The 72,089-nt window shown below is 37.1% G+C and overlaps 1 protein-coding gene and 1 long non-coding RNA gene across 2 annotated transcripts in view; one reads left to right on the forward strand and one right to left on the reverse strand.

Moving 5' to 3' along the window:
- Positions 1 to 23,185: 23,185 nt before the first annotated feature.
- LOC119778024 lies at positions 23,186 to 51,833 on the reverse strand. The gene is made up of 3 exons (XR_005280039.1): positions 51,727 to 51,833; positions 47,734 to 47,910; positions 23,186 to 23,289 (listed from the first exon to the last, which is right to left on the reverse strand). It is a non-coding gene; the product is annotated as an uncharacterized LOC119778024 (long non-coding RNA).
- Positions 51,834 to 59,955: 8,122 nt separating this feature from the next.
- The window catches only part of slitrk6 (SLIT and NTRK-like family, member 6), a 17,988-nt gene continuing 5,854 nt past the window's right edge, over positions 59,956 to 72,089 (forward strand). Inside the window, exon 1 of the mRNA XM_038286966.1 lies at positions 59,956 to 60,429. Coding sequence (XP_038142894.1) covers positions 60,343 to 60,429 — 87 coding nt within the window. The 5' untranslated portion in view covers positions 59,956 to 60,342. The remainder of the gene's footprint in view (positions 60,430 to 72,089) is intronic.

Raw genomic sequence — 72,089 nt, forward strand, 5'->3', positions numbered from 1 at the left:
CACATTGACACACACATTGACTTTTTTTTCTAGCCTGTACATTTGCATGAATACATGCTGAGGGGAATGATGGCAGACTAAGACAGTTCATGGACACGACAGGAGTCACAGAAGTTGCATGCCAAGTCCTTGCCTCACTCCGTTTCACCTCAGGAATCTGCCTCAAGAGGACTCCGGTGACACACTTACAATAGATAATATATGAGCAGCTATGTAGTAACGGTAATGAGTACATTAAGTTTCTGTCAGCACATCAAGCAAAGCCTTCAATAACAAAAAATTGAATAAAAATATTTCAAAATATACTTATAGCATACTCAGTAGAGTTTAGCCATCTCTAGCCAATAATATCCATGGTGTATCCCCTTTCTTCATATTTTCTAAGAAAATAATTTCAGTTTTTTTGCAACTTGGATATTGTGATGTTTAGTAGTTTTACTTTTCAGATAACATCAAGCCTGGCAAATGCAAATCATATGAATTCAACAACTGCTTGAATTTATTTTACTGCAATTACTACAGCACATTAAAATCAGCATAGTAAAACCATTCCATTTTAATTATGGTTTAAAGTTGTCTGTTAAGGTACCTCTATCGCAGTCATTTAAAAAATCTTATGAATTCTGAATTTACAAGTCAGGTTCCTCCACCCTATTTAGTTATGCACTTGCACTGTTTACGTTAAGAAAACTTTACATAGTGACTTTTTTGTTTTACAAAAAGAATAAGAAATGTACAACCATCCCCCTTTTGCTTAATAAGTAGTTAATGTTGTTACAACATTGGTTAAATTACATTGTGATACTTTTGTTAAGCTTTTCTAAGCTTTGTTTTCAAGGAGACTATTCATTCTCCGAAAATGTAGTACTGCCTTGGATTCTGTGAATAGCAATCAAGCTAATATTTTACGGTAAGTAAATTTACCTGACATGCAATTGTTTGAGCTGGAAATTGGAACTGAAGGGGTTGAAGAAAATGATCCTTTGTAATTTGTATCACATATATGGGTTAGAACATTGGATAAGAACTAGTTATTTTATAGTTGTTTGTAAATAAACAAAAACAAACAAACAAACAGTGCAGTAGTTCTAGAATAGATCTTGATAATATAATGATAATCGTAAAATAAATTGTATTTTAAGGAACACTTCTTAGTTTCTTTTTAAAAAGGCTGGAGAGAACTATTTCTCAAGTGAATTTTAATAAAAATATGACAGTAATTTAAAATATTTTCCGTATACCCATCATTTTGTTCTTTGAAACCTATCCCTTTCAACAAAGGTATTTTTGAGAAGAAAAGTGCTAAAAGTTTATCTTTATGATCTGCAAACCTGCAAATCTTGCCACAAACATGATAAACAGTAGATGTTTTTATCATGTTTTAATACAAGAATAAACTTACCAGAGGCTGATGAGATTACGGATACTTGCAGGAATTTCCGAAAAGAGAGATTTGTGTTCTGGACATAACACTTTCCCGTGTTCTTAGTCACATGCATTCATACATATTTTCTTTCAAGGAAAAAAACTTAAAGGTCACAGCTACAACTTTTCTCATCAAAACCAAACATGATAAAAAAAAAATGCATTCGCAGAAAACAGTTGTTTCAATAAAAAAATTGTACTGTTAAAAGAAAGTTGTCCTATAAATTTTGACTTTTCCCAAATGTATGAATATTTACTGTACCTCTGAATACAATGCAGACACGACATGTCAAGGGTGAAAAAGGTTTTATAATGTCTCCATAGGGGTCTGGGGAATGCTCTCCTATAAAAGTTTGTATCATTTAATTTAAAAGTGACAATCTAATTTACTCTGCTAGCAAAACCAAGCAAAGAAGTATTACTGTATAGTGAAGTATCGCTACATTATAAGGGATAAACGTTTTAAATTCTTGCCAGTTCTATCAAAAAACTAACATATTATTTTCTCACTCACCACTAATTCAAAGCCTTTACAGTAGTACATCAGAAATACTGTATTGGCATTATGGTAATAAAACTTGCCAAGGATAGTAGGATTCTGTTACTTTGGCCCGTACTTACAACACCTTTAGATCTCTTGTAAAAGACCGAAATATTAAAAAAAAATTAGCAGATGAATGAAAACCAAGGGCGTAGGTTTGATTTGAACTTTGGTAGGGACACTATTGGTCTGGTCTCATTGGTGCTATGCAATATGCATGCCCTTTTTTATGCTCGATGTGAGCATCCGTACTGATAAGAGGAATTCATTGTTAAAAGAGAAAAGCAACATTTTGCTCCAATAATAAAAATGTTATAAGCTCTACACTCATTAGATGCTGTTTATCAATGTTTGAAGTATCACCGGCTCTGATGAATGTGGAATTAGGACTGTTTTCCACTTTGAAAACGGTTTGATTTGAACGACTAAGAGAGAAGGTAAATACAGTATTTTCTTCTGAAGATATAGAATTGTGCAGAGTTAAACCCCACTGTTATATTTGTACCTACTATTCTCTCTCTGTATCAAGCAAAATAATACAATCATTAAAATATTAACTTCACTATAAAAGTTTAACATCTGGGCTGTAGTTACTCTGTGTCGCCCATTTCATGTATTTCATCTGGGGCTGAAAAAAATTAATCATATTAATTGATTATTTCAATAATCGTCAACTAATTTAGTGAGTGATTCATCATTAACTGGAGAATAGAGACTCTAAAACATACAGTAATATAAATTTAAAATGTGCCTTTCCCCACAGAGCAACCCACTTAGATCAGTTATTATATCAAAATTGTAAAAATAAAAACAAAAAAATGAAAACCGTAATATCAACTAAATATCGGTAAAAAGGAAACCCTCACATTTTCTGTTTTAGGTGGCTGTGGCTAAGAATCAGAAATGTTGATGGCTTACAGCCTTTATTTGCCCATTTTTCCAGCAGTATTCAGAACTCCTGGCTGACTCAGAATATTTCGTTTTATAAAAGAAAAAAAAAAGGTTTTTGTTCTTTAGTGAACATGATATTATTTATTTTTTTTATCGGGACTAGTTTTGTAGCCTAATATTAATTGTAGCAACCGCTGCATTCTAGTGTGAATACATTTTCAATGTTGTGCTCCAAGCACACGCGGACTAGAAAACAGCCAATCAGAGAGAGAGAAGGCGGAACTTAAGGCAGAACAACCAATGAGAGTGGAGTTAAACAGCGCAGCACAGTTCCATGCGCTGCTACATGAAAGGGACAGGAGAGACCAGGCAGAGGAGCTGCGAGAGGAAAAGAAGCCACTGCTGCAACAACTACTGCTGGAAATTATAAACATGTTGCTCACATCCAATTATTGGTCGGGACAATTAGGTCGGTTCAAAATTTTGGTAGGGACATGTCCCTATGGTCCCTATGCAAACCTACGCCCATGATGAAAACTAAACTTTGATGGCTATACCACTTTTTCTCTTGTGACATTCCATGTAAGTTTTGCACCACCTCATGTGGATTTATAAAACAAATTACACAGTTTCCCCAAGAGTGCCTAATACCATAAGACACAGAGCTTCATTAAAAAATGTAAAGTTTAATTTGAAATCTAAAAACGATATTTGGAAAACATTTTTCTTCATCAAATTACAACAGAACATTGACTGAACTTGAGAAATAGAGAGAACACGTCAAGCAAGATCAATGTGTCTTTTCATCTGGGTCTATATCCAAAAGTAACAGAAAATTCTGAAATATTATTCTGAATATAAGATATGCATCCCAACGTCAAAGAAAATTTTTCATCAGGCTATTCCTTGGGAGCTGTAAGAAAATCTGACAATTAGACAAAAGCATCTTTCATAGCTGAGTTGTGGCGCAGTTAGTTAAATTACAGTTTATGAAGGCGAGCATGAAGCTGTGCTATTAAACTGGCTCTTCTCAATGGCTTGCACAATGCAACGGCAGTTAAGTCCAGCAAAAGTATACCAGGCAGAATAGTTTGTTAGAATTTAGTGTGTAACAGACACCTATTGAGTGAGCATGTGAGAGATTGGAGAGGACACTAGTCTCCCTAAGTACTCAGAAAGACACAACTGTGTCCTGAAATTGGTGGCATAAAAAATGCAACATATTACAGCTGGCAGCATCTGTCCTTTCTTCCCAGTAATTGCATACCTAGGGGTGTGCAGGACCTGATCGTATTGGCTTACTTTCGGCCCAAAATGTAGCTAACTAATGTCATCACCAAAAGTCAATCTTAGCTCATGTAAGTAAATGTTACCTTAACGCTTCTCAAGCCCTTACCTTCAACATCCGCCTATGTCTATGCATGCACACATCGGGTCAGCTTGCAACTCCCCCTTTGGTTAGCAAAATCCAATCTGTTGCCAGTATTCAAATTTATATCCCAATGCTATACAGTGGCTCTAGTAGGGAAATGCCTTATTGAAATCAAGACTCCCTTCATGAGCGCACAGATAGCCTTAGCTCACTATCATGGCAACACCTCTCCCTGCACACATATCAGTATGTATTTAAATTATTTTTTAATCATTCCTTGATTCACATATCCGATTAGTTTGGAATTCAAAACGATGAATATCGGGAAGGGATTTTATGTTGGAAATGCCAATATTGACAATAAGTTCTGCACCAAAAAGAACAGTAGGCTGAAGTTGTGAGATAGAGCTCAGACATTGCCAGACTGCACTAACTCTATCATACTAACAAGAAATGGCTTATTCATGGTTTTATTGGTGAGGTCATGATCTGGTAAACAACAAGGTCAACTAAAGCTAATGCTACCCTCTCGGAATGATGGACCTGCCAACCAGCTAACAATGAACTGAAAGTTGGAACACAAGCACGTGAGCATGTCATGAAGCAGTGTTTGTATGTAGGACCCAAACGCAGAGACCAGTAGGCAGAGGCGAATTAAAGTCTGTTTATTTTGGTTCACAGGTCCAGAAGCAGGAATCAGAGTCCAACTGAAAATTAATAACGTACCAGAACCAAGGAGACATCAGGGATTAACCAAAACCAGAAGCCATTGAGAGACGAGACAAGGCAGGCAGATGATAGATGGGAAGTAAGACGAGGATCCAGCAAACAGGAACTGAAGAGGGAGGGCTTTTAAAGGGGACAGAGACAAAGAGAGAGCTGAAGTGGAAATTGACAACAGGTGCAGGCAGTACAGAGAAACAGAGCAAGGGAGGACACAAGAGGGCAGCAGAGGACAACAAATGGACAATTAAGAAAAGCAGGAACAAACAGACCAAGACTCTGACAGAGCATGCCAATTACTAGCTTGGAGAAGCAACTTTTAGTTCTCTCCTTGAAGTCTTGTGAGAACTATCCAAACTACGTGGGTGAATCTGACTACACCAAATTTTCTGATCCCAATGTATGGCAATAAAGCTCTAGCATTAGCTATTTCAATCATATTAAATTTGCCCTTTTAAGATATAGTTTTTACTTGGATTGCACAAGACACATATCACATGTGTTTCAAGGTTTTTAGATATATCTTGTGTTTTAAATTCCTATTACACTAATTTGTTATTTTGACAGAAGTGTGAAGAACTTCAGAGTCTATGACAAATTATACCTATGAATAGGTATAGTGATTTAACCACTCAATAAAAGAAAAATTCAAACAAGGTATACAAATATTAATTTTCCAGCAAAAACATTTTTATAAAGGCTGAAATTATATTTACAAAAGCTTTTATCTGTCTGGATGTTTTATTTTATCCAATACTCCTGCTGTTTTAGTCAATAGTTCTCGCTTTTATCTCCCTTATGTATTTTAGTCTGTTTAGTTGGGCTGATGATATACTCAGCCTGTAATCATCAGCAGTGTCCACAAATTAAATTATGTCAGATCGTAAGAGGCAAAAAAGTCACCAGTGGAAGACTCATGTGTTACTGAATCAATATTGTTGTCTGCAAAACACTCACCTTCTGCAAGAAGCCCCAATGGAATATTTCTCTGTCTTATTTTCAAGGTTATCTTTGCTGTTTTTTTAGCCCCATCATTGATCACTGACCTGATTCATTTTGGTTTTCTCCGGGCAAAACAGCCTAATTCTCCTCAATCCTATATCTGACACATCAAGGTTTTGGAGTGGTGAAGCAATTTTATTTCATGTCAATTTTGCTTATCATTTTCTAATCTTGGCCAATCAAACTACTGGTACAATCCAAATATTAGAATACTGTGAACAAGTTCAATATATTTTGTCCCTCTTTTAAAAAATAAAACCAATACATTTTGTATAGCTAGAATATTTAACCCTTCTTGTCATTTCTACATAATGACACAGATTAGGAAATGTAAAACTTAGTGTTTTAGAAAAAAGTAATAATGCTTAACACCAATATAAAATGAAATGTTTTAATGCAATGGAAGGATTGTTATGCCATAAGCCATGCTATTAATTCAGACATTGAGGACCAATGTCCAAAATGATTTTCTTGGAACTTCGATGGAGGAAAATGCAGTTTTACTCTACTGTACTCTTCTCTCCAAGGGCTGCAAACCCACCTCTAACATGACATTCCCACAGGGCACATGTCCATGCCCCACACTGCACCAGGGGACTAAAGAACCACCTCAAAGACTCTCACATCCTTTTGTCCAAACTCTCTTTCCCAGGAGAGTCTGTTGGCGAGATATCTTGCATTGAAGGCTAACAATCTTAATTGTCTTTGCCAGGGAGAAGAAAGAAAACATGGCTAAACAGATTTCAGTCCTCAAAACCCTGCTTAAGTTAAGCAGTCTTGAAACCACAGCCATGACAAGAGACTGCTGACCATTCATAGGCTAAGTGGAACTCTCAGAACTGATTCCTGCAGAAACACTTTCTGCACAGTGTCTTCAATTTTATAGGAAACTTCAACATGTGAGAGACTGGAGGCTTTCATCTGAGTGGAAAGTCAGGTGCAGGCCTGACATGCTAAGCATTTCAGTTTTTTGGAGATACCTCACCTTTCCAGAAAAAGAGGTCTGGCAAAATTAGGTAAATGTAAAGGTAAAAGTTAGTATATATGTTTATCATTAATTTATCACTTCATGTGTTTACTGTTGTGTAAAGCAACCTAACAAAAAGCCAATGGAGACTGTATGGTACCTCATTCTGATTTCTCTTGAGCTCTTGTTTATAATAGTATAACAAACTTTATTTCGTAAGGGTTTAAACACTACAGTATTAACATGTGGGAATAATATATGTACCGGTATTTTCAGAAAGGTTTAAGCTTAGATTACCTGAATTAGCTTTATCAAACCAATAGATTATGACATGGTAATTAGATGTCAGATTACAATGAATTATTGTATTGTGCATTGGAGAACCAGAGGCAAAACATATCTATATATAATTTAAGACTTCAAATGAATGAGAAAATGTTTAGAAAGTAAGACCAAATTAGAAAACAGTCATTCAACTCCAAACAAGGATTTTTTAACCATCAACACATACTGCAATGCAGAACAGCCACACTGTTATGTCAGATTGTGGACCAGTTATATAAGGAAGAAAAATCAGCATGAGCGCAAATAAAAAATAAATTAACCTAGTATTTTTTAAAATATTTATTTAACTTGATCATTTTGTCTGCTAAAACAAGTTATATAAAATAATTCACAAACTGATTCAAATAAATGGTTATGGCAACAAATGCGGACATATGACTTAGTGGTCACATTCAGCACAAACGTAAACTCTGACTGTATACTGACCACACACTACACGCCTGCCCTTAATTTATACCTTTATGGTTTTATTGTTTGCACAGCTATGTTTGATCCCACAGTTTGCCCTTTTCCCGTAGCTAACTGGCATGTTGAGCCCGAAATGGATCTTAGATTTGCTCACTTCTCAGCGGGTAGCAGAGAATCACTACCCGGTCCGTACCGGTAATGGGATCCTACGCTACTTCCAGGAGCTAACTTTTTCGGCTTTAAAATTAAACATGAATCAAGCTTTTTTGAGTTTTATTTTTTCCTTTCATGTTATTGTTATGGAATATTGTCTGTAATCTAAAGAAAGAAACAACTAAACTGCAGATTAACATGGTTTAATTATATTTTTCCAGACTACCCTGAGCATGTCCAATGATGACATCAGATAACCATTTTAATGGAAAAATGTAAAAAAAAAAAAAAAAGTGTTTATCCAGGTTTTTCCTAGTTTCCTAGTTTTTTCTAGCTTTATTGGTGTGTCTGGATTCATTTAAGTTTATTAGGTTTTTCTTTGTCTGTCCTCTGTTGCCCCCTTGTGTTTTCTTTTCCCTTGGCTTCCTCATTAGCTCCAGTCATACCTGCTCCTTATCAGCTCATTAGTACTGCCTTTGTTCAGTCAGCCATAAATACACTCCCTCTGCAGTCCCTCTTTGCTGGTTCCTCGTCTCACTTCATCCTACCCTGGCTCCTCATGATTGTTTTCCCCTGATGTCTCCATGGTTCTGCTTCTGTGTTTGGGTCCTCCTAAAAACCTCCAAACAAACGTGATACCCGGGCTTAGTTTCTTCCCTACAGTAGTAGCCATTCAATATTTCCCCATTTTCCTTGATGGGCCCTTGGCTTGTCCCACTTCAATTCCTTTTCAAACATTAATATTTGTACTAAAATATTGTTTCTGTCATGATTTGTGGACATTAATATCTCTAGAGAAGCGTCATCTCCTGGTCAGACCCTGTAATTCAGTGAAAGAGTGGAGTCAGAGTAAAAAAAAAAAATACGCAAGATGCGGTAAATCCAGTGGCTGGAAGTTGGAGGGGATTTCCCTGGGAGTTGAGGGAAGTGGGCTGCCATTCGGCTGGCGCTTGACCGGGAATGGCCATTTTGAATGGCTGCTACTGTAGCCCGGTCCACAGTGCAAAACCATACTCTTAAAGAACCAGCATGTTGAAAACGTATAAAATTTGCTGCAAAATAATTTGACAAGCCATTGATGTTGGAGAATTAAGTCTATTAAGATGTTACCAAAATGTATGTCTTAGAAATTCATTACACACAACATGTTTGGAGGGGAAATGGCACTGAAAAACATCCCTAAAAGATAGCAAGCAGGGAATTTAGAGGGTAGAAACATTGTGGGTTGAGCATACTGACAAATTCATGTAGCTGAAATCAAAAATTAATAGAGAAATTTACAAAGACATTGTTGAGAAATTATGAGCACAACAAGAGTAGATTTTTCACCAAGACTGTTCGCTTCTGAGTACGAAAATTAATCAGCTCAGTCATGCTATTTAAATCAAACTGAAATTATAAAAAATACAGCATGTCAAATACACTGCTCAATTTAAAGGGACCACCTATAACTGACAGACTTATGTGTTGACATCATGATATATTTCATTTAAATTGTTGCCATATGGCTGTATTTACATAAAAATGCATTATTTATGCAATACAAAGTTTTAAAAAACATCAGGTTCCAAGCCTCACATTTGTAAACAATGTTAGCTTAAGTTAAATAAAACAAGATGACTGAAATTTGATGGGTGTTAAAACATAGTCTCATTTGCAGTGTACATCTAATTTAATAGATTCTAATAATAACATAATATATATTAGGGTATTAATAAATGCGGCTGGAATTATTTAACCTTTACACTATATGATTTTCTCATCTATTGGACCAAATATTTGCATTCTCAGGAAGAATTGATGTATTTCTTAAGTCAACTTTTGATTCAGACATGCAGGGAATTGGATTCAGTATTGTCCCAGTAGCTGTGTGACAACAATGCGCATTTATGAATTTTAGGTTGTTAAACTGCTTTTTAACATAACACAAGTAAATTACAAAAACTGTTAGCACTTTTCAGTCCAATTATTAGTAGTCCTTAATCCATTTTTCTTTTATTCACCAGTTAACAATTATCAGTTATTCACCTGAGGAACATTTACTCTTAAGTTATCAGATGTAGAAAATCAGCATTCAAAAATATACTGATCCAAGCTATGAAGCGTCTTGACAATCCACTGACTGATACTACCCTCGCAAAAATGGTCAAGTTTTTGAATGTCCAGTCGATCTGACAGAAATGTTCAGTCCATGAAGAAATCATTATATCAATAAATTCCCACTGAGTACCACATAACTAAATGCCTTGTTTTGCCATTGATTTAAAATGCACTGGCAGCCTAACAATTATGGTGCTCAGTCCAAACAGGAATATAAAACACAAGCCCTTTTATAATGTAATAGACAGAAGGTAAGAGACACCCATCATAGGAATGATTGTGTCAATTTCAGACTTTCAAATATGTATTGAACCATTCTTTCATCAAGGTGGGATGGCTTAGCCTGACGTAGTTCGACTCAATTCTAGTCAGAATATGAGTCTGATACTGCTCCATAGAGCTGTGATTATGGGGCGTGTTTTGAACGAACCAGGAAAAAAAAATGCCTCTGCACTCAATTGGATAGACCTACAACCAATAAGAGCAACGGAGTGCTTGACGTATGTTAAACGAGGCATAGTGGTTGTCCACAAAAATCAAAGCGTGCAGTTGCACGCCTAGAATAAGAAGATGAGCCTTGATCGCGTTTCTCTGTTCCTCTTTTAAAATTAATTTGCTGTCAATATCTTCTAGAACAGACCTAATAGCAGAATCTACTCACCCAAACTCTCCAGCGGCAGCCATTATTGTTGTCACCCAAGCGCGCTTTGGTCACGTGGTTGATAACGTTACTCTTGATCATCTGTCCATCATCGTATAAAGCCCGCCCTGACAATTTGATTGGATCGCCTGACAGTGGGCTTTAATACTCGCGCTACTATGGAGCAGAGCCAGACCGAACTTCCCCGAACTCAAACCTTGTGGGCGGGACTAAGTTCGGACTGGCACCCAGGCTAGGGATGGCTATACAACAAATACAGTAAATTTTTTATATTTACTCTGTGCAAGTTTTATTTTTGGTAGATTTTCCATAACCTACATCTAAAATTTATATCTAAGCTCAAACATAATTCCCGACCAATGTTAACATAGGATGATGTACTGCAAGTATGTGTAAGTTGCCTCTAAAGTAAAATGACTGCTGACTTCAGAGATGTCCAAAAGGCAGCAACTGACACTTTCAACAAGTTAAGTAAGTCACAAAAGATCATGGCTAAAAGTGGTAACACAAAGAATATTCATAGAAAATTGAGTGGAGAAAAATGGATTTATGTCATTCTGTTTTCTTGGTCATTGGTTTCCTTTCTATTTTGTTTTATATTTAAGTAGTGTTATATTTTTTGAGTTAGCCTCTGTACCCCCCTTGTCCCAGTCTCTTTTCCCCTTGCTCCCTCTTGTTACCTCTATCCACACCTGCTCCTGATCAGCTGATTTGCCCATTCTTTGTTTCTGTCTCCCATACATACAGCTGCTGTGCAGTCCCTGATTGCTGGATTCTCTTCTTTACTTCACTCCTCATGTGTGTTCCTCCGTGGTGTCTCCTAGTTTTGGGTTAGCTTTTTATTATCCCTAGATTTGTGCTTCTGTTACCACATACATCAAAACCAAATCTGCAAGAAATCATCTCTGCCTACTCATCTCTGCAAAACTGACACCATGCTCCTTAAAGCCATTGTTTTTTTTTTACCACATTCAGTTATGATGGGAGGTGCCGTGTCATCTGCTGGCACTGCTTAAAAATAATTAAAATAACTGATACTTCATTCTGTTGATAAGCTTTATAGTGATGCCAAATCCCCTCGGCAGAACAAACCTTATGTTCAATTACTATGGTTTTACTCTGATTGATAGCAAACCTGTTTGACCTGAACACCATAGAGAATCAATAGAAGTTAAAGGAAAGATTAAAGACACTAGAAACATTGATGTAGATGACCTGAAGGCCGTGATTAAAACGACCTGAGCTTCCATTACACGCCAGCAGTGCCACAAGCTTATCGCCATCATGCCAAGCCACATAAAGCCTAGCTTCTCCAGCCAGTCTGACTTAGGCTTTATAAATTATCTATCACTATGGAAAGGAGTGTGTAAAGCCACATTTCCAAGGCTTTACACAGGTGGAACCTAGAGCGTTAGCGAAAACAGACATGAACCAATTGGATAATAGTGGATGTTAGCCAAAAATCCAGAAAAGCTCTTACAGCAGGCAGTTAAAATTCTAAACATATATCAAGCTTATTTGGTATATGATCAATGGCATTATTGAAATATTGCTATGTTTCTGCCAGACGCTTGATTGACATGTTTACAGAACACTTCTGTTATTTCCCATTATGGATAATTCTGGTTTGAGCATGAATCGCCACCTCCTGGGTTGTAATTGGTGCAGTCAGTTTTAGAGTGGCTTGTCTAAGCCTTCCTAGACTGACAAGCTGTGTATTGAATACACATGGCATAATACCAGGACTGGATAAATTAATAATTTCTTCTGAAAGAACTCCCTTTTCTGTTTAAAATGTCTTTTTATTATTAATATATTTAATATCCTGATTTTATGAGACACTGAATTGTAAAACCTTGTACACCATCAAAAAAGGCTTGAAATTTTTTACTATGTGTAATTAATCTAGAGCATGGCATTTCAGTTTTCTGAAATGACTGTCAAAAAGTACTAAACTATAATTATTATATTAATTTTTTTTTTAGCCTTATAAATTCTAAGTGAATCTACACATCATTATGTGTTGATGCAACATTTTCCTGATTAGTTTTTTACCACACAACCTGCTAAACTGGCCCCACATAGCTCATGAAGGAAGGATGCCCAATAAAGCACAGCTTGGCCCCAGCAGCTGGTCTTATATATTCTTTGGAATATTGGAGTACCAGAGAGGAGCCCAGCAGGTACATGGCCTAAGCACCCACATAAACAAAACAAAAAAATACCCAAATATTGTTATGGTTCTTATTTGTTGTGACTCTGAGTTTTCAGTTTTCTGTTATCAGTTGTTTTGTTTTTATTTTCCATGATCTTCAAGCATTCTTAAGTTACTCTCTGTTGCCCCCTTGTGATTGTTTTCTTTTCCCTTGGATTCCCTCTTGCCAGTTCCACCCACACCTGCTCCCCATTCAGCTCGTTAGTCCATCCTTTTGTTTGGTTGTCCTTAAATACTCCACCTCTGCAGTCTCTCAGTGCTGGTTCCTTCTTGTTGCTGTATAGTCTACTCTGCTCGTCTCTCCCCGGCTCCTCAGACTCGTCTTTCCCCTGATGTCTCCATGATTTTGGTTTGTTTTATATTTTAAGTTGGATTTCTGGATTTCTGCCTCTGCTGCTTTTTGGTCTACAATTAAACCTCTCAGAACTCATCCCTGCTTCACTTGTCTCTGCATCTGGGTCCTCAAACAACCTCACCACCCATTGTTGACAAATATAAGGTGGTGTGAGAGGTCCCCCTCCATTCTAAACCTCTTCATTCCTTAAACATTTAATTTTGATCACATAGTCATTTTTAACCAGTATGAAAATAAATCCAATCTAAGTCTTACGATTTTTTTTGTTTTTTTTTTGTCGAAGGTTAACACTTTCACATTAAGCTTTTGAAATGAAAACGGCATTAAAACACATTTATATTTATACAGTTTATATCCTCAACGTCATTCAATGCACATCATTCTCACTTAACTAGATGTGGAAGTAGTGAGATGTTTTACTTTTATAGACTGAGGAACGATCAGCCATATTTTTTTCTGATTATCAATACAAGTTCCCAATTTTTTTCTGAGTTAAACTGTATTGGCTTTTCTAGACAATGGCATAGTGATGCCATTTCCGGCAATGTGTACTTAACCCCTTATTGGACTTCTAGGAGTTACTGTATGTCTCTGTGTTGTTTATTTTCTCTCGTTTTATGCACTCTTCCCTGTCTCTGTTTCTTTCTCTCTCCCCGTATTTCTTTTCCCGTCTTTCTTTTGCATTCCTTCTCTCTGTCCGTTGTATAAGATTTTACTCCCAAATAAATTTTCAATAAAGTTTATTATACCAGTACCAAGCGGTACTTCATGGCAACAGTCATAATGGTCTGCGTGTGAAAGTTGGTCTACCTGTTGGGCTATTATCTAGCTCTGTGACATCTATTCCCAGAGCTATATTGGCAAAATGGAACACACACACAAAAGAGAGAGAGAGATTGATATCAATATAGAGGTGTGTGTTCTTGTATTTGACACATTTTCGGAGCCACATTTTTCTGGAAAGATAATGAGTGGGGACTGACCGCTCCTTGTGGGGCTCTTAGCAGAGACCCCATGAAGGGAATTGCTGTTTCAAGGTCAGGGGTGACGTTTTGGATTAAGGTGTAAATTGAGTTTAGGTTGGGGTTAGGTATGATCCCTGTAATAGTTAGTAGGTGTAGGGTAAGGGTCACAGGGTTTAGAAATGAATTGAAATCAATACAAATGCCCTGCAAAGATGGAGGAAGCAGTTTGTGTATATAATATTCAAACAGAGTCCTGTTATCACATAGAACATCATAATCAAGTGGCTGGAATAGTGTAAAGGAACATCTGTAAAGGGTCAAAATGGGAAACACCTCCAAAGATGGTAGCGAATGACCGAGCCATGATCCTGTGGGACTTCCAGATAAAGACGGACCTAATGCTAATGGCAAACCAATCGGACATTGTGGTGGTGAACAAAAAGGAGAGGAAAGCCATTGTGGTTGACATAGCAATGCCAAATGACTGCAACATCAGTAAAAATGACCATAAGAAACTACAGAAATACCAGGGGCTCAGAAAAGAGCTGGAGAAAACCTAGAAGGTCAAGACATCAGTGGTGCCTGTCAAACTGTCACAATAAAAAAATACTCTTTATAAAGACTTAGAAAAGCGTTGCTAAAAATCTATTGATATATACTGGAAATACAGTTTTTAAGAAACTTGAGAAAACTGAAACGCTCCGCAGATGTCCTTGGACCATCCTTACACAATATCTAGCAACAGTCTAAAGTTAAAATGTGCCAATATTCTATGTATGTGCTTCATTATGTTTAGTCTTGCGTCTTCGTTCTAGGTCATTATCTAGGGCATGTTTTCCTCTTTATTTAAACATCTATCAAAGACCTTTGATGCTGTTTTAGATGCTTTGTTCAGTCCATTTGGGCAGCCCTTTTGTCACAAATTGTATTCAATTTCATCAGCCTTACAGCACATATTCCTATGACAAAACCCACTAATGGCGTCTGATTGTTCTTCAAAGGCAGCGGGACTTAACTAAAGCCAAAACAATCTTTTTTTTTTTATTATTATGCCTATCTAATCTGAAAACTAGAAATTGCACTATTATCAGATTTTCATAATATGTGCAATTCTTTATTTTGTAATTTTGTTCATATTTCTCCCCATTTTTTCTCTAAAAATGTGTATTTTCATAGTGTAGCTACTGACTTGTATTTAAATGCTGCTATTTTTTGGTCCCTTTTTTTTGGGTGCCCTCCAGCCCAGGATACGTCTGGAGATTACATGATGTAATATCGCTTTATGACTGTTCTATCGCTTGTGGGTGCTTGGCTGAGGTTACTTCACGGATCAAGATGGCGAGCTTGTGTTAAGGCATTACTGGATATAGAGCTGATACTCCCTATATGATTAGAGTTAGAATAGGGTTGCTAAAAAAAATTTTAAACCACATTTGAAATACAGTTTATAAGAAACTTGGTTGGGTTGAAGCTCAGGGTAAGTAAGCAGTTGTTTCAATGTAATACAGATTTTATTTATACTGAAGGAGATCAAAAGAAAAGAAGAACTCGAGTTACAGTATCAGCGAGTCCTTTTCTTCAAAAAATGGTTTAAACACTAATAGCCCATTAAAATTAGTTATTTTGTTTTATCTACATTTTCCCTTTATCTCATTATACTTACCTGCATGAAATATGTTCATATAGCCCCCAAAAAACATCCTAATTGCATTTCTGTTAATGCAAAATTCTACACAGCTGAGTTTGTTCACAGAGGGAATCATCGTTTCACACCACATGCAATGCAATGTCCATGGTTGTTAAAGGTAGATTTTGACTTAAATGAGTTGCAAACAGGGTTTTAACAATCTAATTTATTGCGATTCAGTGAATAATGAAATATTTGTCAAATAATTATCAATTGGAGTATACAGACATGAAAATATTCAATTTTCTGAAGGAAAAATCCATCCAGAGCAATAATTTAGTCATAATTATACAAAAAATAAAAAATAAATAAACATACCGGTATGTATATCACACCAAAAAAAAAGCACTTTGTGTGAAAATTTGCTCTTTACAGATCTGTTTGGCATTTCGGCGTGTTTTACTTAGCATATTTTTGAAATAGTGCGCAACATACATATGGATTCATTATTATTACTAAAATAATGGATATCTGCAGCCCATCAAAGGATAAAAGCTAAATAAGCGTCCCTAATTTAGCAATTAATCTTTGGCATTACATCATCTAGTGACTCCAAAATACTATAGCTGCAATCTTCGAAGTGTTAACTTCTTTAAATAATAATTCACTAAGTGCTAATCAACACCACATTAAGAATTTATTTTTTAAAGAGTTGTGATTTATAATTCAGCAAATTAGTCTAAAAGTAGGAATTCAGGACCAAATTGAATCTATTGTTTCTTAACATAACTAAATACAATGCTCAAGGCAGAACAACAGAAGTTTATCTGTTGCCCACAATCAAAGAATGTTTTTTTGTTCATGGTGTCAAAGCATTTGTTGAAGTATGCAGAAGTGTTAAAACCATAATAGAGATACATATAGATAGAATATGATTACAGTTTCACTCCTAAACCTTCCCCTGTGGTGGTCTTAATCAAGAAGAAGTGAAAAGCACCGGGCCTTTAATGATGTATGACAACATCCATTGCAATCAATACATCGAGATTCTACAGTTTTGTCCTAGATTCAAACAATAGCAACGATAAAATGTCTGTCTTGATCTGACCCATTCAAATCAATATTGCATCCCTTCCCCCTGATCTTGCTGCTCCAATTTCTCCTTTTGAGAGAAATTGGAGTTTTTTTAGAAAACAAAATGGATCACTCCCCAAAGCTCTTTTCATTTTTTGTTGTAACACTCTTTGCTCCTTTATACGGTATGCTGCCCGCCTCATTAAAATTAAATGTTGTGTTTCTCCATGTTTCCCCTCAAGTCACATTTACTGTTGGTTTGAACTGTAAACTAGAAATGTGGCTTTTTTCTGTCTGATTTCATTCAGTTCACATTTCTAAAATAACTTGAAAATAAACAGATTCTATGTAAAGCAAATGAAACACAGGAGTATTCAGCTCAATAAATGAAAACTCAAACTAAATCTAAACACCTGAATGCAGGGAACTAACTCCCCAAAATCTTCAATACCGACTTAAAGACATGGTTGCAGCAGCATTATGCTGTGGTTGCTTTTCTTCAGGGTGATTAGGATGATGGATTGAGGTGTATACATTGAAATTCTGGAGGACAAAAATAGATTACCCAAAAAGGAGCTTTTTTCACTCTGAGAGGTGGGAGGGTCGACATTACTAATCACATTGCCAAAGCTGTAACACAATGGTTTAGTTCATTGGTTAGGTATTCTAACCCCAGATTCTATGAGTATAGACACTGCCCTATAAGCATATCGCTAGTGAGTTTTATCCCTTCGCGAAAACACATTTGAAAACACTGAAAACTTCAATCCACACCCACCTGCTGGTAGGCCCAAACCCTGGCCTATAAGGGTTGCCCCTAGACCGGGTAATCAGCTCCCTTTTTTTCCTCAGCACCAGAGACTTCTGAATTTAATCCTAAGAATGACCATGGCTATCAACAGCAGCAGCACCATCCGTCTCTGGTCATCGGTTTGCCCGATGTGTCACACCGTCTAAATCATGGGGTATGAACTGCATGCAACCTGCAAGGGGTGCCTCAACGCAATTATGCTGGTCTAGCCTTGTCTACGCAGTCCTCCTCCCCTTCTTGCAATTGTCTCCCCCTGGAAGAAAAGCAGACTTTTGGCTATCCATCTTTTCTCCACTAGAATTCCCAATGGCGCATACTTACCCACTAGACGAGGCATTGGACAGCTTCGACGCTGGGCGTGAATCGGACGATTCCGCCCCGATTGCTCCCATGTTTCCTTCCTCCTGTCAAAGGATGATATCGCACATGCAGGCCTCATAGCTATGGTAGCTAGCGCTAAGGTCATCCCTCTTCTGATGCTGCTCTGATTGCCTCCAACAGATGACCTGGCAGGTGAAATCGCCTCTTTTTTTTTTTTTTTTTTTTTACCTTTTTCGTCACATTCTGACCTATACTTTTGATTTGTTTTTCTGCCTGTTATTATTTGTTTTGGTATTTACTATACTGTGACCTGCACATGTCTAGTTTCTAAAGTAAAAATTAGAAGAAAATATATTAACGTATATATGTGTTCTGTATTTTGTCCTATACATTTTTGCTTCAAACCTAAAAATAGATATTCAATGTTTAAGGCATATTCTAAACATATGATTCAACTCCTAATTAATTTTAGTTTGATGTTTTAAGTCAACAAAAACTTCCGAAATGACAGAGTGATTAAAAAATGTTTACCAACCACTGTAAAAATCTCATTAAAAACATTTGACATTTTATAAAACAAATTTATGGGTATCTGTTGAAGCTTGAGCTATTTTGCAAAATTACCGAACATTCCTGTGCCTGAACATATCCTCAAAGGCTTCACCTGTAGCTTTAACAAAAGGTGGCCTTAAAGTCATTTTTTTTAAAAAGAAAAGCATTGTCTTTAATTTCCCAATTGTGTTATACTGTATTGATTGAATAAATAATGTAGTTTTTTTATTGTAACATGAGAAAATTTGAGAGTATTTATTGTACATGAATATTTTTGCAAGGCCCCAATTTCAAAGAAAGGTGCTTCAAGCTTTTCTTGCGTAAGTGCAAAGATCCATCACATCCTCCTCATTATAATCTAACACCAATCCTTAGTCACTGTTCAGTTCAAGCTGACTGTTGACTGGGAACATGAACAATTCAAAGATCATTTCAGAACTGTCAATGGCTCACTGCAAGTTTTTCAATCACCCCTGAATCCAACATTTTGCACACTCATTCTTGGAATCATATGTTGCCAAGTTAATATTTATATCCAGTGTTTACTGTAACAGAGGCTTTTTATACAAAGACTACAATGAAAATGGCACAAGTGATGTGGCACAGTGTGTGGGAGGACTGCTGGAGTGGCTGGAAAATGGGACACCGGCATAAGCACCAGAGACATCGGGCTTTTGTTTTTGCCTCTAAATATATTAAATTCAGCTTCCTGTGGCTGTTCAGACACTATGAGGGTGAGAGAGGGAGATGACATAATCAGTCCTTGGAGAGGCATATTTCCTTTTGTTGGTGTCTTAAGCTTTTTATGCCCTCTTGCTGACACTTTATAAACTGCAATTTAAAATGGAGGTTCCTTGCTATGCAGATAAGCAAAATTAGGGTTTCTGCTTATCAGTTCCTCATTGGAGTAGTTACAGTACCTGTATTTTTTTTAAGCATAACAGTTAATTTGTTGTACTTTGTTTGGGAAATGTGTCTTTTTTATAGCAGCGAGAAGGGGAAATAGCATTCATAATAGAATAATTTAATGAAAATCAGAAAATGACTTTAAGGCGAAAATACATAAATGAATAAATAATTAAGGGAAAGGAAAAGACCTGCTAAAGACATTTTAGATGCAAACCCTAAATACTGTGTAGCATTTTATCATGTCTTTTTTTCTGTTGATATTCCAGATACAGGCCCATTTGAGATACATCAACATGTGATCACATATTAGTCTCAGCACCCCACATTCCAATCATGACAGCAGTAAATCATAACTTTCTTGCCATAGAAAACCTGTGCATATTCAAATGTTAAGTGAAAGTAATTCGAAGACTTTTACATTTATATGTCTAGTCGATTTATATTTTGGTTGGTGTATGTTACCTTCAAAAGATGTTATCCTGGTGTGAACGATGGCTTAATGGAATTGCTTAATTTTTTTATGATGCAATGCTTTGACATTTTTAAGGTAATGGATAGTGTTACAATGACTGCATTGCTCAAGTTCATTTTAGGCAATACTTCAAAGAGGTTGCCACATCATCAGGTGTGGAACAAATTAAATGTGGGAAGTTTTGATAAAAATTCCCTTGTGCAATCTCGATATGATATAGAATTAGTTTAACAATACTGATGGCATTAAGCCCGAAGCATTGAATGCAAAAGAGTTTAGATTAGAGCCATTTAGTCTTATTGTTGTTACTCCCCACAATACAGTATTTGTGGGTTTCCATCCTTCCAGGAAAATAACTATGGTCAGGGCATTAAAATGACTCAGATCCACGTGTAAATATTTTATCCTTAAAGTCTGTGTTGAAAGGAGGGATCTTTATGGTTTGGCCCCACTACACTGATTCTCTCAGATTCCATCAGATTATTATCTGGGTTGTTTTAGACTGGGTCAAATCCTCACTCATCTTTTGATGTGCTGTATAGTACTTGTTTTCTTTTTTTAAAGACTTGCTGATATCCTGCTCTTTGGCAGCTCTGATATTTTGAGAATATAACAGTTCTTTAGAAATGTTTGAATGTATGGCAAATATCAGTGTTCCTTACAATTAGATTTAGTGTATCATACAAAGATCAGTATATTAAATAAGTGCATTTGTAGAAAAAGAAAATTAAAAGACAAATGCTTAGAAAACTGCTAAATGTTTGCATTTTAACCAGGGTTGTGTTTGTTATCGCTGTTGCACATTACTATTGTTTATTTTACCAATGAAGTCATCTGGGCATATTGTTTGTTGTAGTTATTGTAATTTCTGTTTAATAGTACTAAATAAATAAAGACAAGAGTAATTGATTGAAAGATAAACTTTTTCAATCCTTTGTCTACTTCAGCAGTGTTGCCATGGATGGCTGTCTTGTCTACAGCCAGTTATTCTGGGAAATAACTGCCTGTGGGCTTTAACTGTGTGGCTGCCAGGTAGCGAATCTTGCCTTTGAGACCTTTGGACTCAGCACTCTCATTACTGTCATTTTTGCAGCAGCTGTTTTCAAGCAAAGAAGACTTATTTCAGCTCAAGAATCAACCTCCATCTGGTAAAACTAAGTGTAAAGAGTTGCAATTAAGTAGATAAAACACAGATTATAAAGGGCAGAGATCATAAATTGCCTTTGGCAACGGTGGGAAAAATATGGAGCTTCAGGAAATAAGAAGACACTCTTCAGATTACCACAACAATCACTGAAATTATTTAAAAGAAACACATTACAGCCATGTGCATTGCCAAAGTATGTAGCTGTAACACACTATTAGACATCTAAATACTTATTAAAAGGTTGCTGTAAAATAAATATTCTGACGAGTCACTTTGTAGCAGCCGTTAAAATCTTTAAAAGTTTTTTTTTTCCCTCTTGGTTGATCAGGCTCTTAGCTTACAGCAGTATTAAAGTATTCATTTCCATGTCTGAAATAAAAAAAAAGTGCAAAGAAGTTTGAAAGGAAGAAAGAGGCACAAAATCTGAAAAAAAGGAATATGGAAATATTAAATTCTAAAACAGGGAACCCTCTGTTTTCCCTTTTGGCAATCTCCCTTCCCCTAGCTCTCTTCTCCTGTCCACACCTGCTCCCAATCGGTTTAGTACACCAGTCTTTGTTTTGTTTGGAATTTATACCCCACCTCTTCTGTTAGTGATTGCTGGTTTCTCATTATTTCTTTGGTCCTTGTGTGTGTTTTCCCTGACATCTCTCATTTTTTTCGTTTTCTCTATTTGCTTTTGGACTTCGCTTCTGATACGTTTGGAACTGCATTAAACCAGCAAAGACTTATCTCTGCCTTGTTCTGTCTCTGCATTTGGGTCCTCCAAAACCTCTACACAACCTGACACAAAGGCTATCCAGAAAAAACATTTTCACTTCATAAGAATTCATGAGGTGAAGATTTATATTGAGAATAATCCTGCAAAAAAAGGATAACTAAAAAAGAAAAAAAAGAAAAAATTCAAGTGCACACTGAAGTGGGGTGCACCACGCTTAACAAAATTGTCCAAGGTAAAAAAATAATCTGTGGGCTTTAGCAGGCACCTGCACCAGCAGAGAACACAATCCTACATACTTTCACACAAAATCATTTAAAATGGCTGCTTTTCCATTTAACATCTTCCCATTAGAATATTCTCATGATTTTCGTTGCTGTCCATTTTCTGTTTGCAAAAATGAGAAATGATCTATGTCTCCTGACAACATATCTTCAACCTGCCTGTATTATCTGTTTTAGAGGGTGTTGTTTTAGGTTTTTTTTCTCATTCTCAGGATGGCATTCTATGATTATATTTGCACTTTGGAAAACAAACAGTAATATATTTCTTTAATTATTTAGTGAATTTTAAATAATAAAAGATATTCTAACTCTAAAATGTGAGGATTTCTTTTCAGCAGAAGAAAGTGTAAACTGTTTATTCAAGATTTCAATATCTTGATAGTCTCTTTTATGAAAATACATAATTTATTTTACTTGTTAGTCATTCAGGTCACTGGCAAGAAGCTATTTATAATAAGGAAAATTACAATTACATTTTGGGCAGTATCAGGTTTATGTGAGAAGGCTGCAGTGTCATTGTAAGCCTGTGATCATGCTAATCCAGCTGATTAGATAATACTGTTCTTACCAACCTTTCCATCAGACTGAACACCCAATTTGCAAACAAACTGACTGTATTAAAGTAAAGAAGAAATATGTTACCGTGGGCAACAGTCTGAGACATTGCTTTTTGTCAGATCATATATAAAGTCCCGCTGACAGCCAGGATCAGAGAGTAAATTAGAAGAATAAAACTGGCATTCTGAAATCCTTAAGGCCTTGTCACAAATGACTCATTCTGTGCTTTCTGTCCTAGAAAAATAAAACCACTGAATCAAGTGTTTGAGGAACGTTTTGTCCTTGCAGTTTTTAAAGCAGATCACGTGTTGAACACCTTGTGATAAATGTACACATCAAAAGCATGTTTATTAAGGTCGGTTTGATGTTTGACTGATAATTCTGGTGACCTAGAGACTTTTCTTCCATCTGCTAGAAATATTTGTGCATTTGTAGACTTTTTCCAAGTATAGGTGACATATAAAAGGAAATATCAGAGGTGGACTGTTCTCTGTTTGTGGCCCAAAGATTTAAAAATAAATGTTCTCTCACTAAGCACATGTTCCTTTAGGCTGAAGGATTTAATGACTCACCTAAGACGACGAGCAGCAGATAAGATTTTCCCCTCCCCCTCTTGCCAAAGCACAGGATCATTTACTCCGACGGCAGCGCAGTGCCAATGATTTTTCAATTTCCATGTTCCTCCTGGGTTTCCTGAAACATATTGAGACTCCTGCCCTGAGTAATGGCTTTTTGTGACTGTCGAGGTAGCTTCTAGTTACAATTTACAACTGCTGCTATCTTCAGAAACCACTGTGGAATACACATGTTTCAACAACTATATCAGAGAGGTGACAGGCATGGCTGGAACAAAATGGACACATGTGGGGGTGGCTGGGGGCAGTTTTTAGAAGTGTGCCAAATTTGGGTTACACTAAGACGCTCATGATTTCTGATGTCGGAAAAATAGAAAATAAAAAAAATACTACTTTGCCATTTAGTTTAAAAATGAGACAACTAAAGCCGTGCTAATAACGGCTTCAATAGTGTTTTACTGTATAATTTCCTGCATAAATGACCTGCGGGGCTATAGGTCTCATTAGAAACATACTTTGGCGCAATGTGCTTTATTGCCACGGTTAATTTTATTAGGGCCCGTTAAGCTAAGTGGAGCTTTATGCTGCCAGCAGTCATGCTGGTTGAATCAGCGGTTTATAAAAGCCCAAACAACCCTCTGAAATCTGCCCCCTGCAAACAAAAAAATAAAAAAAAAGATGACAAAGTTTGGTTTGCAGCCCTCTTCTGAATAGCTTCTGAAATTGTGCATCACTAAATCCAGGTGTTTTGGCATAAACTAATCAACTGAAATAATTTATGACTGATAAAAACTGGTAGAAAGAGAAGGTGTTTAAAATAAATAAAAATATGAGGCCATGTGAGACATGCACTGATTGTGGGTTCTTTTTAGTGGACACCAAAGTTATTATAAGACCAATTACCCTTCTACTCTTGGTGCAACATTTGAAAAACAGCAGACAAATGAAGCATTCTGTCGCAAGTAAGGACATTCATGGTTGCTTTTGTTTTTAATTGTACTCTGCTTTTACTGTGAGTAAGCGGATAATAGAAAAACTATTAGTAGTTTTTTGAAAGAGTGTAGCACAACTCATCTTTTAGTGGAGAACATAAATACACAACAATAATTACCCAATTTCATGTGTAAGTCTTTTACTGGGTCTTTTCTTTTCTCAAATAAAGCTTCTTTTAGCTGGAAAGCAGACAAAGCAATCCATACCAACAGTAATGTAAAAAAAAAAATAATAATAAATAAATAAATAAAAATCCAACCCCCAAGAGGAAAAAAATATCCAAAACCTGCTTATATCGAGGTTCCCTAACAAAATCTTCAAATTTTAAAAGTATTTTGAGCTTTTTTTTTTTTAGAGTAAATTCCTATAAGTTTAACACTTAAAGGAAAAAAATAGACAACTCTTAGTTTTGAGAAGTGCAGCTAAAGGGTTTGGCCTCAGTTTTAGACCACCTCTATTTGGTCTAGAAGTCAGTTACTTAGACCCGATCCAATTCATTCTCCAATAATTAATCTCATGATATGCTACACTCGGAACTTTGTATTTTACAGAGATGCCAACTAAAATAAAATTTTACATAAAGACTGATAGCAAATTGAGGATTATACTATGGCTTAACTGGATTTAAAGTTTCCTGGTGTTTCTTTTGGTAGACCATGCACTCTATGGACTGTCTTTTAGTGCTGAGGCTATTTTTGATAGTTTTACATGTTTACATGTAGATCTAAAAGAAACACAAAGACTGACATAAATATTTACAAATACTTACATGTTTTAGTATTTAAATAAGAAGAAGATTCCACTACATTACCCTGCATAGAGATACATCACCTAAAAAAAAAAGAGACATTCTATAATTCTATTCAAAGTCAGTAGTTTTAAAACACATGGTAACATCTACAATTAAAGTGTGCTACAGTATGCATGTAAAGCTTTTTTTGTTATTGTTGTAACCATTTCTATACATGGAAATGGCATTTACGAGTCCTGATTTGAAAATCTCTTTGGTAACAACTTCCATAGGAAGGACAAGGAGGCGTAAAAAACTATATATGTATAGCTTTCTTAGATTATTGTGTAGCTTAGCAGAACATAACTTTGTATTTCAACATCAAACTAAACCATTATCAGTGCAATGAATTGTTGGGATCTGGAGGTCTGTCCACCTTCCTCCAGCAGAGGGCGCCCTAGGGTCTCCTGGAGCTGAGCTGACGACCACACCTGCGATCCATCAGTCATCAGGAGACCAGCATATAAGCAGCGGCAGGACTTAACTCTAGCGCCAGAAATAGGAGTAGCCTTTATCATACCAGAATTTAATGTTAAAATTAGGAAAAGGATAAGTGATGGACTTTCAGTTTATACGGGAGAAATGATTGCAATATTATTAGCTGTTCAATGGGTGGAAGAAGTTAAGCCATTAAGATCAGTCATATGTTCAGATTCTAGTTCATCTTTAATTAGTTTGCAGTATAGTCACTCAGAAAGCAGGCCAGATATTTTAATAGAAATTCAACAGACACTATATAGAATAAATATGATGGGTTTAGTTATAAATTTTGTATGAATACCGGCACATTATGGAATTAAAGGACAAGTAGATAAGGCAGCAAAAGAAGCTGTTAAAAATGTGTCAGTGGATTTATTTGTTAATTTTAGCAAATCTGAAGTTAAAATGTTAATTAAACAGAAAATAAAGGATAAATGGCAAAAGGAATGGGAGAAAGGAAATAAAGGACGTTGGTTTTATAAAATTCAAAAGAAAATTGGAGAAATGAGAAGAACAGAAAGAACAAGAAGAGAAGAAACAATCATTTCTAGATTGAGGTTTGGTCATACCGGATTAAATGGTACTCTGTTTATCTTAGGAAAACATAGGAATGGGAAATGTGAATATTGTGGGGTAGATGAAACAGTTGAGCACGTGATGTTATACTGTAACAAATATGAGGAGGAGAGAAAGCAATTCATTCAAAATTTGAGTAAAGTAAAAGTTAAATTAGATTTAGTTCAATTATTCAGAAGTTATTCAGATAGTAATATTTACAGTATAGTATTTCGATATCTAAAAATAACACATTTATATAATAGAATTTAATTCCTGAGAGTCATTCTGGTCCACACTCCATTCCAGTAGATGGCGGAAATGCATCTATCTGTTGTTTGCCAACCGCCAAAACTATCAAAGAAGAAGAAGAAGAAGAACTCTAGCGCCAGAGTGTTAAGCCAGTTATGGTTAGCGAAGCCTGAGCCAACCAGTCTGTCTGATTCTCTGACTCCCTTGAAACCTGAACTTGAACCTAATCAGTTTTTGTCTTCTCTGCCTCCTAGGAAGAAACCTGACTGAACCCTGAAACTCTGGAAGAGTTTTCTCTGCTGAAATCTGCCTGCTGGCGTTCAGGAGCTAATCTGAAGAATCAAACTGTCTGAACCTGCCGGCCCGCCCTCAAGAAGAGGATCGGAAGAAAACTCTGGATCTGAACACTGATAAGTCTGAAGTCGAGCCCTGCCGCTGCTTAGCCCTCAGCCAACTTCTAGCCTCTGGACCCACCTGGTTCCCTCCCTCAGCTGCTAAACCAGAATCACGTCACAGGTACAAACCTGCACAATTCCTCTGGCAAAGATCTACCGCATCCTGGCTAACCTAACTGTCCCTCTCTACAGAGAACCCTGTGTGACCAGTCCCGGATCTGTTTCTCTGCAACTTTCATATAACTTTGTGTTTATTTCTATAAACAGTCAAACTTTTCATCTGCCTCCGTTGTGTTCTGCATGTGGGTTAGAACTCTGAATCCCATCATGACATGAATAGCCTAACTGCATATGCTTTATCTGTTTTAAACCTTTTTTGGTGTATTTCTGTGATTAATACTTCAAGAAAACATTGATTAGATTCACTACAAAATTAAACAAAATAGACTTGATTGTATATGTGGCTGATATATACTTAAATAGATATGTTGTTAATCGTGTTTCCTTTACTAAACCCTTTTATTTTTTTAATCTATTCCCATTCAAATATTCTCTGCAATAGCTTGGTTGTTGCATCTGAAATTAATCTTGGGTGTAGCTAAATAGCAAGTAACGGGTGATGGTAAATAAAATCCAAAGCTTTATAAAGTAACTTGGCAATAAATTAAACAGATATTGGTTCAAGAGTGGTAAAATATATATATATATATATATATTGAAACATTGTTTTTGCATCTTAAGCAGCAATCCATAACACAGTTCCACCTTTGTGAACCAACCCTTCATCATCTAAGCTCAGCAGCTCCACGCTACCTCCTCCGTGTTCTTTGCATTTCAATGGCAGCATTAGCATAACACTATCAGGCCTGGCATAGCTGATATAACATTTTAGATGATTTCCTGTGTTTTTGTCAGACGTCTCGGATATGTCAATAAAAGACTAGTTAGAATTTAAAGAAAATAAATGCTCTTTTAGGAAACTGTCTGTTCAAGGCCATTAGTTACAGAAACGGTTCATGTATTTGTTTGTCGAAACAGAAATAGAAATAAATAAATACATGTTTGAAAAAGCTTTTGTTTTATGGTGGAGTCCATAAATATAAAACATGTTTTTGGGCCATTGCCCATTCAGAAACATTTGATAGATCCCATAGGCATAAATGCAATGATAGCCAATAGAGAAAAGATGTAGGTTCTCTTTTATTGTTCCATTTTAATGTAAAAATAAAACAATGATAAACCTGTCCTTGGGGATACAGAGTGGAGCAGTGGGTAGCACTGCTGCCTTGCAGCAAGAAGGTTCAGGTTTCCATTCCTTGATCGGGGTATTTCTGCATGGAGTTTGCATGTTCTCCCTGAGCGGCATGGATTTTCTCCCATAGTCATAAAAAAATTGACTGTTAGGTTAATTGGCTTCTTTAAACTCCTTAGGTGTCAGTGTGTGCGTTAATGGTTGTGTTACCTGTTTGTCTCTGTGTTGCTATGTGATAGACTGGCAACCCTTCCAAGGTGTACCCCGCCTATCGTCCATTGACAGCTGGAGATACTGTAGGCACCAGCACCCGTCATGTCCCTAGCAGGGATAAGCATGACAGAAAATGGATGGATGGATAAATCTGCCCATAAAACAAAAAACAACTGTGTTTTTTGTAGATCATATTGCTATATACAGTATATCTTCTAACTACAAGAACAAACAACTTGTCTGTTTCCTGCTCAGGACATTTAAAAAGGCCAATTATTCAAAGAAATCCTCATCTTACATATGTATTTCAAAATCAAGAGTGAAGTACACCCACAAACCGGCTATGTGTTGTCCTCGCCCCCAAAATCCTATTTATGAAGTTGACATCCAGCAGTAACCTCTTTCCCTTGATATTGGAATTAAACATGTACACCTCTTGCCCGCGGCACTTCATTCAGTGATTTTGGCTTCAACCTGACCTTAACGCTTAGAAAGGCTCAGTATTAACCCATGCCCTTGACACATGATGGTTTGATTGTGAAGTATAGGCATGAGCATGCACACATTGAGACAAATAGTACTAGCAAAGCCTTTTATCACAGAAACTATTAACATCATGGCAAGATTGATTAGTCACCCATAGCTGTCATCTTATGCCTCCTTGCCCATTAATGGCATGGAGGCATTTCTATGGTGTGCATGTGCATATCATGCTGAATATCTATGTTCTGCCATGCCATATTTATCTTAGTTGGCAGCTCACGGCACTATATCCAAGCAGAGTGCAGAACCCAAGGATTGATAATATGAGCAATGAAAACGTGTCGCAGCCATCTCAGAAACATCGTTGTATCTTAATAGTTGACCTTTTTTTTTGCAGAGCAGAGGAGATTCCTGCAGTAGTCTGATGGCAAGGATTCAACTGCAGGTTCACAGTTCTGAGCTCAGCAGCTATCTCCTCCCCAGCGGTGCCATTAATAATGGGAGGCAATCTGCCTCACCGAGACATGGGGGAATGTAGTCATCTGTAGCACAGTGGTGTGACCAGCTAAATGTTGCTAATTGATATGGACAGCAGGAGCCTCTCTGTGTGTGGGATTAGAAGGTGGTGGGGCGGAGAGAGGCTGACTTGTTTTCAGGCTGTGATGAGCCTTTTGAGCACAGACCCCAAAAAAAGCAAAGGATACAATTAATTCCTTGTTCTCCTTTCCTTTCACTCACACGGATCATTTTCTCATTGTACAGTAAATGTGTGAGGAACTAAGACACATTTTTATTCAGCCAAGCCTATCTATTTTTACCCCCCTGTCCAATGATTGATGTTTCCTTTCAGCATGTACAGCTCTGCTATCCACAGGGATGAATAAACCACAGATGAGCAAGAGTCTGCAGGGAATACACACACGTTTACAGTGGGAATGCACACAAACTGTCCATGGAGGTACAATCGGGGGATGCATCACGAAAAAAACATCTGTCATTAAACCTCTGAGGCTGTAATTGTACCTCAAAGTCCTTTTCATCATTCACACTGCTGCATCTGTAATGGATGCTGATTATGGCAGCAGATGTATGTTTGTGTTTTCCAAAGGGACATCTCCTCGTCATGAGTCCTGATGTGAGACAGCTAATCCGACATGAACTCTGATGGATACTGGAGGGGATAGGCCTGTTCGACTTCTCTCCAGACTTGACAAGCTAATGGGGCCGGGTCGAGAGCGTTAGAGCGGTAATTTGCAGCATATATAACCAGTTGTGAGTGATGTTTTTAAAGTGCCACCTTCATCCCTCCTCTGTTGCTGGGTTGAGAGACAAACTGGTGCTGGGTGTGACAAGATACAGAGTCTAGATCTGGATGCCATGCTTTTGGAGTGACATCGAGTGCTCGATCTGTTTGGGTCTCAATGACAGCCCTAATTGTGACCTCTTATTCACTAGCAGACTATTTACAGGATGCTCACCTTGGAAAGGCGATTTATATCAGAATGAGTTCTAGAGAGTAGGCCACTTGCTCTGGGGGCCAACCTGCATGATAGAATGGGCTCTGCAATGGATGTTCTAGAGAGCAAACAGTGCCATCTAGTGTATGAAATGTAGTGAAACAATTTTGAGCCAACCCCTAACAGTCTATATATGAGGCCATCTCAAGTGCTTTGTTAATGCATTTGATTCAGTCTGCAAATCTGTCACCAGCTTGTTGCATTAATGCAAAGAAGGGGCTTTTTATGCAAGAGGCAGTGGAGGTGGTTCAAGCTGGGTTAAAAGCAAAATAATGGAGTAGGGGCGCTTCTGGTGACTCAGCAAAGCTCACTCATAAGTTTTCACAGCGCAAAGCAGACGTATCGACCTCTGTCCTCATGCAGTCTTCCCTGTCTCTACTTCTTCCACAAGCTGATCAGAACATCAGGCTGCATGGCTCCTTTAACTTTACCACTTTTCGTTTTTTGACAGCTGGTATCCGTTATAAGTGTCTCAGCCATGTAGCACTGCCCCTCCCTTAGTTTTTTTGGGACCAAGTGCCTTAGTTGAAGGAAAGCATTTTTTTTAAGGTAGATTTTGAAGTGATAATAAGCGATCTGTGTCCTTTAATTCAAAGGTAGAGTAGCAAATTTAAAGGTAAAGTTGAGGATGTTGTTTTTTCCGGGTGGATCATCAAAATAAGTGGTCCTCCTAGTTGTCAATCATTGTGGTGGTATGTTTACGTGTTCGTCCCCATTTTCACTTACCAGTGGTGAATCTGACGTAGTGGAAAAATTGCAAATCATCTTTTGGAAAGTAAGTCTGTATGAGCGATGCAAACAGCAACTTTAAAAGAAAGCACGCACAAGGATAAATGGGCGTGTGCATGCTCTTGGACATGTTTAACAGGCGTTCCCTCTCGGGGCAGGTACAGGGTTGTGCATGTGCATTTTTTTTTTTTTTTTGGAATGCATTTTTCTTGAAAATCTTCCACTATACCTTTAAATCTGACTAGTAAAATTAGGTGGTTTAGTTGACCTTAAATTATTTTCCTATGGTGTCAAGTATAGCATATCTTGTCTCATAGTCGTTTGTACCCTGAAAAAAAAGACCAGCTCTTTTTTTTCACTGTCCTGGACTTTAGCTAGCAGACGTTGTTGGGTTTTGTGCTGATGCTTACATCTAAGAACATGCATGAGTTTGCACTTTTGGTGATAGCTTGTGGCTGTTACTTAAAAATCACTGAATGTGTCATTTAAAACATGTTCACCTTGCTTCCATGCAAGGAAAAGCACTAAATCTGCAAACCTGAGTGAAGTATAGGACACGCCCACACACTCACACTACACACACACACCTACACGCATGTTGTGTCACGCCATCCTCGTGGGGACTTTCCATTGACTTCCATTCATTTCCCATTAATTCATATGACCTAACCATAAACCTTGCCCTAACCCTACACACACACACACACACACACACGCACTTTTCCCTCAGTTTTCCTTCTACCAGATGGTTTTATTTTATCCATTAATTTTTTGTTTCATAAACCCTTGGAGAAATTAGTCCTCTGTGTTTAACCCATCCCCTAACAACAGCTGCTCACACTGAGTGTGTGGAGCATGTTGGACTTACAGGAAACAGGCCTCCATTGAATATATACACCACAATTCAACAGGAAGCTTATATTATCAAAAGTTCTTAGCTGAAAAAAATAAAATTGAACATGCCTCAATTTCTTCTATTTTATTAGAATAAGTTAGGGTGCTTCTAATGTATTTAGGGCACAGAAAGGTTATTTTATTAGATTAGATTAGATTAGATTAGATTAGCTTTATTGATTATTATCATCAACTTTAATTTAGTTAGGGTGCCAGGGCATGAAAAAAAAAACACTAAACATATTCATTTCATTGTTTTCCAGTTCAGTCTTTTTTTTTTTTTTTTTGCACCCTGTTTTGCCCACATAGTTTTGGGAATCGATATCCCAGACCTAGATGATAGCCCCAACAGACACAATTTCAATTTGAGATTGGGTGCTTTTTTTGGAGTTTATTGATATGACCTTGATGCAAAAGTCAATAAGGTTTAATTTAAACGTTCCAGAGTTTTCCAGACTCATTGGTTTTATGTCCTTGGTTTTTAAAAGATATACAATACTATAGTTATGACAGATAATTCTATGCAAGGCATGATTTAAACATGGATCTGTAATAAAGGGAAACAGGGATTCAATTTATAAAGGAATGGAGCAAGGAAACAGGGAAGGAATGACCAAAGGAATGAAGTGAGGAAAAAGAAACAAAAAAGGACAAAAGGAACAAACGAGAACACAATGGAGGAATGACATAAGGAAGGAAGGGCAAGTAGGATTGAAAGAAAACATTAAGAAAATATGATACAAATACTAAATAAAGTTTGGAAAATAAATTACATTTCAAAAGCTTGTATTTCCTTTTTCCCATACAGTACATTTCCAGACTTAGAAATATGTAAATCAAATTCAAAGTAGATTTCTTTTGTAAAAAAACAAGCTTGAAAACTGCATTGCAAGGGAAAGAATTAAACTAAATGTTTTGATGGCTAAGAAAGGTCATATTAAAATAAAAATACATGAATATCCTGATTTCTGCCAACCTGTTTTGTGTAATATTTATATTACATATTTGTTAGCTATTCCCCTTGGCAAAATGTTTACTTCTGAATATTATTTCATTGCGTAAAGAAATTACAATAAAAAGTATATTCTATATATTTACCAAACAACAAACTACACAGGTCAGGAACAAGGTTCACATTCTAAATAAGATACATTTCTGGGGATATCAACTTTGCTTTCTTTTGTTTACTTTTTTTATTAAAATTGGTATTATTTCAGTCAAGTGTTACAAAGACGTTCCCATCCATGCTATATTTTTACATCAAGAAAACAGAAAGTTGGAGATTAATAACCCTAACAACCCAAAGGTTCATCAAACTGACCTATTGATTTTTTTCCCCTATATTTTAATTTCAGTCAATGAGCTAAGATATTCCAAAAAAAATTTATTAGTCTTAATAATCATGGTGTATTTCTTTTTAATTAGAAATTTTAAATTATAAGTTGGATTTATATTATTTTAATCCATTATGATATATATGCACAGAAACAGTGCACACTTTTGCAAAAATGTTTAAAAAATCGGAAATAATTGGTTCTGGTTTAGCATTTTCCTAAACAAAAAGCTTCTCTGATCTCTGAAATAAAATTCTTCAAAAAAGGCTAAGATATCAAAATGTAATGAAAGCAAGTTGAAATAATGTAATGTGCAAATGTTTTCATTTGGCTAAGAGCAGTTTTTAAAGCTGCTAGTTCACAACTGATTCTGTAAGTCTGTACTTGGGGCAGCCAAGAGACTGACTAAAATCGCCTAAAAATTGCAGACTTGTGTAATTTATATTGTAAAAACATCAGACTTGGGTCCTTTAATTTCAATGGCAGTTCAGTAGTTTTCAGTGTTGAAATCTGGCTGCTTGTTTTATACCATGAATTCAAGCTATTTTGATCAATGCCAATCAAGAAAAAATACAAGCAACCGATATGAAGTGCTATTGTGTAACATCTAGAAATAACTCTCAAAATATGCAGCAGAAGAGCGCTAAAGTTCAAAGTTTTTACAGAGAGATTTCTGCAAGCCAAAAAATCTTTGTTTTCTCCACTCCACACAATACTCAGAGTTTACCCTCATCCAGGCTTCTTGTTGACAGGATAAGTCTTTATTGCAGCATAATTAGCATTGAGGTGGTGACTGAAAGTAAACAGATAAGCTAATACAAAGATGCACAGTGGCTATAAAGAGCTTCTCTCTGACTGATGCAGACCTTGGCATTAGGATAAAAAAAACTAGTGACTCAAACGCACTACGCAAACAAACCTTGTACAATATGTTTTCCTTGCTCGATAATTAGTTGGTGAATATTTGTGTTTGAGTTGTGCGCGCCTGTCTCCATGTCAACTTCTTTTTGTGTGCTTACTGTGTGTGCGGGTGGGAGGAGTGGCCATGTATTTTTACCTTGCAGTGGACTATGACATGTTGTGAGGACTTAGAGATACTTGTGGGGACCAGTAACAGCTCCAAATGAGCAGAAGTTATCTTTTTGTTTTGAAGGTTATGTTTAGGATTACCGTGTGAATTGATTTGATGTTAGTTCAAACAAGTGAATGAAAAATGTATGAAAGCCAGTGGAAAGTCTGCATAAAGATGGCTGGACATAAACCTTGTGTATGTACTTGCTTTTGATTCCTTATGGGGACAGTGTAAGGCAATTTTTTTGGTTTCGTTAAATAGTGGACCTTCAGGTACTTGAGGGGACCAATGTATTCATGAGGAGAAGTTATCTTCTTGGGTTGGCAGTTACGTTTAGGACAAAAGCCTGTTTAGAGTTGGAATCAGGCTTGGGGGTAGGTAAGGGTCACTCAGCTGGTCCCCTCAAGGAAAAAGTTATCTTCTTGGATTTGGGGTTAGGTTTAGGTCTAAGGTTTGAATTCCATTTAGGGTTTTAATACAAACAAATGGAAGTCAATGACAATTCAGCATAAATCAGGGAAGGTTTAGGACCAAAGTATGAATTGATTTAATCTTAAGTTTAGGGTTAGGTATATCTTGATAATAGGTAGGGTAAGAGTCAAGTTTAGGCCATAGAAATTATTACAATATGTCAATTAAAAGTCCTTACAATGATAGTGTGACACAATATGATTTGGTTGTGTATGTGTGGAATGGTCTTTAATACCTGTTGGGGACAACCCCCCAGGAATATGCTACATTTTGGAGACTCAGAGGTACTTATGGAGACCAATGGGTGGTCCCCATAAGGAAATGTTCTCTTCTTGAGGTTTAGGTTTAGGACTAGGGTGTGAATTGAGTTTAGGTTAGGTTTAGGACTAGGTATGAACCCGTAACGGTTAGGGTAAAGGTCACGGTTAGGCTGTAGAAATGGGTTAGAAATAAATGGAAGTCAGTTGAAGGTCCCCACGGGATAGAGAAATGTGTTTGTGTGTGTGTGCTTTCAAGTGCACACAGTTCAGTGCCAATCTGCCATTAGATGTGTACCTGCATTCTTTTTTTTTGCCACCTTTTTGGACAAATCACCTTCATTATAAATGTGTCTAATTACTGTAATGAGACGATTTCATTATCACTTAAACGACCTTGTTCCACATGCTAAACAAGGCAAGTTGCTGCAAACCCAGCAGGCTTTCAGTGTCTAGTCGCTGTAGGAGAACTGCACAGGGGTGTCTCAGCATGTGCCACCAGCTGTACTTTGAATGGGGTTATTTAATTGAGGCGCATGAATGCATGTGTATAAGGCCATATTTCAATTATATTTCTGTTTAGTTGGCTGGAATTTTAATCAAAACTTAACATACACTTCTGAAATTAAAGTCTTTCAATAGTACATATTGTCAAATAGTTTTTCAGTCTGCTAATCCCATTGTCCCAAAAAGCAGACTGGTATGTTTTTTTTTTTTTTTCTAAGATAGCTTTTTAAATGAAGTTTTGGCTTTCAAAAAGTTCATTCAGTTAAATTAAGTCTATTTTTATTGTGCCAATTCACAACACATGTCATCTCAAGGCACTTTAAGTTGTTCTAAATTTTCCAACCACACAATTCAACCAGATCATACAGTCAAACTGATTCAACGTTTTCTATCCAATTTACTTACTGGTCTTAGAAAATTGGAAATGAAGCCTAAGCGCACATTCAAACTTGAAGGTTCTTAGCTGCCAATCTCCTCATCATACTCCTCTTTTCCAGACCATGGCACTACTCTATGCCTTCATATCAGCCAATCATTGTTCATTACTTCCTTTTTAGGGCTCAAGACTGAAGGCTTCTCTTACCTAGATCTACCTGCTTAGACAGAACAACTGCAATCAGCACCATTGTCTTACTCAATTTTTGAATGCCAAGAAAACATTTTAAATGCTGCGGAATTCCAATCAATACTTTTGGCATGGAATACTTCCTCTACTATTACCTAGAACATATAGTTTCTTCTAGAAACTTCTAGAGCAACCTGGATTTATTTGTTTAAATCTATCAATTAACAGATTCATAGGAAAAGCTCAACATTTAAGGCCTAACTACTTTGCAGGAAAGTTTGAATCAAACATTCTTTGAAAAACACAATCACAATTAATAGTCACCATGTGTTGGGTTGATGGCATGTGTGGTAGAATTTATAGGGATACAGTTTTATTGAAAAATACTTTATTGACTAAAAGTGTAAATAAACTGGGCTGGTGACCTAAGTGTTGCAGCCTACATCCATGTTTTGAAAGGGGGAAGTTTATACTGGACACTGTAAAATGCACTCCACAGCAAAGCATTTCTCTTACTGATCACACAAAGAACTCTTGAGTTATTAAATTTCCAGTTTTATATATATATATATATATATATATATATATAAATACAGTATATATATATATATATATATATATATATATATTAGGGGTGGAACGGTTCACAAAATCCACGGTTCGGTTCGATTCATGGTTTCTGGTCACGGTTTTCGGTTCGATTCGATACATGTTGATTGTTACACCGAAATTCCATAAAAAATTATGAAATTAATGAAAAAATCCCCCCAAAAATAATGGATTGTAATTATTTTAAATGATCCGCGGAAACCCTGGATCATTTCCATATGTTTTGCTGCTTTGAATTTAATCATCTGGCGCATGCACTATAACCTGACAACAGCTAGATGCATGTCTCGCTCATGTCTCGCTCCACCTAGCGAGACATGCATCTGGCTGTTGTCAGGTTACATGCTCTCTACCATCTCCAAGAAACTCAGAGGGGAGCAGACGAAGCCACAGTGGGGGCTGTAGGCTTTGCTTTGAGCAGCCGGTCTGGAGCGCAGCGGGGGTTGCTGACGGAGTATGAGGGATTTCGGGGTTAGCATGACATGTTGCTGTTAGCATAAACAAAACGTGTTGCACTTTTATCCACAACTTTCTTTCCGCTGTCATCGTAGGTCACTCTAAATGCAAAGCGCTCCCATACAGCAGACCTATAAAGTGCTGCTGGCGCGTCTTCCAATCCCAGTTCTTTCCCACTCGCCAGTCCGACACAATTCTCCACAACAACTGATTTTTTTCCCTGCTACACCCTGCTAAGCTGCTTTGCTTCTTCTTCTTCTTGTTTACTACTGGAGGTTGGCTTTGGTCGCAGTACCGCCACCTTCTGCTCTGGAGTGTAATCGCTTCCTCTATGAGAAAAAGGAGCAGCGCATGAACCGAACGAAACACACGCGACCCGAACCGAGTCAGTCGAACCGAACGATTCTGACGGTTTTCATAAATCGTCCCATCCCTAATATATATATATATATATATACACTCACCGGCCACTTTATTAGGTACACCTGTCCAACTGCTCGTTAACACTTAATTTCTAAGCAGCCAATCACATGGCGGCAACTCAGTGCATTCAGGCATGTAGACATGGTCAAGACAATGTCCTGCAGTTCAAACCGAGCATCAGTATGGTGACTTTGAACGTGGCATGATTGTTGGTGCCAGAAGGGCTGGTCTGAGTATTTCAGAAACTGCTGATCTACTGGGATTTTCATGCACAACCATCTCTAGGGTTTACAGAGAATGGTCCGAAAAAGAAAAAACATCCAGTGAGCGGCAGTTCTGTGGGCGGAAATGCCTTGTTGATGCCAGAGGTCAGAGGAGAATGGCCAGACTGGTTCGAGCTGATAGAAGGGCAACAGTGACTCAAATAACCACCCGTTACAACCAAGGTGGGCAGAAGAGCATCTCTGAACGCACAGTACGTCGAACTTTGAGGCAGATGGGCTACAGCAGCAGAAGACCACACCGGGTACCACTCCTTTCAGCTAAGAACAGGAAACTGAGGCTATAATTTGCACAAGCTCATCCAAATTGGACAGTAGAAGATTGGAAAAACGTTGCCTGGTCTGATGAGTCTCGATTTCTGCTGCGACATTCGGATGGTAGGGTCAGAATTTGGCGTCTACAACATGAAAGCATGGATCCATCCTGCCTTGTATCAACAGTTCAGGCTGGTGGTGGTGGTGTCATGGTGTGGGGAATATTTTCTTGGCACTTTTTGGGCCCCTTGGTACCAATTGAGCATTGTTGCAACGCCACAGCCTACCTGAGTATTGTTGCTGACCATGTCCATCCCTTTATGACCACAATGTACCCAACTTCTGATGGCTATTTTCAGCAGGATAATGCGCCATGTCATAAAGCTGGAATCATCTCAGACTTGTTTCTTGAACATGATAATGAGTTCACTGTACTCAAACGGCCTCCACAGTCACCAGATCTCAATCCAATAGAGCATCTTTGGGATGTGGTGGAACGGGAGATTCGCATCATGGATGTGCAGCCGACAAATCTGCGGTAACTGTGTGATGCCATCATGTCAATATGGACCAAACTCCCTGAGGAATGCTTCCAGCACCTTGTTGAATCTATGCCACCAAGAATTGAGGCAGTTCTGAAGGCAAAAGGGGGTCCAACCCGTTACTAGCATGGGGTGCCTAATAAAGTGGCCGGTGAGTGTATATATATATATATATATTTATATATATATATATATATATATATATATATATATATATATATATATATATATTAGTGATGTCAAAATTATCGCGTTGTTATCGCGTTAACGCGAGGCCATTTTAACGGCGATAATTTTTTTAACGTGAGATTAACGCTATGTGGTTTTATGGTACAATTTTCCAAGTACATCCCGCTGCAGCCTGCGGAAAGGCGGGGCTATTTTCCCCCAGTGTATGCATTTTCCATAGGCTTCAAGAGCGGAGCTCCTCAAGGAAAAAAGACGCTCATAAACTGGGTAGCGCTAGTGCCTTTTCTTTAAGCCCCACCACCAACAAACAAGTTGAGTGTCTGGTAACTAGTAGCAACCTGAAATACGCTGAGAAAACTGATTACTGAGGTGAAATGGAATCTGCTACGGCACTCTTGCTGTCTGTGTACGCCACAGATCAGTATCGTGTGTGTGTGTGTGTGTGTGTGTTGGTGGGTGTGTCTGTGGGTGTGTGTGTGTTCTCATTTTTGTTAAGAGGCTGAAAAGTAACTTTCTAGAGCATAGACTACCTCCATCTAGTGATGTCGGTCTATTGATTTTGATGTATTGATTGAAAATTGTTCATTATTATCTTGGTTAATTAACATCTAATGTTAACTCTACTGCATTTTATAGCAGTAGGGTAAAATGCTTGTCTTTGTTCAAAAGACTGTATTAACTGTAAAGACTGTCTTTTACATCAGCCTGTTTTCAGGGCCTTTTTTTTGGCTACATATTTGTTATTTTTTGCTACATGCCTCCCCATCTAATTGCCATATGTTTCTATGGCATAAATCAGTATCTATGACCTGTTCTCATTTTAAAAAAAGAACATTGGCACAAACCTAGCCTGTATGTATTTTTTGTATGTCATCGAGAGTATTTAAATGATTTTCAATCAGGAAAAAAATTTGCGATTAAAATGCGATTAATCGCGAGTTAACTCAGGCATTGATGCGATTAATCGCGATTAAAAAAATTTAATCGATTGAGAGCACTAATATATATATATATATAAAAGATATTAAATCATATATTTTATATATTTATATATATAAAAGATATGAAATCATATATTTTAGTTTGAAAATCAACTTTATACCATCCATCGGATGTGCATTTAAAGAGTAATGCACTAATGAATCTCAGAAATGTAAATGTGTTTCGATTCTTGCACATTTAAAAAAAAATCATCAACATTTTGAGAAAAAGAAACAAAACCCCACAAACTTGTGTTTAATCAAAAAGAAGGAAGTTGTGATAAAGTTAAGCATCTAATAAGCAAATCATCTCCGTTTCATTTTGATTATTTTGTTAGTTTTATTGTAGACATTTTATGCAGTTAAGAATAATGTTCAGATTCATTTTTTTGATGGACTTAAAAAATATACGATGTTAAACATATTTACAGAGCATCATCAGATGCGGTTTAATGCTTGAGAGCAGGGAATCTATTTATATATGTATTTCACACACACTATTGCAGCTACCCGCACGGAGTGTCTCCCTCTGTTTCCTGAGCTCTACCTGGCTACCTCTCAGCCCCCCTCTCATCATTGCTAAGCACTCAATCTGTTTGGTGGGTGACCTTTAGTTGTCAGCGAGCTTATCTCCTGCTTTAAAAGCACCCTGCACCCCTGAACTAATCCTTGGAGCCAAACACTGCCGGCCTAATCCCCACTCTCTGAGGTCCTCCCTCATTCACTGTTAGCTTTCTCTCTAATTGTCCTCAAGGTTCTTTAAGCCTCATGCAATTTTATTTCATGCTTTGTGTCTTTTTTATATAAGTGAATGCATTGATCTATAGGTGTATGCAAGTATTCTTCGCTCTGTAGTGGATATTTCCTTCTTATGAACTAGAATTTTACAGCTGATGTGTGTGTAACCACTATGTTTGGACAGGGACCAGTGACCATGGAGCCATCAGGGTGCATTTAGGAGGATTGGCACGGTGTGCAGGGAGGGATCAGCATCAGAGTCAGAACCAAAGCTGCACAGACAGAAGCCCAAAATCAGCATTCAAGAGGTTAGAGTTGTGTTCTGTGCAGTTGTGTGAGGTGTGCGTGTGTGTGCCCTAGCCTAGAGGATGGCATTTGCTGGTCACACTCAGTGGAAGAAAGTAATTGCCAGTGGAGGGTAGCCTACATCTGAGCCCAACCCCGAAAAGTGAGTGTGCAAAGTTTCCAGCCATAGGTTTTCCACCTTAAGTTCAGTGGACCTAAACTTCCTGGACCTTCTCTTCTTTTTTGGTTTAAACAGAACTGTATAAATCAGCTAAATTGCAGGACTCAATCATTTGGTAAAATAGTGGAGTGCTATTTAAATGATTTGCAGTCATTTTTGTTCATAGAGGTTAGACAGTGAAAGTATAGTACACCCATCTATTGTAAGATGGGCTAAAAATGGCGCCTTTTACAAAGCTATAATATTTTTTTTTTATGAGCAGGGTTATAAGACTTCAATATAAGAATTGTATGAATTATCAGAGCAACAGCCTTCATTTATGTTCTTTGTTTCAGGCAAATTCTTACTTTTTCTTGGATCAAATCTTTTGTGTAGCACATGTAAGGCTTAAATAGCTAAAAATGTTCCTAAAAAAGAAGAAAATTTATATATTTGCCAATGCTTCTTAACGAGAGAGCATACATTTAGATGGCTAGAGTTTCTCTGTGATATTGGTTATGAGGCCTCTTAATTGCAGGTGAATTCAGATTCTGACTATGATGTTCAAACACATAAATTAATTTGAAAAACTACAGTAGAAAAGCACTTGGAGAGCACAGGCCTCCATCGAGCAGCACATTTTGTCCTATATCTGCCTTAGCTATAGCTAAAATTTACCTGTGGTCTGGATCATAACAAAATTTTAATTAAATGTTTATTGTCATAAGGCAAGACAATTGAAATTTGTATAGCTCAATTCAGGACAAAAACAGTTTAAAGAGCTTTACATAAAATAAACAATAAAATTGAAGGAAAATAAAAGCAAAATAAAAGCAAGTAAAGAGAGAAACATGAGTTAAACAAATAAAACAGGTGGTTCACAAATTTTAATGAATTATACCTTAGCTTACAGTTAAACTTCATCAGTCAAAGGCAGTTCTGAACAATTACCAGATTTTCCCATTTCACAGTGTTAGACAATCTGGAAAAAAAAATAAAAATCCTGTATCCAGTTTATGATCTGGATTATCACCACAATTTTATGCATTGGTCCTTGGAATGAGGCGCACCTATGATAGATTTTTTTTTTCTATCAGTCCATTAATATTCAAATTATTTTGGAAACAGACAATCCAAAGACAATGAATCCTAAAAACAACATATTTTAGTTCTGGATTAATTTTTAGAGTTGTGGATCTATTTTCATATTTTTTATTTTTTTTTAAATATATGTTTATTAAGTTTTCAAAGTGAAAAATACAAAAATCACACACTCGAGTATAAAGCATACATATATATATATATATAAAAAAAATTAGGTTTCAAGAAAAAATATACTCTTACCAATACAACAATAGTAGTAATACAAAAAAAAAACTTCAATAACAGAGGGAAAGAAAGGAGAGAAAGACAGGAAGAGAGAGAGGAAGGAAAAAAAAATGGAAACAAGCCAGACAAATTATCTAAATAACGGTTACACTGCACTGATTACCATTTACACTTTAAAATAGTACTACGGTACATATCCATGAAGGCACGGGTGGCATACTAAGAAACTGAGCGCCTGTCAGGGTCAGTCTTAGACTAAGAAATATGGTCTACTTTCAGATTTTTTTGCGTGTAGTTTTTTCACTTTACTGAAGCCAAAAGGTTCAATTTTACTAGTATTTGATCCGTCTTGCTTTTTGCTGCAGTCTCTACATGAATTGTTTGTTAACCAAAAATAATGAAGCTCTAGGACATATTCAAACTTCTGGATATGAAATATAACTACACCATGCTTTAAACTTGACATCTTTCTCCTCCCTCTGTCTGCTGAGTTCCTTGGTCTCCATTACGCTGTTTGTTCCCTAAGGCTTATTAACAAACCTATCAGGTTTCCAAAGAACAGCTGGATTTTTACTAAAAATAAATTACACTGAGTTGGACTATATTTACTAATTAGGTGCCTGCTAAAGGCAATAGGTTGCACTGGATTTTGTAAACAACAGAGTAAAGAAAGCTTAATATTTTAACTACAGTCTTTATTTTAGTTTATGCAATGAACATTTGGATACTTTAAATTGTTTTCTTCTGCTACTACTCCTGCTTTGACATCTATTTAAAACAATGTCAAGCCAATTCATAACATCATTACACTTTTATTTAAATAAATTCCTCATTGCTCGAGTACCAATATAACTATATTGCAGTTTAATATAGGGACATCCAACCTTTTAACACTGGGAGAAATGTTTAAAAGATAAAAGTGCTCAAGACTCATCTTTTTTGCTTGCTTTTTTCAGTTAAAAACATAAAAAATATTTAATATATTAAATTATTTTCTTATTGACACAGTATAAGAAACTACTGTGGACAACAAAAAGGATAAAAGACATTTGCTTAGATTAAAGAAGCCAAATGTTTTCAGCCTGTTATTCTACAAAAATGTTTTACCCTATTCCCACTTGCAAAAATTACTTGGAAAAACCTTAATATTTAGCCAATTTTAAGAGTAGCTGTTTAAAAGTTCTTAGAAAATAAAGAAAAGAAGCCTTAAAAAATCTCTTCCTGCATCAGCTCTATTTCCTAGAGGCATTCTTGAGCTGCAGTCAGGGTCAAAAAAAGAAAACTATTCCAAGGAAAACTTAAAAGTGTATTAGTTTAAATTTGCAGCTTCTCTACTATTTTATAATGTTTCTCTAGCCATCAATAATAAAGGTGAAAAACAAGCTCAGATGGATTTTGTTTCTAGTTTTGAAGTGTGGGCCCCAAAGCCGTCAGTTAATATTCTTTTGTAGATAGCAAAGCCCAAATTCGGAAGTTTTAAGGAGAAGTAGACACAGAGGCCAATATAAGCCCTGGCAAAGACAACTAAATCTACCACCATGTTCACTTCAGCCAGAGGTCAGTAGAAACGAGTTTCATATGCTCATATGCTACATTTACTTGAGCAACTTTTGTGGGGAAAAAAGTAGAAGTTTTAACTTTTACTTAATTCATATTTTGAAATGACAACACTCTTATGAGAGTACAATTTATGTGAATGAGACCAGTTTGTAAACCTGTTTTTCCTTCCAATTATGTTTTATATCTGCTGACCTTATTGTGCCATATGGAGGTCAATGGGCCATAATACAACAAACAGATGTCAGAGAAGATTGCATCAACCTAATATAAGTAAAATAACTTCTGTGAGAAAACACCACAGATTTAAAGATCTATTTCTGAATTATCTTTTTTATTATATTTTTAATGACTTATTTTAATCATTTATAAAGACAAATTATTTAAGTTTATGATATGTGTACAAATTTGCTCATATATTTAAAATAAAGACTGTGTGGTTACATAATTATTCAAAATTAAATCCGATATATATTACTCAGTTGCTAATACCTCTAATTAACAAATCCACTCTTTAATTATATTTGAGTAAATATTTCTTTACTTAGAGCAATTCTTCTTAGTATTTTTTTTCCCTCACTGGCTATAGCTGATCTGCATCTTCCTTTCACACAGAGGTATTCAATAATAATGTTTTAATCTTAATAGAAACTTTCCAACTAATTTCCGCCTTCTCTCAAATACCCTTGTTCTTGTATGGAAGAGTCAACATTTAGGTTCACATTGTGGTTTGGTGGATAGGAAAATGGGCAGTCATTTTGGTGGTATTCATTTAAAATTAGGCAACATTTGGAATCCTTAAGAGATTAGCAGAATATCAATGTTTCTTCTTCATATATTGAAATATTTACTATTGTTGCTACACTGAGAAAATCCCTCTAACCTTATGTGCAAGGTATAAAAACCTCCAGCAGTTCACCCTGTACCACAGAAGCTTTTTCTTTTGCTCTTTTGACCTAAAGCTAGAGCTGTAAAGCTCCAGGCAAAAGCTGGGCTTTTAATGATTTTTAGAGAAGTTATTTTTGCATCACCTTTAGCTGAGAGAACCAAAAAAATAAAATAAAATATAAACTGCTCCAAAATCAACCTCTTCAACTACTAGTGAAATTTGCAGCAGCCCACATGGATAAGAAATCCACAGAAAATAAAATATATCAGGCCAATGATTGTTATCTGTGGTACTTTCTGTGCTTGGCCTAAAAAGATGAAACGTCACACACCTTTACTTTAAAATGCATTGACTTTAAAGTAATACAATTTAGGTGGCTGAAATCATAAACCACATTTTTGTGCAAAATGTGCCATAATTGTTGTCCCACTTTTTTCCAACACAAATGTTTCAGTTAGACAAATTCCTTCATTTTTATTTTTTTTAACATGGTTTCAATGGTTGAGGAAAAGAAAGACTTTAACCTAAATAAAACCTGTCAGACATGAAAAAGTAGGCTGAAATGTCTTACAAAGCACTTATGCCACTATCTAAAAAAACTAAACCAAAGAAAAAATAAAACAATAAACAATAAGAGAGGACAATATTCATTACAGTAACTTCCATTAACGTGTTAGTTTGGTAACTCTTTTTGCCATGGATGAGAACATAATTGAAAAACTTTTGTTTTAAATTAGGTTATCTCCATTTGATATGCTGTTTGATGAAGAAAAACAATTTGGCACCAAATGAAGAGAAAAATAGATTAACTCTGTTGGGGGTACATATGCTTTTATACTGCACTATATTATATACTTTAAGATATAAATCTGTGCACAATCTGTTGGAGTTATTATTGTACAAAGCCTTGCTTTTAGGTATGAGTCACATACCCAAGGAACTGAGAGATAAGACTCTCCGATCTGCTATAATCTTCTGATGGTAAATAGTGGGTAAATATCAACACTGACTTCAAACCAGCAGACTCAGTCATACTCAGCTAAAAAACAGTGGATGTGGGCAGATCAACTTTTTAACAAAGGCTTTTTTCTTTCCCTGTTTTTTTATTATTATTTCTTTTTACTTTTTGGTTGCTTTCATGTAAGTTGCCCCAGTTTTAGAGGGGAATTATGCTGAGTCAGGAGAAAGAGTGCATTCAGGCAATAGTTATTTTTTTTTATTTAAATTACAATAAGTGCACAAAATATACAATAGCAAGTACACACTTACAACTCTGCAGATCAAGCTACCTGCCTGTAGAGGTGTTTTTTTCCCCAATTTCAATCTGTCCAGTGATTTGAAATGTTGATCGATGTAGTCGTTGAAATGGAAAAAAACACAATTAGGTCCTACTTATAATCCATAAAGCTGTTACACTTCCCATGCCAAAAAAAATGAGTTTTGGACCATTAATTCCCTCATCTGCTCAGTATTTCCACATTGGGCCTGTGCAGTTCAGGTTTACCTAAGGTCAACATGGCTAAACAGAATAAAGAATGTTATAAAACAGAACAGTTATTGGGATATTTTATATCCAACTGACCTACACTTTAAAGTTTTGTGTACTTAACAGGATTTAAGTTGTGTTTTGGTAAAATACCACCAGAGGGCAGCAAATGACAACACTTTACATCCCAGTTTCCCCTTCTTCCTTCTGTCACATAAGGTTCTAAGGTGTAATGGCTCCACCTAAAATGTAGCTGTTATTCATTTCAGCCACAGTCCCTTTAGAGAATGGCTGAAGGTACATGAAATTAGAAATATTACAAGAGTAGCTCATTTTAGAAATTGTGCACCGGTAAAACTAACAACTCATCCTCTTAACGCACAAGCAAAGCTGTTTGCGCAATTCTGCTGAAAGAAGTGTAGTTGAGGGCATCAGAAAGGAAAGATCCAGACAGTAAAGTGCACATCCTGGGACACACCACCCAATCATTTACACCCATGGGCTGAAGGGCAATGTGGTATAGGGCTAGCACCCTAAGGCCTCGCTTAATATCTCCAACATACTATGTCAAGAAAACAAGCTGTCCTTTTTCACTAGATTTCCCCACAGCTGTGCTTCCAGTTCAGGAAGGGTTCATCGTTTGCCTCGTCACCTGATAGAAACCTCGTAGATCATCAATCAATAACAGTACACTCAGAGCACAGGACACAAAAGCAAGAGGAGGCCCCACCGCCGTGATTACAATGGCACTGGCTCTTTTGTCGCAAAAACACAAAAGGCCACATTGGGTTTTAATTAAAAGTTGCCCCAGGTGAACAATGAAGCAGGATATTACCTGCATCGTCATCTTTTGTGGAATTTTGAGGCGGAGGTAGGAGAAGTATGAGTGGGTGGGTAACCAACACAAGGACAATTGGAGCGGTGTCAATTGCAAGTCTTGAGAGCAAACAGGTGTGCAAGGGATGGAAAATTACAATAATGTGTTAGCATTTTTCCTAATACATTCATGACTCACAATGTGCAGGTAAAGGAGACCAAGTTCTGAAGGGGAAGGGCAGAATTTGATAAATGAGGTTAAGAATTTGCTTCAACATTGAATCAATAGTTTTCAGATAGAACGAGGATTCTATGTTTGAGTCGAGTTTGTTTGTCTGGGCCTCAAGGGCAGAAGGTTTTCTCTAACAACCTCATGTTTTATCTTAGTAGCAGTGTTTTTTTCCCCTTTAGCAACTATTTGTCATTGACAAGAGTTTGTTCTTAACTAATCACAGGCTATATGGCTGATCATCTTTATGAAGAGGTCATTAAGCTTTCTTCTGTGCTGCTTTTATGGCCCATGCCCTCAAAAGAATATAATTTTTTCTTTCCGTTGTTGACTTTTTAAAGGTTTTATATCTTTCCTAATCTGGCCTACACTAATATATTGAAAGGTTTTGTTGAACCAATTCAATGAATCCTAACAACTTATCAACTATATGCGTTCGATCTTTTCTATAAAGTGTTAATTCAAGTGGATATCCATCTATCTTTCATTCTGTATGGTTTTGTTGTTGCTCAAATGTAATAAAACTGCATTTCAGTCTTATACTGCAAATAATACAACATTCTAATTTTCCTTCCTTACCTGTCTGATCTTTGTACTCAACCAGCGAGCCAATGGCACCCGTTTTCACACACTGTCATACAGCTGAAGTGTGTTGCCCTCAGGTGGTAGAAGGATCAAATCAGACACCTGCCATGTTTCACGTCTTGCTGTGGCTTTGCATTTTGGTTCACCTTTGCCCTCCTGTCATTGAGAGAACTGAAAACGAAAAAAAACACTGAGTGTTGAAAAGGCTGGTCATGATTAATAACTGAAGAAAACTGGGTTGAAAAAGTTGCTGAGAAATGTGTGAAGAAAGAAGGAAGTTTTTCAGAAATTGTTAAAAAGCTGTATTCATCTTGTTGCAGGGACACAACAAGAATATTTTGGCTAAAAGATTGTTGTTGCTATAGATGAATTTTAGGGGAAAACTTTTTTCTTAAATCTTACTGAGAAGGTTTTTAAAAAATGCATGGTCAACCTAAAATGAACATAGATGTGAAAGAAAGGACAAATTATATAATTTTGCTGAAAGGCAACAAAATGGAAAGCAATACTTAGACAAAAAAATATTATTATTTTTTTTTTTTTAAATGATACTCGAACTAAAAGCATCTAAGGTAGAAAAAATAAATAAACGAACAATGATAAAAAAAAGAAAAGAGGTTTCCGAGAAATAAAAATGGCATAAAACATCAGGGCTTAGAACCATTCCTGAACACTAACAGCAACAATGGACATAACATCCACAAAAAAAAAACGGTGCATCGGTGGGAATTTTGTTCTGTACTTGGAAAAATAAAATAAAAAAATCATGATTTTCAGCCAGAGATGAGCTAAAACTACAAACCCTGAATTAGGTTCCATGCACATACTGTACATCTTTTTGTTGAACAACTAGTGGGTTGTGCTTTCACAACACAACCAAAACAGGTTTTACCACAACACTGAGGAATTACAAAAACTGCAAGCCAGGGCCTGTATTAAAGAGTGCAAATAAGGAGCCCCTCTCAGTATGGATGATGCTTGGTAAAAAGACCAGCTTTGAACAATTCTGTGGAAAGCAGCACATAAGTCACTGAGTTAACAAAGCAAGTAACTCTCTGTCCTCTATGATGACATGGTGAAAAACGTCTGTCATCTGCAGGTTTAGCTGTGAGCCTGGGTAAATATCAGTTGGTTGCATATGAGGTTGCTTCACTGTTTCTGTCCTTTATTGATTGACGACTATTGGAGTTCCAACTGAATAGTCAGGCTAACAAGAAGGAAAGCCACATATTCTCCTTTTCCTCACTGTCTTGTTTTCTTTTTTACCCAAGGTAAGTCCAACTGAACGTTATTTGTACTTGTACTGAAATATTTCAGAACTGTCCAGGACAAAAGAAAAAAAAAAAGATACGGATAGAGATTTTTCTCTTGTGTCCCATTTTATACTAATTCTTCTTACAATAGCTGAACTGTGCAAGAATCAGTTAGGAAAGCATTTCTTTTACTTTGATTTTTTTTAACAAAAGTAATTTTTCCAAACGTTTCATATGAAAAGTGTTCAATTTGAGTTCATTATGAGGACACACGGCCCCGGGAAGTTACTGCCTAGGCTATATGAAGTAATAAGCCGGCTGATACTGTGTAAGCTACACCAAAAGGAGCACTTGCAGAGCAGCTAGTTTGACCTGAGGCGAAATCTGGGCTGTCAGTTGCGTCAGTTAACCGAGAACCAAATGTGTGAAAAATGTGACTTCTTTTACTAACTTGACTCCAATGCCTGCATGAGCTTTTAGAGCTGCAAGATAATCCACATATGGAAAATGGTAATAAATCAGTACTCAACCTGCTTTTAATTGAACAGCATTGTTGTGTCTACAGCAAGAGATCCATGTACACTCTGCCTTTCAGTCACACATACTTCAAAAAACCCTTACTTGATATCTGTTTTGATGGTTCTACTGATTGCAAGAAAAGCAATACAGTTGATGCAAAAAAATAAAATAAAAAATGAACATAAAAAAACAACAACAAATTTACAGATCTTGGAATGATGAAAAGGGGGAAGCAAGTTTTCTAAGAATTATATTTTAAGCTAATGTATTCCTATGATATTCAGGATCTATCTTGTCATGAATGACAGCAAATCAACACAAAAAAACATATATGTGCATTTGAGTTTTGAAGCAGTTATTTTAAAATTAAATTGAACCCTCTTTATAACTCAGGACTGAAAATCACATCTTCTCAGACCATATACAACTAAACCAAAGTGTGCTAAAGCATGAGAAACATTTGGGGCCTGTTATTCTAAAATGTGATAGATTGTTTAGATGTGGAAACAATTAAGAAATGTGCTAATCCTGCCTGGAGCTATTCTTTCTACCAATGACAGATGGTGAAATCCTTAGAGAAATAGCTGAAAATTCAAGAGCTCTGTCTTTAGAAGCCTTGAGTACAGTGGAAAAGATTCAGAAAAATGTATTGCTTTGAAAGGAAACATAAGATGTCTGTTGTAATGTGCAGTGCCATGTTTGGGGGTAAACCAAACAAAGCATATCCGTGCAAAAAATACTTCCAACCTACAAGCATTGTGGGAGAAAAGAGCTAAGACTCTGGCCTAGTTTTTAGACAAAACTCCAGAGCATTTAGAAATAACTGCGTCCACCCTTAATACATCAGTACATCTTTTTTTTTCTCTCTCTCTGGAGTCAAATTGAGTTATTCTGTCCAACATTTGAAATTTGGCCTAAACTGAATAATCATCAGAACCCTGATCCAAAACATAGCTGCAAATTTATAGAGGAGTATAGTTTAATGATGCATATTCACAAATTTTTGAAAAGACCCACCCTATCCACTAAGAATTTAAAAAAATGCACATGCACAACTCTGTACTTTCTGCAGAGAGGGAACACCTTGTGCACCAGCTTGTGCATGCTCTCACGCATTTAATAGGCGTCTGTTTAATAGCCCCCCCCCAACTATGTTCACTCACCATAAAACTGAATCTTTAAGATAAAAAAAACTCAAAATACTCTGCCATAATAAGGCATTAAATAAAAAAAAAAAATTATTCATTCCATGACTATAGTGCACAAAATGAAGTTATGCAAACATGATGTATGAAAGTCTTGGCCATGGTCTGCATCATATTGACTTTTAAAACCTTTACTGTGGATATTCTGAGGCTCAACAACATGCAGTTCTCATTGACTTCTATCCCACGCAGCTCTTGCTTTGTAGACTTTAACTTACCAGACCAGTTTGGCTTGATTGACAGCTCGAGGTGAGCAGTGTGCAGTATTCTATGGGGTTCTTCAGTTTTGAATGCCCATTCGAGTCTCCTATTGACAGCCAGCATAGCAAGAAGTGAGACTAAACATGCAGCCTTAACCCAAGAAAGGCTTTTTTTTACCTTTCTATAAAAAAATTCTGATGTGTGAGACAGGCTGCAGCACATCAACAGTGCCGTGTTGGACCGTGGGTGGATTGGCTCTACAAGACAAAAGAAACACATGCGAGAGGATCTGCCCTATTTGGAGAGAGATTTTCCTCATGGAGAGGAGTCAAAGTTGTTCCCTGTCTCCAGGATGTCTTTCAGAGAGAGGATTTTCCTCTGGGCTTCTCTGGTTATGGGCGATGTTATTTTTTTTTTCCCATGAGGATGACTGCAAGTGACATCAGAGGAACTAAAAGTAGGCGGCTATAGCTGGAGTTGCCTTTAGGTCAAAACAAAGTCAAGAAGGCATCTATGGCATTATTTGTACTCTACAATCCAGCAGCAAATGTGGCCTAAGTGAACTATGCGAGTGATAACTGTGCATGTTGTTACAGAACAACAATATTAAACATTATGCACAAAAATCCCATTCAGCAACTTTGCACTTCGGAACAAAAATCCGAGATTTATCTTGAGAGCTGTTAAAATATGCATCAGAGCAGCTTTAACTTGGACCACAAGAAATCCAGATACTTGCAAAATAACCAAATCTCCATTGCCTTATAATATATTTAGGAGCTTTCAAAAAAAAAAAAATAGATACTCACCCACATACGCAACCTACGTCTAGCACGACAGATGAGACTCACTGTTGCTGTAAGTTAACAGTGTGCTGCCCTTAAACCTCTCCTGCTTCTCTTACTCTCACAGCACATGCTTCTGACTGCTGCTTATCAGGCAAATAGGGGGCATGTAATTGTGTGTTCCAATGTCTCCTCTATCCCCTTTGATATGTAGAGGTAGCATTGCACTCATTTCAAAAAGATCACTAAAAGAAAGTGAGGGCACAGATCATACTGTGTGTAGCGGACAGTTATGAACTGTTAAGTACACTGTGATTACGATGAATAACAAATTAAAAAAGACATGCTTGATGTCAGATTTTCAACTTGTGTTTATACTTTGGTGCTTTCATGGCCCAACGTAGCTCTTTCTTACAAAGCGATTGCAATGCAGAATGATTCAAGTTCCTGCAGCATGGAGGTATTGGTTGAATATTGCTTGTATACTGCAGTAGGTGGACTCTAGTGTGTAACCCCATACACCTTGACCTACTCAGTAGTCACAACAAGTTCAAACACAACACATCTGGGCCCAATCTACAGAAACTCGAGAGCAGATGAAAAACCAGATCCCTGTCATCTATGAGTCTAAGTTGGGCATATTTTTAATCTGTGGGAATTTGTATGGCAGTGAGAGTGACTAAAGTAAACATGAATGAAGAAATATAGGAATGTGGTTAATGTTACAAGTAGTTGTAAAATATGTCCAAATTATTCCTGGAGAGGAAGCATTCCTTAATAAGGTGATGTTTAGTAAAAACAAAACACCTAAATCACTGCAGGCTTTACTTGCCTCAATTCATTATTAGCTAAAATGAAAGAAACTTAGCTACATTTTTTCATTTCCAAAAATGTTCTCACATGAAATGAATATATAGTCATGAGTTTTCGAAAAAAAATCTTCTTTTCCAAAGATGAGATCATTTCTAATAATAATTTTTACAGATTTAGGTTATTTATTTTTTTTTTTTTTATAAGAAAATGGAACATCTGTCAAGGAGGAAAACTCTTTTCACAGTGTCATTGTTCAAGGGCCTTACAACTAAACAACTACAACTTTTCTAATTTGGTCATTTCATTTTGTTTAGATGGTAAAAACATCTGTCAAGGATAGAGGAAGTAATGCATCGGTGGCTCCATTTCCATTCCCAATGTGTGCTAAACTTTGTTCCTATTCTATAAGTAAACTACAATACCTTCAGGGTATCATGCCTGCATGAAAGGGTTAGGCCAAGCTTTGTCTGTCGGACATTTATCTCAAAATACTCTGGCATTGCCCCTAGATGCTTATGTGAGTCATCAGCCCTCCACAACCTTGAAAGTTGAGATGAGGTGTTAGTGTTCATGCATTGTGCATGGTTTTGTCATAGATTGCTGTGTGCATTGTAAGCTAAACATCAGTCCAAAGTACATATTTTTTATTGTCTTTCAGATTTGAAGGCTTGATAAGTAATAATTCCTTATGCAAGAACTAAAAAAAATAGTCATGTGAAGAACTAAAGTTATGTTTTTCAATGTTATCTGGTGTGACATCACCCCATCTCTCTGTGTTGTTCTCCAGGCTCATGTTTACAAGTCGGTTTCATGTTTTCAAGCCATGTGTGCATGCATGTCCATGTATATTGCTGCAATTTACAGCTTAGTCTCTCTCTGCCCAAGGAGAGCAGTGTAGCACAAAATGGCGGAGAGTGCCAAAAATTCTCTTGCTAACTGCTTTATGAGCTCACTTCACTGGACATGCTCCTCCTGAAGGATTTTATTTGCAAATATGCACATATGAGGCGAGGGTCAGCTTGAAAGGTGTAATTTGTCACAACTTGTTTTGGTCTACACAGGGCACTCACCAGCCCTTCTGGTGGTTAAAGTCCACCTATTGGTCTTTTTTTGTTAAGTTTTTATGACAGAAGGCTCATAGGAAAGAGGGTATGAGAGAAGGGCCACGCACGGCAAAGGACCACAGCTCAGAATCGAACCCTGGTCGGCCACGTCAAGGACTAATGCTACGTTCAGTCTGCATGCCACAGAAGCAGCAGAAGCGGATGCTTTATGTGCAAAGTCAATTGCTAATGTGTATCAAGGCGCATCAAAGGGTCCTGCAGCATGTCTATAGCAGCAGTAGCAATGCATCTTGACACATCTGTGCAGCTGAAGTAGCGCCTCATGAGCTTCTGAGCATCTTAGGGCGTGTGACAAACTTCACAAGCAGCAGCTGAGTCGGAAAACTTGAACTTTTGCTGCTGGACGTGCCACATCAACCAATCAGAGAAGCTGATCTCAGAGCTGATAGGGAGACAGACACTGCACTGTCGATGCAGATCGCTATGATCACTCCCCTGAAACTGTTTATTAAGGCCTAAATTAACTTAAAATGTCAAAACCTGTCGGCAAAATAAGTTTGCTTTATTATTCTGGCCCCTGCAGTTTTGATTACGTACATGGAAAATGCCTTCTAGCTGCCACGAACAATAGCGGAAAACCCCAAAGAGGCAACCGGGCAGAGGCTCCCATGGAAAGGAATTTCCAGTAAAAAAGCACCGCCGGTATACGGTGGTTTTGTGCTGGTCTGACAGCGAAATAATATTTGAAGTTAGGATCGTAATCTTGATGAACTGACTGCACAGATGATGTTTTCAGGTCGGCTTTCTCACTTAAAAAAATTTAAACTACTTACCCACTGGTCATGAAAAAAATATCGCAAAGCCTCTCTCTGCCATTGAACACAGGAGCAGCGGAAGAATCGGACGCAACTGGACACACTTTACTGGAATTTAAAGGGAAAATTCTGGTCATATTCAGAATTCAAACTTCCAAAAGTACTTTAAATATGAAATGATTACTTAATGTTCAACAAATGATAAGGGTTTTTAATTAAGAGTAATTTCATTTCAATGTGCTTTGCCGGAGACATCCATGTTTGCCAAAGAGCACTACTGCCACCTTCCGGTTTGTCACGTCATGCTGCAATATCGGCTGTTGATCAAGTCCCAATGATGTATCTGGTGTTTGTCACAACGTGCTATTATCAAAGTCATCTTGAAAACATTCTTCTTCGAAATGTTGGCTACATATTATGTGTTTTACAACATCCAACTGCCATGGACGTGGACATTGTCAGTTTAATTATAGCACTTGCAAATTTAAATGGTGAAGTCCTCTTGAAATCTTAAACTATTGTTGTTGATTGCAGATGTGTCTACAGTAGTAGTTCCAATTGATTTTGCTTGTAAAGCTGGGAGAATGGAGCTAGGCTTACCACACCGTGACATCACTACTACATATTTAGGCAAAAAAGGCTGGTCCCGGACTCAGTGATCGCAACGAAAAATATATATTTTAACTGATTAATGCTAAATTTGGCAAATCACAGCAAACATATTAGTATTAGGTATAGATAATGATCCATTGATGATTCTGGTCCAAAGTCCTGATCGGACTTTTCCTTTAATGAGTACAAGCATCAAAGTAAGGCAGCAGAAGCTTTTTTGCTGCTTCCAGCACTTGTGGTCTGAACGTAGCATAAGACCTCCGTACATGGTTCAGGCACGCTAACCACTGCACCACCAAAGCATGCCACCAGCTATTGCTCTTTCATGTCTCCAAACAAAAGTCATGCTGTCATATTAGTTGAGGAGAGAAGATGGATTCTCTTTGCAACTTTTCCAAACAAGCCATTGGTCTATTGTTACATCATAATTTTCAGAATTAGTTCAAGGAAAATCTGTGTTGTAAAATCAATTAAGTGTTATACAGGTTTTATTCCACATTAAAACAAATCCAACATATCTGTGCTCAACAATCTGCTGCTAAAATATCTTAGTAAAGAAATACTTAAAAACATTGATAAAAAAAACAAATGCTGTTTGGCCTTAACCTGAGAAGAAACATGCCAATAAGGGGATAAACCTAATATTTATGTAGCTGTTATGTAGCCAGATTGTACCGAATCCTTTCATCCGACTAAAACGCACAGAAGGATCCATGTTTCCTCTATGGGCTGCATTATGAGATGTGTTGCTGGACTGTCAGGTAACCAGATCTGAAATGAGTTTTTGATATGAATTTGAATACAATTATTCACGTACATGTTTATTCCTGCCATGTGTCCATGGTGTCATCTACAGCTTGGTAATCTTTCAGGTACATTCATGCAGGTCTAAGTAGCACGAAACTCATTTGTTAATCAGGTACAGTTTGTTATGAGACCTAGTCTCTATTGATGAAACCATCTGTCCAAGACTGCTGCACCTTATCTCTGGTTATGAGCAAAAAGCGCCTCATTGTTTGTTCAAACAACACACCGATGGAAAAGCAGTAAATAATTAAACATAGTGTGCCGTCAGTGAAATGATAACTACATCAACAGTGGGGCTTGTCATTACCTTGAGCCCCAAAGCATCACATGCAAACAAAATAGATATTCATCTTATCTTTTCTTTATTTTAAAAAAAAACTAAGCCTACTTTGCAATGGAAATAAAGGTTGTATTTACATTTCAATAACAAAAAAGAGACAAATATGTTTTTTAACCACAGTTCTCTAGACACGCACTGCTGAACTGGATCAGGACAAAGTTGACTTTAGCCAGATAATAATTAGCCAAGTTTATTTTAGACGTAATAAAATAAGATCTGCTAATTATAGCTTTTTAACATTTGTCATCTATAATATAGTAGTGTTTTTGAACTCACCTCCTAGTATAAAATAGAATTTAGCTGTTTTAAGCTAACAAAATCAACTGATAAAAAGTCTGTCTCCACCCATCCCACTTATCCATCAGTTGAATTATCAATCCATGCATCCATCCGTCCATGTTAATTTTCCTTTTCATTTAAAATAAAAAAAAAATGTTTAGAAACTTTTTACATTTTGACATCTCAAACATGCGGAAATTCTTCAAACATGTACTGTATTTCCATTCCATAGCTGAATGTGTTTATCACCATTGCTCATGACTTGCAGATAAAATCCAGACAGACCTTTGAAATCAGTGGCATCAAAGTTCTACAGAGTTAGGTATGAAAGCTGTACTTAGAAAAGCATTTCACTACAGAGCGGTTACTTTTTATTGCAGGATTACAGTATCCAAGATTAAATTTGCCTCATATTTTTTATGTTTTTTGCTTGAAGCCATGTGCATTGACAAATTACACTACAACTACCGTTGACATTCATTGGTAACTCACTGAAAGAAAATCTAGACTAAGCTTCTTGTGTAATTTTAGGGTTATAACCTTTCTAAGTTATTAAAGTCTGCTTCCTCATTTCTCCGACAGCCTCCTCCGAGAGACTATCTAGGTTGGGTCATCAGAGAGGTCAAGCGCCACTCTGATGTTCCAGATGGGAGCAAATGTACTCTAATCCATGACAACCCCACTAGCTTTTAAGCAGCCAATGCACTAAAGCAGAAACTGAGGGAGACATTCTTAACCCATCTGAAAGTGATCAGCATGTGAGCCTGAGGAGAATAACAGGCCAGAGGAGTGGGTTAAAGTCAGATTAATCACTGTCTTTCCCTAAGTTACTTACAGCAGTTTAATCAGACAAACTATTTGGCGCTTTGAAAATCGTCGCGCGGCAGCTTGAGTCAGGATGATGGTGATGGTTTATGAGTGTCCGCGCCACAGGGAGGTTAGGGGTCGGATTCAGCAACAACTCAGCCGGCACTAGTAGCGCTGGAGTCATTTTCAAGGACACAAAGCAGCTTGCTTCCTGTTGGCGGTTTGATGGATTAATGTTTCCTCTGCACAAAGCCTGATTTTATTTATCAAGAAGCCTTTTTGTTCTCTTACAAGTTTAATAAATATACACTTCACTGGTAAACTAGCGTTTCCTTTTTATGTTAAACAACAGCTCTACTTTGGAGGCATTATCTGTTTGTGCCAGCTGTATACAGCATTGTATTTGTCCTTGGGGCTGAGAGCAGCAGGTTAATTAAAGCTTATCAGTGTAAGATTTTTTTTATTTTTTTATTGCAAACAATTAGGTAGGGACCTCATTAAGGAGTTGCTCTGTTTAAGAGTGACATATAGCTGTTCTGTCAGACTAACTGGCTCTGCCTCACTATGGCACCAGCAAAGCAAATAGCATAATGAGTGGGAGGAGTCTATGCATGGACACACAGTCCTTAAACAAGGTTTTGAAACGTTAAAAATAATTATCATACAGTTACTGAAACCACTTGATATAGCAAATATAATGATGTGCATTATTAAACAGTTATATCTACAATACATCATTAGGCTACTACAGATTTCAAATGACAATTCGATATATTAAAGAAAAGCTATTCAAATCAACCTACACTTTTGTGAAGAAAGTGCTGCCCCTGAATCTGAATACTGGCTTTGCTTCCTTTGGTGGCAACAGCTGTCTTTAAGTATTCACCATCATTAAAAAAAAGCATTTTACAACACTTGGGAGACATTTTATGCCTCTTCTGTGCAGAAAAGTTTTTTGTCTTTATTCATAGACTACTGAAGTTTTACAGTTTGATTATCTGATTTACTATTGTCATGCTGCAGGATTTTATGGGGATTGTGTACTCAGAGGAAGTTTTCTAGGTCCTGCAGAAGCAAAGCAGTCCCAGCCATATTACTTAAAATTATTTCTGGATTTATTGTGTCAGGTTTATGAAAAATGTTAATGGTGAACAACCCTCCTGATAGCTTTGCTTGTTTCTGATTAGTTAATTATTCCATCAAGAATATTTGCTTTCAATTGTCAATTGAATTGTCTGCAGTGGTTAATAGATACAGGGGCGGAGGTGGATGGGGGCCGGGGTGGCCATTGCCACCCTTACCCAATCATTGGCCATCCCTGTGGCCCCCCCTACCATTTTTTCCCCTCTTGTACAGATGGTGGCAGCAGTAAAACTCTCAAGTGGAATATTCAAAACATTTTATTTTTTTGTGGTCAACTATACACATCAATATACTAACATCAAAGATAAGTACAGAATTCATGCTCTTTTCAAAACTAGATTTTGTATTTTATGGGGTAAAGACAAAATCATCTGTCTCTGCAAGTCCTCTCGGAGTCGTCAGTGAAATAGATAAATAACAATTTTAATAAAGAAATTATCAAATAATCAATTTATGTAGATATTAGTGCTTGTAAATATCCCTTTTATGCAGAATGTTTATTGATACAAGTAGGTAAGTAATGACACCGCCCCCGAACTCAAAACTGAGTTTTATCCACTATACCTTTTATCTAGAAATTACAGATGTTTAAATATATGCGTCTATTTGTTAGCAAAGGCTGTAGTTAGTCTTTATTTAGAAAATATGGATGGTTTGCTTGTTAATTTTCCTATAGGTGTCAGGTTCCTTTTAAAAGAAAATTCAGAATTTTCCATTCCAAACGTAGGCTTAAAACTAAATCAGAATTTATGACATCACCTAAAGTGTGTTCATAGTGCTTTGGATGTTTTTTTATTTTCGTTTAGAAGCCTTATGTACGGGGGAGTCATTTGATGCACTTTTGGAAAAGGTTTTCCATGTTAGAATTACATCTTTATATAATGATAGATATATCTTCCTTTCTCTTAATAAGGGATAGTCTTGCAGTATTCATGCATAAACATTTTAGCAGATACAAAATTAGAAATATGTATGGAAGAAAATTAAATTATATATAATTTCAGTTATGGCATGGTGGGGAAAAATAGCCAAATTTGCTTGATCTAAAAGTTTCAATTATTAAACAAATAAAAGGTGTAACAAAAAATTTTAACTACCAAAAATGTTTTAAAGTGGATTCTAGCAGAACAATATGCCCAAATATAACCGCATTGGCTAATATCTACTGGTATAAGGAGATACTCCTTCAACGCTTGCCAAGTCTTGTCGCTAGGGCGCGCACCGGCATGCTGGAAAATATAAAATAAAAATACTCATCTCAGTATTGCCAATACATTGACGGAAGCTTGATGGTCTTTTCCAAAACTAAAATCAGATTCATAACTAAAAATGTAAGAGAGTTTCACAACAAAAAGCTCTTTTAAACAAAACCCAGTATTTTTTTTTTTTTCAAAGATGTTTTGGAAAGCTTGATAAGGTCACACACAAAAAAAAAAGCCAGTGAAATCCATGTTTTATTTAACATTCAGTTTGTGGCTTTTATTTATAAAGTCCCGAGCGGAAGCACTTGTGCACACTACAGTTACCCTGACAACAGTTCCCACTCTTGTCCACCTCTACAGCATGCAAATGACAGCGCGAGACCCACACAATTCAGATTGGTTAACTAAACAGAGCGCGCGGCGCAAGGAGCGCGGAGCAGAACGCGAGTTTGACAGCTGCTGTTCCAACTCCCCCCTGCACAAGAAGGCTCCAACAATAGCCCAATCTAAATCAGTTGCTTGGAACTTTCAACTTTAATCTTAATTAACTCTGCGGAGGTTGCACACCCATCATCCCTGGACCAGAGCGCTTGAGCGTCTCCCTTCGTGAATTGGAATAACTGGATCCCAGCTAGACAAGCAGAAGAGAGGGCTCAGGGGAGAAGGAGCGCTTTGAACTTTTCCTTTTCCCCTCTTTTTTTCCTTTTTTAATCGGAGCTCGCACTGGACCAGAGAGACGCATTTCGCCCCCCTCTCTGATGCGTCGATTGCCCACATTTAAAAATGGTAGGAGTATGCTGACATTCGGACTACCCTCTGCCTTTTCTCCACTTCGATTTTATGCGGTAAGTCACGAAGCAGAGAGGCACTAAAAACCCATCTGTGTAAAATATATTTAATTACTTTTAATTACAGCTACTGTGGAAATTGTGGTCCATTACGCGCAAGTCCACACACGCTTAATAATGCTTGTTGCCTACTTTACAGCATGATATTTTAGTCCTATATATATATATATATATATATATATATATATATATATATATATATATATATATATATATATATAATGGATCCATAACAGTGAAGGAGAATATTAGAGGACAAAAAAGACATGAGGTGTTGGGCTTTACAATACCTACCGTACCTCCTGCACACCTGGCTGTGCGCCACACACAGACCTAATTCCCACTGTGCTGCGCTGCCTTATGGCAGCCTGGAATGATGTGGTCCCGCTGCCAAACCTCCCTAAAACCACAGCAAAAGTTTGCACCAACATGTGCACTATATGGATATTTATATTCCAGCACAATCCCGCCAAATAATTAATGTATTTTCTTTCTGCAACTAAAGAGGTACCTGAATAGTTTGATTTACTCATTGGTCACACAGCTATGTTTATTGCTCGCTGTTTTACAGTTTTCTTATTGGCTATAAATCACTGCAAATGAGATAAGTTGCGCTTGATCTTGCAGCACCATTTTCTACTTCATGAGGCTATAGTTCATCTTAAATGGGAGTTAATGAGAAAGGTGCTGTGCTAATTAGGTTTTGAATTGCTTAATTGAATCTGGGCTCCAATTTCTTGCTTGGATGAATCAAGGTTATTGGCCAAACGGCTCAGGTAAATGTCACCTAAAGGGGATATATGGTTGGGCCCTGGTTGATGTTAGAAAAATGTGAGAAAATTTGATAAATGATGCAACTTTCTTTGATTTTTCGATTCGATCTATTAAGTTTTAATTCAGGTTTTTCTGATAAGCATTGGTCTATTTTCATTATTGCCTAAAATTAGTAAGTTTATAGTCAGTTTATCCTGTCCAATGATGCCCAGTGTATTGTTGTATCTACATCTGATCTACCGCTCATTTGTCACTCCATCCATCCATCCATCCATCCATCCATCCATCCATCCATCCATCCATCCATCCATCCATCCATCCATCCATCCATCCATCCATCCATCCATCCTCTTTAGATCTGATTAATCTGAATATAAACCTTTTGTTTTTCATTGAAAATCTTTTAAAAATTTTGTCCATATTTTTACCAACCAAACAATTCATAGATGAAACTGTCGTAGATTAATACTAAACGTGTTAGTTCACAAGTAAAAAAAATAACTCTCCAAAAATCAACTTAGAGATCTAAAAAATGCGATCCTGAAATGTTCACATAATGGGTGTAGGAAGTCTGATAGGGACCCTGTTTTTAATATAAAACAATAATGTAGCTTCCAGAAATTTGGGCTTGAAAACACAATTTTGAGTTTGAAATATGAGGCAGTTTAGTGGTGATGAGTACCATGGCAGTAAACAACTTTGTGTTTAACCAGGTGTTTAAATGAGTAAAACAGCCAAAGAGTATTGGCCTGAGTTGTGCAGATTTAAGCCATCAGACCAGCGGCTCATCTTTCCACTGCTATCAGGGTCTGTTCAGGCAGAGAAGCAGACCAGAAAATTTTGAATCAATCACAAAATGCAGCTTAAAAACTGGAAAAAAAATGGGGCTGCTCTCAGGGCTGAGTGAGTTGAACCGTCTCTTGCTACTTAAGGGGGCGGATGTCATAATTATCTCTCCTGGACTGCAGCGGAGGGGCCGCAGGCCCCAGTAATTGCTGAATGCAACTATCCCATGTCTCACAAAACTGAACCAAGCCCCTTTACATCATGCAACAACCCTCACTATCTCACTCTCCTTGTTGCAAAAGCTGCCTGGCATTATAGAAGGATGCACACCATTCTATGCTGCAAGTATGTATCGATAAAGGAACTCCTGCTCAGGCAGGTTGCTGTTGTATCCTTGCACCCAATACATCAGTGTATTGAAGTAAATTACCAGGTTGTACTTCTCTGCCCCGCGAAATGTTGTCGAACAAGACGCCTAGTCACTATGCTGTTTTATTGTTGTTGTCCAGGAGTGTTATTTCAGACACCTGCAAGGAAATAGCCACTTTCCCTGAAAGTGCTTTTGCCATAAAACTCTCTTTCAAGAAGAATATAGAAGCTGCAGGCCAGCCATCTTTTACTGGAGACTGGTGAGTCAATGGAGTCCTCACAGGCCTGCTCATTATGTCCGTTCCACTTGGGGCACTGCTGTTCCTTAGTTTAAGAAGAATGGCTATGATTGAGAGGATTTAAATGACAAAAACGCTTTGCGGGACTATAATGGATTGTTGATTCTGATGAATTGCTTAGCGAGCAGGTTATTTGGAGCAGTAAACACCCAACTGCCTTTGTTTGAAGTGAAACACTCCCATCTGTGGCACCAAAGTCACATGTCCTTCTGGATTGTCTGCAAACATAACTAATCTTCACAATGCCAATATCCAACCCTAATCTGTTGCAATAACAAATAAGGATTTATGGGTATTTTTGTGTTTTTTTTTTTTTTTTTTTTGGGGGGGGGGTTATATATATATAAAAAAAACAACATTTGAAGTTTCTTTCCTTTTTAACAGCACCTCTGAATGTCGTCTAGCAGCTATAATTGCCCTTGGTGGCATTCCAAGTTAATTGGTCTTCAAAGGTCTTGTTCAGGCAGGCGATACAGGTCATCTTAGCCTGTGTAGTTGTTAAATTATCAGGCACTCAATTAAGTCTGCCTCAGTTGCAAAGTAAAAAAAAAGGGCTGTACAGACAGAGAGGAGCCAATTTAGTTCAAATTTATAAAGCTTTCCAAATCAGATGCAAACTTCACGATGAGACATCGTTTTGAATTCAGAATGGTGTTCTCCTGTTTTCCATGAAAGCATTTTCCGCCCTTCTGCCTCTGTCTCTACACCGTTTCCACCAGCCTCTCTCTTTCCGCCGGCTGCAGACTGGATTTCCTCAGACTGGAAATCTGCTCTGAGCGTCACACGAGTTGAATTTTCTCTGTTCTATGGCTCTGCATCACAAAGTTAACCTGCAGTGATCTTTATGTGACAAACGAATGAATAATACCAGCATCTGCTGAATGTACAGTTAGAGAAAAAAGTAAAGGAAGAATAGGATATAGGAGTTATGAATGATTCAAATGGTCATTATCCATCAGATTTCGATCCAGACAGTGATTTTCTTTGTGCTTAGCTTTGACCTCTTTTTATCTTTTCCTCTAACACAGGATATACAGTTAATGACAATGTTTTTGCTTGGATGGCTGAAAGGTTTTACGCTTAGGGCTTAAAGCTGGGGCCCTGTTGTTTTGATGATATGCCTCACAAGCATGCAAAGGCTTAACATGTTTCTACAATGTGCCAACATGACAAACAGTTATCTAGAAACAGATGCAGTTGCTTAGAGCATCCACAATGTCTTTTTAAGCGTGTTTTTTTTTAATTTTTTTATTATAATTAGTTTCTTATCATTCCAGTCATGGGTAGGTCTACTTTATAGAAGTGAACTTGGCAGGATGCTGCTCAGGAACTGTGAGCTTTTATGTGGGCACAATTAGCACCTACCTAAATTGAATCTACACATTTTAAAACCAAACTGCCATAAAACATTCAAATTCTACTGTAAATGTGCTTTTAATTTGGTGCTCTTAAAATTACAGTTGAGAGTGTTTCAGTTTATCCCTCTTGTATTTCTTAGGTACTTATTCAGCACCTTATAAACAACATGAGCTTATACCAACAGCAGATTGAGTTTTCTGTTTTATTTTTTTACACTTCTGTTATTTCTTTGTTGTTTCTAACTTTTTTTCATAATGATTGTAGAAGAAAAGTGTTCTTCAAAGTAGAAATAATGTGTAATTTTGCACAAACATTGAAACATCTATTCTCTTGTTCCATCTTAGTAAGCAGATTTGTCAGCACCACATATTTTATGTGGCTTAATTCTTTTGTCTGATAGCTAAGCATTGCCTTTCAGGGGTTTTCATTCCATTTTCCTTTTTTTCTCATTTTACACTTAAAAAACAAAAAAGGAATTGCAAACTTTTTTCATAGACTAACAATGTGGCACATAATTGTAGACGTATACTAACCAATCAGGCAGAGATTGGAATCATTTTGTAATCAACAGTTTTTCCCTGATTTGGTCTGATAATCAGTCACTGGCAGGTCAAATAAAGAAAAGAAAAATCTCTATAAATCATTTGATGCATAAATTGTCCGAGTATAAATTATTACTTTTTCCACAACTACTGCTTCCATCAAACATATGCCAAAAATTGGTATTTGTTGAAGTCTTAACGCTGCAATCCCTATATAAATGTGATTTTGAGTGAAATTAAAGTTTTTCAAAGTCTTTCTAAATGACATCCCAAAAGTGAGTCATGCATTTGAATTTGTAGTAATTGCTTTCTACTGCAGCTACAGCTACAGATTTTTTAGGTGTTGTAGTTAGGGCTACATGTTTTTTGATTTCATGTTGAAAGTTGAAGCTCTGCTCCTGTTTCAGGTTCCTTGTGACCTCTTTCAAGGTTTTATTTCAGAAAATCCCTCTATTTACCACTTCTGGTGGTAATTTGTGGCATTGGAGAATAAAATAGAATAGAAACCCTCTTAATTGTTCCCCAATTGGGAAATTGTGGCGTTACCGCAGTAAAAGATTATAGCAAAAGCTGTCACACAAATGTGGACTTTAAAAAGTGTATAAAAAGAATAATTGACAGAGTTAAGAAAATAAATATACTGTACTACATAGTGTTAAATTATATATATACATATAAAATAAATTGAGGCTTGTTAAAAAGTTGATTTATCTTGGCATGGAGCATATGTGGAGTTAAAAGAAGAATGACCTTTCTTCTGTTATCACTTTACTGACTCCATATCATGCTATACACTTATGAACTATCTAAGACTAGATTTTCTCTGCTGCATGTAATTTTCCTGCTTTTCTCATAAAGTTACCTTTTTATTGCCTGCTCTGAACATATCCATCTCCAGTATGCCAGTCCCCATCAGTGACTCACTGCGGAGCAGAAAGTGTTGCTTTTTTAAAGCGACAGTGTTATAGGCAACACAGAAAAATGCATCTGCTGGCCACAGATGGGTCTCCCTGCAAAACACACCTTGACGCCGCTATAAGTCGGTTGTAATCTGCCTGTTCATTTCTGGAGAACTAATTACTGCGCATTAGTTAAACAGACCATTTGAAATGCAAGCCTACTAAATCACACTTGCCATGGGGAGGCGAGCCGCCCTCCCTTTCCCTTTTTCTTATGCAGACCTTGTGCTTCTATTCTTAGTTCCATCAGCATATGTTTCTATCAGAAATTAAGGTCCACTAGCGTAGAGTTACTGCAAACGTGGGATGAAGCTATGATTGTATTCGTTAATCCTGACATACTGCAGATGGAAGAAGTTAGCAGAAGTTTTGACTGCTTCTGGGTTGAACAGTATTTTCAGATCAGAGCTGTCAGGATGTGTTAATCAGCAGGGCTGCAGGTAGATCAGTATTGTCAGACATTTCTTACTTGGCGCAGACTCTCATTTTTTTTTTCTCCAGCAGTAAAGTGACAGCTGTTGCAAAAAAAAAAAAAATGGTATGACTTTCATAAGAGTTGGACATGCCACCTCATCTGTTGACGCCGCTGTAGATAACAAGCCTTTTATGCTTGCCTTCCCTTACAGAAAAATGGATCAGGCTCGGGCTTTATGGGCTGTTCACGGCTCCAGTGTGTGTTGCTGTCAGTGACAACACCGAACAAGACTACAGCTGTGTTCATTTCCTCCGAAATTGTTACACTAAACTGTCGACCATATAGATTGCGCTCTATACAGAAAAGTTGAACTAGAGGTCCGTGTTCTGTAATGCTAAACAGTATTAACATTATGTGTGTTACTGTAATACCATGTATGTCAGATGTTCAGATGATTATATCTGATTGCAAGGCCCTGAGCATCATGCGCGTGAAGCGTGCAATATCAGGAATAACTTTCCTGTCCAGCAGCAAAGGCCAAATCGAATTGAAAACAGAATAAATTTAGATGTACTATTGTTGTACTGTAGCATATACCACTATGTAATTTTGACTCCTATACAACTAAATGTTTTTCTGAAGAAAAAACATTTAAGGATACAACAACTATGCTTATCTTTTGTATTAAGTTAATTTTGCTCCATGATGCTGTGTGTGTAATTTCCTTGGCTGCAGTTTGTTGGTGTGTGCTCATCTGTGTGCACTGCATCACAAGTGTTCAGCCTTACACATTGGTCACCTCCATCCAAAGCAGTTTTACAAAAAATAAAGTTGTCTGATGCCCTATTGGGTTAGCTGCCTCCTCAGAAACCATTGCTAACATGATTAATACCTTGCCCTTGTGTTAAAGGAATAGTACACCCAAAACATGATTAGCCTTCATTTTCTACTCACCCCCATGCTGAACAACACTCTAGAGTACTTTTTTGATATCTCAAATGCATCTGGAGATCTGGGAGGCTTCTTGCTGTCTGCTGACATTCAAATAATGGAGGTCCATGGCGCCCGAGGCAGAAAGGTCCATAAAAGTCCACAAAAAACGATTCAATATTCCTCCATACTGCTCGTCCAATGTATTCCAAGTGTCCTGAGTGGGTAGCATCCAGAATTTACTTGAAATTTACTTGGATTTCCTGAAAGCGCGTTCACGGCGCTACGGAAACCGCGGCAGACCAAACCAGACGAAAGTGGCATTCAGCTCAGCAAAGAACTCATGCTCTTCCTCAACACTGAAGTCCTCAGACATTTTTCTTTCTTTGTTTCTTTCTTTGCACAGGTAAACAGCACATTTCTTCTTCTACGCTTGCATTATTGGCAGAGCAGACGCTGAATGCGCACTTTCATCTGGTTTGGTCTGCCGGCTTCCGTAGCATCATGAACGCGCAGGTGCGCGCTTTCAGGAAATCCTATACACTACTGTTTATGCTCTAAAAACATTCTAAATGACTTCGTTTCGAGTAAATTCTGGATGCTACCCACTCAGGACACTTGGAATACATTGGACGAGCAGTATGGAGGAATATTGACACGTTTTTTGTGGACTTTTATGGACCTTTCTGTCTCGGGCGCCATAGACCTCCATTATTTGAATGTCAGCAGACAGCAAGAAGCCTCCCAGATCTCCAGATGCATTTGAGATATCAAAAAAGTACTCCAGAGTGTTGTTCAGCATGGGGGTGAGTAGAAAATGAAGGCTAATCATGTTTTGGGTGTACTATTCCTTTGAAGTACAACCTACCAAATATGTCATTTTGTTGTAATATTGCATATAACGATAACATCTTTAATGGAATCAAATTCAATGTTGCCTTTGTTGTCCAGAAAGAGTCTCCATTTGGGTTAAACCTAGCATGTAGGCAAGAACAACTCATTAGATTATTACTGCACGGATGATTATGTTTAAACTGGAGGTATTTACCCCAATTTAGGGAAGTGTGTAGCTTCTCAATTCTGGGCATAGCATTTTAACTGTTGGAAATATTATTAGTTTCCATTAACCATCAAATTGTTAAAATTGCAATTATCAAAACATTAAAAATGTAACAAATGAGTAAAACTGCAATATTGAAAAAAAAACGTTTTTAAGCTTCGATTGGGTGGTTTTTCAATTGTATCAGAATGGTTATATTTCACAAAACTGCAATGGAAACACTTCTTGAATTACGCAAATCACTTGATCTGCAGCTAGACTGTAAAAGGATAAAGAAGACTGCAAGCATTTAGATGATGGCGCCCTCAACGGCAGAACAGTTTTGCCAAAAATAAAATTTGCCTTAGCACACACTGGAGCCCTGACTAAAATATAGGTATGTCCCATGTGATTACTTCTAAGTTATCGCCGGACCAAATTTTTTATGCTCATTTTTAATAGTTTTTTTTTTTTTTTTTTTTTTTTTATGACAACTGCAAAATGTTGGATTTTCGAATTTAGCAGAATATTGACACAGTTTTGTTCACATTTTAATGCATGCACAGCTAGTGCAGCTGCCTAATTTCACCACTACAAGCAAACCATGTAGGAGACTGTAAACCAGTTAAATAAGATTTCATGTTGTTTTTTTTATTTTATCATTATTATTTTTTTTTATTCCTGACCATCTGAGCACTGTATCTTTGCCTAAAAGGTTTATCTTCAACCCATTTTTTTCTGGTTATATTACTTGGTCAATGTCTCACACAACAAGTCTCACATTGCTTTCCTGTTGGATATTGTTCAAGTCTTCAGCCAGCATTCCATGTAATAATTTAAAAAAAAAACAAGAAACAAAAAAACAAACAAATGCACATGTTGGAGGCTGGATCTGATGTCACTTCTTGTCACATGGGATGGAAGCCTTTAAAATGACAATATGAATGGGTGTCATAATATGACGGAGCACTTCATACAGTATCCAGTCAACTTTACAGCTGGCTGAAATGAAGTGTGAACAGTCTATTTCTGGGTTTTCAAGTGGGCAGACCCTGTTATCTGTGTTAACGCAGTTGGGGGGCTCTATGTTTGATAAATATTCTATTAGCACCTTTCCTTTTCTTCTCAACTCTTTCTCTGTGGTCCGACCCACCTCTGCTTCACTCTGCTTTTGATGTTGAACGGTGAGAAGAGCAGAGATCTCACAGGGCCTCACTAGATACCTAATTGAATTTTCTGAGCAGTGAGAGAAGCACATTTAAATCTGTACATAGGAGAGCAATACAAGAGCAGCACCGGAAAAAATGTTTCATCTCCTCCGGCCGTCACAGAGGAGTCACATGCAACATTGATTGGCTGAAAAATGGATCAGTTAAAGAAGTCTGTTTGAAATCCAGAAGACAGAGTGGTAGGTTACTGCCTCCAATACCTCCCGTTAGCATTGCCGTCACGCAGATAACATAAGTTAATACCCTTTTTTTTCCCATTTGGATTGTCCTTAAAGCCAGGAAGGCACAGTGATGATTGCTTAAGGCAAAGAGATTCTTAAACAAGTTCAAGTTTATAACCAGTAAGAAAGAAGATATTTTGTCCCTCATTTACATTGCCTGTCCCAATGATTGACATTAAATAGTCATTCATAAATAAATGGCTACATGTCCAGGGTGTACCCTGCCTTTCGCCCATAGACTGCGTCAGATGGGAACCAGCTGACCCTGCTGGATAAGCAGAAGAAGATGGATAGATGGTTCAGAAATATTAGCATCTGGAGCCAACAGAAAATCACACATTTGCTAAATCAGAAATACTGAAAGGATTTTAAAAGAAATATCGAACTTGAAAGAATTTATCTTGTCGGAATGAACATAAAGGAAGAAAATAGGCAGAGAAATATTTGCTTATTAGTCTTTTTACATACCTTTCAAATGCTAAAGCATAATTTTGCTTCAAATTATTTTTCTTCACTGGTTCATTCATTTGTTTTCATCATGTCTAGCTGTCCTTTTTGTTGGTCTGTTCATTTTAACCCTTTATCCATTGATATCGTGGTTAGATTGTCCGTACGGATGTCCATTTGTATGTGTCTCTCATATCAGCTATCATTTTGTTATATTTGTTTGGCAGTTTATATTCATTTTGGTTTTGCATTTGGCCATCTGTCCATATGTTAGTTTCTCTCGCCTACGGTCCGTATGTTATCTGTTCAACTGTCTGCCTTTCTGTTGATTTGACAGTTGTCCTCCCATCGGTTTGGTAGCTTTGTTTCTTAGTGCTTGTATTTGATTAGTATAATAACAAAAATAAGTTACCTTCATATTTGCAGTTTTTAGATCAAGAAGAGAAGGTTAAGTTTCATTAAGAACATGCAATAAGTTATAAATTTTTCACATTCAGTAACTAAATAAACCTAACATGATCATTGGTGTATTCTCAGCAAAAGGTATGCATCCACCAATTTAGGTGAGTAATATAAAAGTACAGTAATTTACACTTGCTAAAAAAACGTGCTACAAAAGACAAAACTGTAAATGTTACTCTGGAAAACTCTGGAATGTAAAAAACTTTGTTAATGATAGTAAGTAGGAAAAACATCCTAAAGAAAACGTCACACGCGGCTGGAAAGAGGGAATTATTCTCTTCACTGTCTTTTGTCATACTGTATCTGCAAATTCTTTGTTTTCTACGAGTGTTGTAATGACTTAGTGAAAATTTCCACACTGTCCGTGTCTTATTTTGTCATGGTGAGTCTGTGCACAGAATGTCCCTGGAGGGAAGAACACACAACTAACTATTCTGGTGTAGATTTATCTGGGTTTCTTTTTTTTTTTGTAGAGGAAGGAGATATTATTAGTTCATTTGTTTTGAGACACACTTCGTGCAGACAAATAGTCTCATTTATAACAACTAATTGGAACTTTGGAAAGGATTTGGGATTTAATCATCCTTCTTCTTTATAAACTGTTTTAAATAATCTCCAACTCACAAACTGCAATGATTTTCAGGTTGGTTGAGATAAGTGAGTTAATCAGATATGCGTGATTTGCTGACAGTGACCTTACTGTTTATCTCTGAATACCTTATAGAAAAGATTTGGTTTTACTCAATTTTTCACCTGACCACACAAAGGCTTATCAAACCAAAAAAAAGTGTGCAATCCATGTTGAAGAAGAGAGAAATTGCTGGAAAGAGGTGAAATGTTCTCTGAGAGGTCTTCTGTTTGTAGTTAGAGTTTAAAGGAATATGCGTGGTGTTTTGCAACAGGGATTTACATCTTAACTTTGAGGCCACGTTCCCAGTCGTGCAAACTCACACATACTCTGTATCTGCTGTAGGCCAAATTCCCAGTCAGAGTGTGCCCACGCCTCATCGACTCAACTGGGCGGAAGTATTCTCCCGAACTTAATTCAAATAAAGGGCTGAGTATCGCAGCTGAGTCATGAGTCAGAGGATTCATTCGCCAACAAACCGAGGCTGCATCAGCTGAGCCGGGCTTGCCCATTCTAGCTTTTTTACATGATAATCACATTCATTACTGAGAAGAGCTGTCATATTTCAGCATCCTATCTCTGAAAAGTCTGTTCCTTAACATGGAATGCCTGGTCTTGCTTGATCTTAGGAAAAAGTCAACACTACCCCACTGGTCTCCTGGGAGTGTAATAGATTTTGATCAAGTGCTGATTCTGCTCTCCTGAAAAGTCAGATTTTGCTTTTTTCTTAGTCAGTCAGTCTGAATCTTAACAGAGAAAAAAGACGAAAACTTCTTAATAGAAGCCTGTTGGTATTTTGAGTGGGGAGCACTGTCAGCTTGTGAGATCAAGACATCAGACAGCCTCTAAAAATTCACCCTGATGTGTTGATGGCATGCTTTTTGAGGGGGTTAACCAGAAATCTAAATCAGTCATATGGAGTGGTTGTCATAAATGTTGCTTTGACATAGAAGGAAGCGACTTTTACATTGTATGAATCACACCAAGAAAGTCTTAAGCTTGATGAGTCAGTATGATAAAGGGCAGAGAATTCAGTCAAACGAGTCATTTTTTTAAAAGAAGCTGTATCCCACACTGAGTCAGTGGAAAAAGACTATCCCTGTCTCTTTTCTCACGTGGTCAAAGGGTTTGTCTTTTGGTAAAATAAAGCATGCAAATTCACACACTGGACTCTAAAGATGAAGCCCAATGCCACACA

This window comes from Cyprinodon tularosa, unplaced genomic scaffold (genome assembly GCF_016077235.1).
Source record: "Cyprinodon tularosa strain WSP-4 unplaced genomic scaffold, ASM1607723v1 ctg1, whole genome shotgun sequence".
Classification (NCBI taxonomy): domain Eukaryota; kingdom Metazoa; phylum Chordata; class Actinopteri; order Cyprinodontiformes; family Cyprinodontidae; genus Cyprinodon; species Cyprinodon tularosa.